Genomic DNA, 72,089 nt, shown 5'->3' with positions numbered 1-72,089 from the left:
GGAAGGACCTTTGAGGCCTCATGAACACTCTAAAAATTTGGAGCTGAAGGCATAGCTTTTGACAGAGAGTCCTTAATGATTATGAGATTTTGAAATTACCGATGCTCTGTGTATGTACAGATAATGATACTTTTGGCAAAGGAAATGAACTTTACATCGATTTATTTTAAACTAGAATTTATCTGATTCTCTAGAATCATAATTTCAACTGGTTCTATAATTTACTGTGCTCTTTTATCCTTAATACAAGGACAAATTCTTCCTGCCTTTAGCACTTTCCTGTAGTTTTTGAGCTGAGCACATTTATCACATTTATCACTCTTTCTCTGTATGTTCAAAGCTAAGTGTTAATAATTATTTGTATGCATTTTTTTTTTTGCTCGTGTCACCTCAGCTGGTTACAGTATTAAGGAGTCTTCGGATTCTCCCATCTACTTAAAGCATGGCCATGCCCATCGCCCCCCACAGGTGTCTGCAGAGCACACCTGGGTGTTTCCTGTGACAGCTCTGAAAACTGAGTTGCCACCCTTGGCCATTCTACTTTTTAGGAATTAACCCCCACAGCATCCAGGACTTTGAATTTTATCTTCAAAGAAAAAGGCAAGTGGGGAAATATAGACAATGTGTGTGAATCTACACTCCAAGACATCCATTTTCTTTTCTTTTCTTAACTTTTATTAGTTACACTTTATTCACTTTGTATCCCCCCATAAACCCCTCCTTCCTCTCCTCCTAATCCCACCTTCCCTCCCCATTCTTCACGCATGCCCCTCCCCAAGTCCACTGATAGGGGAGGTCTTTCTCTCCTTCCTTCTGATCTTAGTCTATCAGATATCATCAGGAGTGGCTGCATTGTCTTTCTCTGTGGCCTGGTAAGGCTGCTCCCCCCTCAGGGGGAGGTGATCAAAGAGCAGGCCAATCAGTTCATGTCAGAGGCAGTCCCTCTTCCCATTACTATGGAACCCACTTGGACACTGAACTGCCATGGGCAACATCTGTGCAGGGGTTCTAGGTTATCTCCATGCATGGTACTTGGTTGGAGTATAAGTCTCTGGAAAGACCCCTGTGTTCAAATTTTCTGGTTCTGTTGCTCTCCTTGTGGGGTTTCTGTCCTCTCCAGATCTTACTATTTCCCACTTCTTACATAAGATTCCATGCACTCTGCCCAACAAGTTGGCCATAAGTCTCAGCATCTGCTTTGATAGTCTGCAGGGTAGAGCCTTTCAGAGGCCCTCTATGGCAGGTTCCTAGGTTGTTTCCTGTTTTCTTCTTCTTCTGATGTCCATCCTCTTTTCCTTTTGGAATGGGATTGAGGATTTTAGTAAGAGTCCTCTTTCTTGATTAGTTTCTTTAGATGTATAGATTCTAGTAGGTTTATCCTATATTATATGTCTATATGAGTGAGTATATACTGTGTGTGTCTTTCTGTTTCTGGGATAGCTCACTCAGGATGATCCTTTCCAGGTCCCACCATTTACCTGCAAATTTCATGATTTCTTTATTTTTCATTGCAGAGTAATACTCCATTGTAGATGTACCACAATTTTTGCATCCATTCTTCAGTTGAGGGGCATCTGGGTTGTTTCCAGCTTCTGGCTATTACAAATAAAGCTTCTACAAACATGGTTGAGCAAATGTCCTTTTTGTGTACTTGAGCCTCTTTTGGATATATGCCTAGGAGTGGTATGGCTGGATCTTGAGGAAGCGCTATTCCTAGTTGTCTGAGAAAGAGCCAGATTGATTTCCAGAGTGGTTGTACAATTTTACATTCCCACCAGCAGTGGAGAAGGGTTCCCCTTTCTCCACAACCTCTCCAGCATGTGTTGTCCCTTGAGTTTATGATCTTGGCCATTCTGATGGGTGTAAGGTGATATCTCAGGGTCGTTTTGATTTGCATTTCCCTAATGGCTAATGAGGTTGAGCATTTCTTTAAGTGTTTCTCTGCCATTCGATATTCCTCTATCAAGAATTCTCTGTGTAGCTCTGTTCCCCATTTTTTAATTGGATTACTTGGTTTGTTGCTTTTCAGCTTCTTTAGTTCTTTACATATTCTGGATATTAGTCCTCTGTCAGATAAAGGGTTAGTGAAGATTCTTTCCCAATCTATAGGCAGTCATTTTGTTTTGATGACAGTGTCCTTTGCTTTACAGAAGCTTTTCAGTTTCATGAGATCCCATTTATTGATTGTTGCTCTTAGAGCCTGTGCTGCTGGTGTTCTGTTCAGGAAGTTGTTTCCAGTACCAGTGAGTTCTAGGGTCTTCCCCACTTTTTCTTCTAACCGATTTAATATGTCTGGTTTTATGTTGAGGTCTTTGATCCACTTGGACTTTAGTTTTGTGCAGGGTGATAAGTATGGATCTATTCGCATTTTTCTACATGTAGACATCCAGTTGGACCAGCACCATTTGTTGAAGATGCTATCTTTTTTCCATTGTATGGTTTTGGCATCTTTGTCAAAGATCAGGTGTCCGTAAGTGTGTGGGTTTATTTCTGGGTCTTCTGTTCGATTCCATTGATCCACCATTCTGTTTCTATGCCAGTACCATTCAGTTTTTATTACTGTTGCTCTATAGTACAGCTTGAGATCAGGGATGGAGATACCTCCAGAAGATCTTTTATTGTAGAGGATTGTTTTAGCAATTCTGGGTTTCTTGTTATTCCATATGAAGTTGAGAATTTTTCTTTCAAGGTCTGTAAAGAATTGTGTTGGTAATTTGATGGGAATTGCATTGAATCTGTAGATTGCTTTTGGTAAGATGGCCATTTTTACTATGTTAATCCTGCCAAGCCATGAGCATGGGAGATCTTTCCATCTTCTGATATCTTCTTCTAATTCTTTCTTCAGAGACTTGAAATTTTTTTCATACAAGTGTTTGACTCGCTTGGTAAGGTTTACACCAAGGTACTTTATGTCACCTGTGGCTATTGTGAAGGGTGTTGTTTCCCTAATTTCTTTCTCAGCCCTTTTGTAAGACATCCATTTTTAAATAGAGAGTAAATCCCTGAAAAGTCTGTGAAGAGGAACTTAGAGAAACTGCAGTGGCCTAGTGACAATGGTCTGGACAAGGCTGGCAGCAGAGATGGGGGCAGCAATTGATGCTCGGTGGTTGAATGTACAAGGAAAACAAATCAATGTATGAAGATGGCATTTGGGCTCCAGAGTCGATGGGGAGAATTTCAACCAGATAACGTAGAATGACAAGGAGACTTAGAGGACCCTGTGGAACTCGTGGGAGCTCTGGGCAACTGTGAAGGTCAAACAAGAAATATGCACTCAGAATATTTGTTTCCAGACTCAAGATTAAAAATGTAATCAAAACCATTATAATTATAAGTCAATAAAATAAATAAATAACCCCATAGACAAACACGAAGACATTTCTCCAAAGATAAAGTGCAAGTCGTCAGAAAAGACTGAGGAAGATGTTCAGTAGCACCAGTCATCAAGAAAACAGAAATCAAAATAGCAGAGAGATGCTGTTTCATACTCACTAGAATAACTACAATCAAAAGGCAGATAAAAAGCATTGGCAAGAATATTAAAAAAGCAAATGTTTCTCTGATGCCAGCAAGAATGGAAAATCTTGCATCCTCTTGGGAAATCAGTTTGGAATAATAAGAATTAGCATGTGACCTTAGATACATACTCTTAGATACATACTCAAGGGAAACATAAAAGTACAGCCCCGAAGAGCAGTGCTTTAATCTCAGCCCTCAGGAGGCAGAAGCAGGCAAATCTCTGTGCGTTCAAGGCCAGCCTGACCTACAGAGAGAGTTCCAGAACAGCCAGGGCTACACAGAGAAACCTTGTCTCAAAAAACAAAAACACTAAAAGTGTTCATCTTAAGAGCCAACTTGAGGTCCATTAACTGATGAATAAATTAACAACTGTAATAAATCATACAGTGAAATACTGTTCCAAAATAAACAAGTATGAAGAGGCTGGGGCAATGGCTCAGTAAGAGCATTTGTTGTACAAGAATGTGAAGCTGAGTTCAATTCTCAGGCCCCATGTGAAAGACAGAAGAGGTTGTTCGAGCATCTTTGATCCCTGGTGCCACTGCAGGGAGACGGGAGGCCGAGGCTGGAGGATCCTCAGAGGCTCCTGGCGTGCGCAGTGAAAAACAACAAAGAGATGCTGCGGCAAAGTGGAAGGCGATGGCCGACACCACGGTGTCCTCTGACCTCACACACTCCATGACAGCCACATGCTTGCATTCATGTGTATGAATAAAATAGTTAATAAAATTTGATTCTAAAAGAGAACGAAATACTGATACATATTTTGTTGGAAATATTTTACAAAATAAATAAAGGCATTTACAAAAACTACAATTATGTGATTTGCTTACATGAAGTGTCCCAAATATACAAATACATAAAGGCAGAAAGTAGGCTGGCAGCTGGGTCTGGGAAAGAAGGGGAAGGAAATGGGAATGCCTACAGATGAGCACAGCAAGTGAGGAAACTGCAGGGCAGGTGTTTGTGTTGTCCTCAGCTTTGGCCAGAGAAGGTTCTTTTTGCAGTAGTTTGTATAAAAACCTGCAGCTGTTCAAAGAGCCAAGTACTAAGTAGCCATGAGTGCCGGGCATTGGGTGGATCAACTATCCAACCTCCCCGTTCAAGGTTTTGATATGCTCACAGAATAGTTCAGTGATCATCTTAATAAAATTAGCAGACAATAAAAATAGGGCTCTGCTTTTCAGGAAGCCAATTTCCCCCGCCTGTGGTACTGGGGTGTCAGATTGCTCACACATGTGTCTCACCCCTGCTCTGTGGGACAGGTTCTACTCTGCCTCCATTTTACTATGGGGAAAGAAGGAAGTCTGATGACTTACTCAAGGTCACATAGCTCTTAATGACAGTGCCAAGACTCGAGGCCAGACTCTGGCTCCAGAGACTTGAGAAACAAGGAAAAGCAGGAATGACAAGGGATAACAGAGCGTCCAGAAAAGGAGTGTTGGAGATGGCAAATCCTGACACTCAAACTCAAGTGTCCCGTGGATTTAGCAAATGATGAGTCATTGAATTGAAGAGCTAAGGCATTTGTGCTGCTTCCTGAATTGTTTTCCTCAGTGAACACATGAATTTTCCCCGGTTAGAGAAATTGTGTAGTTAAGAAACCTACAGAGTACTGGGGAGATGGCTCAGCAGTTAAGAGCACTGGCTGCTCTTCCAGAGATTTGGTTTCCATCACTGACACGGTGGTCCACAACCACCTGTAACTCCAGCTCCAGAGGGGTTGGAGGCCCTCTTCTGGCTTCCACCGTACATGGCGCAGAGGCACACACGCAGGCACAACAACCATGCACATAAGGTAAAACTACCTGAAATTTTGCTTTGTTTTTGGTTTGGATTTGGTTTTTGGTCTTGTTTTTTTGTCTGTTAGTTATTTTGTTTTGCTGTTGTTATTTTCTTTGTTGTTTTTCCCTAAGACAAGGTTTCTTTACACAGCCCTGGATTTTCTGAACCTCACTCTGTAGACCATGCTGGCCTTGACCTTAGAGAAACCTCTGTGTTTGCCTCCCTAGTGCTGGGATTAAACGTGTGTGTCATCATGCGCCACAAATAAATCTTAGGAAAGAAGGAAGAAAGGAAGGAAAGACAGAGGGAGGGAGGGAAGGAAGGAAAGAAAGAAGGAAGCAAGTAAAGAAGAAAGCTAAATTGGAGGCCACTACTGAGGAAAAAAAAAAAAACTAGAGTACTGATTTTATTTTGTTAATCAGTCTACAAACCTTCAATTTTCATAAGCAATGTACTTAAGCAGAAGAACCAGCTTGTATTAATGGCAGAGCTGAGTAATTTAAACACACATCTGAAACAATCATCATATAGCTAAAGAGAGACAGGCTATCATGTTTTTAGAAGCAGATTTTTGTCTAGTGGGATTGCCTTTTTCTGCTGCCTGTGGATCCAGATGTAGAACGCCCAGCTCCTTCTCCAGCACCACATCTGCCTGCATACCAGCATGCTTCCCACCATGATGATAGTAGACAGAACAAGCCTCTGAACTGTGTGCCAGCCCCCAGTTAAGTGTTTTCGTTCGTAAGTGTTGGCGTTGTCATAGAGTCTCTTCCCAGCAATAAAGCCCTAAGACAGATAGATGGTCAGGGGTTGGTTGGTAGGACGGAAAAGAAGATGGTCGAAGTGTTTATGAGGTCAATCTCCGAGTCTCCAAGGGTTGTCTGCTTTCCAGGGAGACTTTAGCCGGGACTTTCAGAAAGGCCCCTGGAAAGCTTCTTTCTCATTTGTCATTCCCTGCCCGTAGTAATTATTAGCTCTTGGCTTCACACCGCCCTTTGTTAATTGGCCAAACCCTGTCCACATCATTAGAATTTAACAAAAGCTAGAATCAATGAAGTTTCTCCACAGATGAATGGCTAAACACAACACTGTACACTCATACAAGGAATCATTATCAGCAATAAAAATCTATGAGGGCTGGAGAGGTGGCTCAGTGGTTAAGGACACTTGTCAAAAGAGGACCTGGGTTCAGTTCCCAGTTCCCACATGTTTACAGCTTCACGTAACTCTAGTTTCAGGGGATCTGATGTCCTCTTCTAGCCTCCGTGGCCGTGCATGTGGTGTACATACATACTAAATTATCTTTCAACCTATAATACGTCAGCTGCACAATCAAAGAGCTTGATGGGGTTCATAACACGGGTGTGGCCTCCCTCTGAAAACTTCAGCCATGAAGCCCTTTGGTTGGAAATCAGAAACAGTCAATGCTTCTACCTGCGTAATGGGACCACACAGGGACTATAGGGCTTTCCAGCTTGGTCGTCACCGTTAACCCTTATTTATCACTCCTGTTTGCTTAGAGTTTTCTGCACACAGGAACCAGCTTATTCGTGCTACTTAGGCTATGGTCTTGTGTTCATTCAACTAATGTAAAATTATCTTAATATTGTAAACTCTCATTCTTTGTGTAATAAACCTAATCCAAGGTGTGTCTGTATGTGTAATTGTAAGTGGAAACAATTCCTCTTCCTGTTTACAAACTTGTCCAAAGAAAGTTTTAGTAATAAATATATCACTATTATAAATCTCAACCCATGTATACAAGAGATATGAAAAATAATAGCTTTGGTTCAGCCTAGAGTATTTCAGTTGGTATTTCGGAATGGATTGTTTATTATGGAGCTATTAAAAAAAAAGGAGAAAGGATATAAATAATCTTTTAATTGTTGCTATTTCCATTTTGCTGAACTAAAAAACTTATTTTAATTTCAAAACCATATGCTAATAAATCCTCTAGATTTAAAGCAAAGAAATCCTCCCTAAAGCTTCAGTTTAAACTTTAGAGCCTCCACTCTTGGAATCACACATACATTTTTTGCACCACGGCTTTCAGACCATGTTACAAATTCCTTATTGTGGAACACAAATAAAAATGCTACTTAGCAGTTTCATCTTCTGCTGTAACCTGACCTGCCCTCATATACTGTGATTTCAGTATCAACCAGTCATTCAGGGCACAGAGGTTGAAGCTATGAGAAGTTAGTGGTACCCACTTGCCCTGCTCCCCAGCAAGGTGCTAGCCATGGCTATGCACAAATGACGAGGAAGTGTTAGGAAAATCCTTTTCTCTCTATCTCAAAATGGATTGGCCTCACCTTCTTCTCTGTCTTCTACTAGATCTTGAAATGAGTTCGTTTCATTTTTGGATCTTAGAGTTCTTTGAAGACGTAGTAGGAGAATCTATTTGTTGTGGTGTGTGTGTGTGTGTGTGTGTGTGTGAGAGAGAGAGAGAGAGAGAGAGAGGTGAATCCATGCAATATGGTACACATGTGGAAGACAGAGAAAATCTTGTAGAACTATTTTTTTTCCTTCCTTCTTTATGTGGGCTCAGATTATCAGGCATTTGCGGCAAGCTCCTTTATCCATAGATTCATCTCACTAGTTCTTCTTTTTTTAATTAAATTTTCATTTTTTTATATTAATTACAGTCTATTCACTTTGTATCCCAGCTGTAGTCCCCTCCCTCATCCACTCCCAATCCCACCCTTCCTCCTTCATCTCCTCCTATGCTCCTCTCCAGGTCCACTGATAGGGGAGGTCCTCCTCTCCTTCCATCTGATCCTAGCCTATCAGATCTCATCAGGACTGGCTCACTGTCCTCTGTGGCTTAGCAAGGCTGCTCCCCCATCAGAGGGAAGCAGTTAAGGAACTACCCACTGAAGTCATGTCTGAGACAGTCCCAGTTCCCATTACTAGGACACCCACTTGGACACTGAGCTGCCGTGGCCTACATCTGAGCAGGGGTTCTAGGTTATATCCATGAATGGTCCTTGGTTGGATTATCAGTCTCAGAAAAGACCCCTGGGCCCAGATATTTTGGTTCTGTTGCTCTTTTTGTGGAGCTCCTTTCCTCTCCAGATCTTACTATCTCCCCCTTCTTTCCTAAAATTCCCTGCACTCTGCCCAAAGTTTGTTCTGCCCAAAGTCTCAGCATCTGCTTTGATATCCTGCTGGGTAGTCTTTTCAGAGGCCCTCTGTGGTAGGCTCCTGTCCTGTTCCCTGTTTTCTCCCTCTTCCAAAGTCCATCTCATTTGCCTTTCTGAGTGAGGATTGATCATCCTCCTTCTAGCTCTGCTTGTTTAGGTGTACAGGTTTTAGTATGTTTATCGTATATTATATGTCTAGTATCCACTTACAAGTGAGTATATACCATGTGTGTCTTTCTCCTTCTGGGATAGCTCACTCAGGATGATCTTTTCTAGTTCCCACCATTTGCCTGAAAATTTCATGATTTCCTTGTTTTTAATTGTTGAGTAGTATTCCATTGTGTAAATGTACCACAATTTCTGTATCCATTCCTCCATTGAGAGTCATCTGGATTGCTTCCAGATTCTGGCTGTTACAAATAAAGCTGCTACAAACATAGTTGAACAAATGTTCTTGTTATGTACTTGAGCATATTTTGGATATACGCCTAGGAGTGATATAGCTGGATCTTGAGGAAACGCTATTCCTAATTGTCTGAGAAAGTGCCAGATTGATTTCCAAAGTGGTTGTACAAGTTTACATTCCCACAAGCAGTGGAGGAGGGTTCCCCTTTCTCCACATCCTCGCCAGTGTGTATTGTCACTTGAGTTTTTGATCTTAGCCATTCTGATGGGTGTAAGGTGAAATCTCAGGGTCATTTTGATTTACATTTCCCTGATGACTAAGGACGTTGAGCATTTCTTTAAGTGTTTCTCTGCCATTCCATATTCCTCTACAGAGAATTCTCTTTTTAGCTCTGTACCCCATTTTTTAATTGGATTACCTGGTTTCTTGCTTTTAAACTTCTTTAGTTCTTTATATATTCTGGATATTAGACCTCTGTCAGATATAAGGTTGGTGAAGACCTTTCCCAGTCTGTAAGCTGTTGTTTTGTTCTGATGACAGTGTCCTTTGCTTTACAGAAGCTTTTCAGTTTCATCAGGTCCCATTTATTGATTGTTGATCTTAGAGCCTGTGCTGATGGTGTTCTGTTCAGGAAGTTGTCTCCTGTGCCAATGAGTTCTAGGCTCTTCCCCTGTTTTTCTTCTAACAGATTTAGTGTGTCTGGTTTTATGTTAAGGTCTTTGATCCACTTGGACTTTAGTTTTGTGCAGGGTGATAAAGACGGATCTATGTGCATTTTTCTGCATGTAGACATCCAGTTAGACCAGCACCATTTGTTGAAGATGCTATCTTTTTTCCATTGTATGGTTTTGACATCTTTGTCAAAAATCAAGTATCCATAGGTGTGTGGGGTTAATTTCTGGGTCTTCAGTTCGATTCCATTGATCCACCATTCTGTTTCTATGCCAGTGCCATGAAGTTTTTATTACTATTGCTCTGTAGTACAACTTGAGATCAGGGATGGAGATACTTCCAGATGATCTGTTGTTGTATAGTATTGTTTTGGCAATTCTGGGTTTTTTTTGTTCTTCCATATGAAGTTGAGAATTTTTCCTTCAAGTTCTGTAAAGAATTGTGTTGGTATTTTGATGGGAATTGCTTTTGGCAGGATGACCATTTTCACTGTTAAACCTACCAATCCATGAGCACAGGAGATCTTTCCATCTTTTGATATCTTCTTTAATTTCTTTCTTCAGAGACTTGAAGTTTTTTTCAAACAGGTCTTTCACTTGCTTGGTTAGAATCAGACCAAGGTACTTTATGCTATTGTGAAGGGTGTTGTTTCTGTAATTACTTTCTCAGCCCTTTTGTCTTTTGTATACAGGAGGGCTTCTGATTTTTTTTAGTTAATTTTGTATCCAGCTGAAGGTGTTTATCAGCTGAAGGAATTCTCTGGTTGAATTTTTGGGTTCACACATGTATACTATCATATCATCTGAAAGTAGTGACACTTTGACTTCTTCCTTTCCGATTTGTATTCCCTTGATCTCCTTTAGTTGTCTTATTGCTCTAGCTAGGACTTCAAGTACTTTGTTGAAGAGATATGAAGAGAGTGAGCAGTCTTGCCTTGTCTCTAATTTCAATGTTATTGGTTTAAGTTTCTCTCTGTTTAGTTTAATGTTGGCTATAGGCTTGCTGTATATTGTCTTTACTATGTTTAGGTATGTGCCTTGTATCCCTGATCTTACCAAGACTTTAAACATAAATGGGTGTTGGACTTTGTCAAATGCTTTTTCAGCATCTAAGGAGATGACCATGTGGTTTTTCTCCTTCATTTTGTTTATGTGGTGGATCACATTGATGGATTTCCGTATGTTGAACCACCCCTCTATGCCTGGGATGAAGCCTCCTTGGTCGTGGTGGATGATGTCTTTGATGTGTCCTTGGATTTGGTTTGCAAGTATTTTATTGAGTATTTTTGCATCAATGTTCATAAGAGAGATAGGTCTGAAATTCTCTTTTTTTGTTGGGTCTTTGTGTGGTTTAGGTATCAAGGTGACTGTGGCTTCATAGAATGAGTTTGGTAATGTTCCTTCTGTTTCTATTTTGTGGAATAGTGTGAGAAGTATTGGCGTTAGCACTTCTTTGAAGGTCTGGTAGAATTATGAGCTGAAGCCATCTGGCTCTGAGCTTTTTTTTGGAAGGGAGACTTTTGATGAGTGCTTCTTTTTCCTTAGGGGATATAGGACTATTCAGTCTTTAGATTTGCAAATTTTGTGGCATATAGGCTTTTGTAGTAAGATCTATTGATTGTTTGGATTTCCTCAGTGTCTGTGGTTATGTTCCCCCTTTTTATTTCTGATTTTGCTGATTTGTACAGTTTCTCTTTGCCTTTTAGTTAATTTGGCTAAGAGTTTGTCTATCTTGTTGATTTTCTCAAAGAACCAGCTCTTGGATTTGTTGATTCTTTGAATAGTTTTATTTTATTCTAATTTATTGACTTCAGCCCTGAGTTTGATTATTTCCAGCTGTCTACTCCTCTTGGGTATGTCTGCTTCCTTTTTTTCTAGGGCTTTCGGGTGAGCCATTAAGTCGCTTGTATGAGATGTTTCAAATTTCTTCTTGAAGGCACTTAGAGCTATGAATTTTCCTCTTAGCACTGCTTTCATTGTGTCCCATAAGTTTGGGTATGTTGTGCCTTCATTTTCATTGAATTCTAGGAAGTCTTTAATTTATTTCTTTACTTCTTCCCTAACCTAGCCGTCATTGAGTAGCAAGTTCTTCAGTTTCCATGTGTATGTAGGCTTTTTGCTATTTCTGTTATTGTTGAGGTCCAGCTTTAGTCCATGGTGGTCAGATAGAATACAAGGGATTATTTCAATCTTCTTGTATCTGTTGAGGCTCGCTTTGTGACCCACTATGTGGTCTATTTTGGAGAAGGTTCCGTGGGGTACTGATGCTGTGGCTTATCAAAGGTGAAGCATACAGAACGTATATCCTCGTAGAGTTATTCCTGGATATTAATAACTCTTATAACTCAACAGAAGCAAATTCTCTTTATCAGCCAGCGAAGGAATGATAGTGTGTGTGGAGGAGTGATGTAAAGTAAAGGTGACCCTGAGCGTTCTGACACACCCCTGTAATCTCAGCACTCAGGAGGCAGAGTCAGGAGCATAATCAAAATCAAAACTAGCCTTATAGACATAGCAGGTTACAAGGCACGCAAAGGCTACGCAGCAAAACTTTGTATTAACCCAGCCTCCTCCGCAAGGTATCAACTGCAGCTTCAGCCTTAGAGGAGGCGCTCACACCAGCCAGCTCACAGCTACTTCCTGTGTTTGTGGAGACCCTTGCTGAGGAGCCCTTTGGGAAAGAAGGTTCCTTTCCCTCTTGCTTGTGTTATTCCCCAAGAGCCTCAACCTCTTTGTTAACAAGTGGCATTGATAATGAGTCTAATTACTTCTAACTGTTGTTGAAAAGGTTGTAGCTGTTCCTACTAAATTGAAACACATAACACGTGATTGTTGTTACTACCTGTGCCAAGGAAAGCCTTTCTGAAGAAGGAAGCCCTTAAACTTAAATAGTCAAGTTAATAAAAAAAAAAAAGTAGTAAAAATATATGGACTAGAAAGTTTAGAAACAGAAAATGAGCTTAATAAAAAGACAAGAATTGAAAAATCCATGGGAAAATGTGCAAAACAGATAACAACAACAAAATGAATAGGCCTAATAAATACATTCAAGAACTGGTTTCTTCTGATATTGTTGGGTAATCTGAGGAAGAAAATTAGATGTGTAAAACATAAAACTAAAAAGACAAAGACATCAAAAAACACATGTAAAAGTAATTTTTGCAAAACCTTTGAAGAATGTCACAAATTCTAAGAAAGTGCATTATAAAACCAATGTGCTTTAGTTAATTTCTGGTAATATGTAAATTACCAAGGCTACGCCAGAAAGATAAAAATCTAAACTAATTTTTAAAAATGAAATAGAGCTGGGGCTGGCGAAATGGCCCCGGGATAAAGACCTTTGCCACCAACCCTGTGCCTGGGCCGACATGGCAGCAGGTAAGCACGGACCTCCAAAAGTTGTCCTCTGACCTCCACATACGTGTGCCATCATAATTACAGGTAATATTTTGTAATGGAGAGAACCTCCAAAGAAGCAGCTACCCCTTCTCAGATAAAGAACACAGTTAAACAATTTCACAGTGCAATTTCACCAGACATTTAAAAGTATCAAAATTCATCAATGATTCCAAATCATGAAAAGGAGGACTTTTAGATAATTCTCATACAATACCAGGACAACAGAAAATCACTCCATAAAAATAAATACCATCCCCACTGGTTGAAATATTTTTTTCTTTTTGAGATTAATGTAATTGTATTTCTCCCTTCTCTTTCCTCCCTTCAAGCCCTCCCATATGCTCCTCCCAACTCTTCCTCAAAGTCAGGGACTCTTTTATCACTAACTATTACTGCATGTGTAGGAAAACAAACGAAAAGATCTGTTCTCAGTTGCTTCTCTGTCTTAGCAGCAAAGAGTGAGACGGGTCACAGCTTGGGGAGGTCAGAATTTATCTCATCTTACACTTTACAGCTTATACAGCAAAAGCATGGTCTGCGCTCAAGGCAGGAACTTGAGCCACGGAAGAACAGCGCTTACAGATTTGCTCCCAGACTCGCATTCTACGTTTCTTACATAGCTCAGAGCCACTCGCCTAGGATGATGCAACTGCAGAAGAAAATCAGGATTTTCAAGGAAAGGCTACTGGACAGGTCCAGTTCAGTCCTGGCCAGTCTACAGCCACATGGAAGGTGGGACTTCTACCTGACAATAAGTATGAAGCCTCAGAAACTTTTCAGATCATTCTATCAGAGCCTGACATGGCTGCACTGGAGTCCCAGAGGTGGCAACAATTGAAATTGTGGATCCTGAAGATGGTATGTCATACCCAGTTTCATAGGAATATGTGTGTGGCGGGAGGTCTCATGACTTTCACTTCATAATAGATACTTCACACCCTTCTTGCGTTTGATACAGTTAATCATATTGAAAATGTAGGGGCCAACGGCTACCCACTTCTGCACAGATGTGTTAAAATAGCAGGGACCAAGTTTAAAACCTGCTGAAATGTCTTTTTCTGTCTCTTCTAGAATCAACGGTGTACATTCCAGAGGCAGAGTACAAACTCGCAGAGGCTGTTGGGGGGTTTCTGATTCCTGGAAGATGGTCTGGAGACACAAGCCAGGAGCTCACAGTCATCTGCTCCACGTGTCCAGGTCTGAGACTCCATTGGGCATTTGCACTTGGCAGCAGGGCTATTAGAATTCAGAGTGGTCTGGGTATGGGGAAGAAGCAGAGGGCAGGACATCAGACACCAGGCTCAGCTATTGCCCATGGGTTGTGGTTTTCCTCCTTGGCTGACGCTGCTCAGATGCCCTGAGTGCCCCCAGCTAGCTGATCTCCACCAAGCAGAGATAAATGAGCTCAACACTGGAACACAAACCCCGTTCTCAACGTTGCACCAAGTTTTGTGAGAATACAGTGAGACATGCGGGTGAAGCACTTTCTATGAACGGACAGAAAATACAAACAAGGCATTCCTACCTTCATGGGTCTTGTGTGGCCTCAAAGCAATAGTGTAAAATGGCCTCAGTCACTCTGTCTCTCTTCTTCCTTTCAGTCTTACAACCGTGGGCCATAAATATTCAATATAGAAAACACTGGTGGAGCGAAGAGCAGTTACTGCAGAGACGCCTACCTTGAGAATAACTGGCTATTGAAAGCTCAGCCCTACCTAAGACAACTATATTACACCTGCAAGGCTCAGGGAATGAAGCAGAAGAAAAGACAGAAATGGCTGGAGAGCTGCGGAAGGGGTAGAGAAGTGTGATGTGCTCTCTTCTAAACATGGCGTGGAGTTCTAGCACACTTCCTGATGCTGCGACAAAACCCTGACCAAAAACACCGTGGGGAGAAAAGGTTTGTTTCAGCTTATAGTTTACAGTCCATCCTTACGAGAAGCCAGGGCAGGAGCTGGTGGCAGGGACCCAGAAGCAGGAGCTGAAATAGGACCTGGAAGGAATGCTGCTTACCTGCTCATGTTACTCACATTCACCACTTCTTAGTAAATAAAGTGTGATAGGAGATTTCACGCTTATGAAAAGTTCCTTGTCAAACATACTGAGACGTTTCACCGTCCTTGACGTGGTCCGCCTAAATCATAAACTATCGCAACTGATTGTCAGTCTTGACTCTAAACCTGTGCTGTTGTTGATGGTTTCTTTCCTCTATTGTTTGTGGGTTTGTGGTCTGCAGGATCAAACCCAATGCCAGTGGAAGGTAATCTCTCTGCGGCCGAGCTACACCCCATCCCTTCATTCTCTTAGAGTTTTATTGTGCCACTTGGGCGGTCTCGACGTTCTTATTTTATTTTGTATTTTATCGTGTGTGTATAGCAGCAGCACGAGCAGACCATGGCACATGTGTAGAGATCAGAACTACTTGCAGGAGTTGTGTCCCTGCTTTTACCGTGTGGGTCCCCGTTGAACTCATGTCACCTAGCTTGGTAATAAGCACATTTACCCACTGAACTATCTCTCCTGCCGTGGCGTTGAATTCTTGATCTCTCTCCTGCACCACTGAGGTGTGTACCACCATGTCTGGGTTTGTGCTGACTCTTACTATTTTTGTCTGGGAATTGAACCGGGGGCCTCCTCTATGGTAGGCAAATACTCAACCGCTGAGATACAGCCTCAGCCCTTTGTGAGGCAGACTAAAGCAGTTCACCCAAAAGTGTCCACAGTCTGGGGGAGCCCTAGTGGTGGGCAAGGCCTAGGGCAGTTCTCTGGCCAGTGGTCAATGTTACCACACGAGAGTCAAGCTGCAGGTGGAGTCTGCTGGGGCCCATCTTCTTGAAGACAGCATCCGTTGCAGCCACCAGAAGCTGGTATTTTGTCTGTCAGGGGAAGTCTTTCTCATTAAACTCCTTAAATGCCATAGTCAGCAAATCTCCCTGAAGGGTTTGAGTGCCATCATCTAATCTCTTAAGCATACCTGATTTTAAACAAACTTTACTTATTTGTAATTACTTGCTTCAGGCTTAACCTTGACAACATATACAGAAGGCTAACTCTTGTCCCTGTAAATGAATTACATTTGTACTTAGCATGACCACAGCATAGTTCTGGGTACATTAAAGAATTTAATAATGTATACGGTGACTGATCACTAATTTGCATGTCTTAATTATCTTTAATAGTTACAAAAAACTGGTAGCTTTTATAAGATTAGGAGTTTACAATTATCCCTTTTAACTTTGAGCCTTAAAAATTTTAATAGAAGGTTTAATTGAAGATCCTTTGGCATCAAAATGGAACTTTAAACTATAAATACAGTCCAAAGACACACTTGAAACCTTATTTTCTGATTCTTTAACAGCTTGCTTTTACAGAATATCACAATATTTTGTATGACTCAGTTTATCTAAAATAACTAAAGCTTAACAAAGTTAGAAAAGACAAAGATGCTAGATATATACCCTCAAGTTAGTTTTTGCTGGCCTGAATGGACCTTAGAAATTTATAAACCTTATTTTTCAAATATGCTTTAGTCATCAAACATGTTATTCCTTAGCTAGAATTTTCTAGAATCCTAGTGTTAAACTCAGTTAGAAAACATACAAATGGTTAGACATACATCTCTGTGTCAGTTTCTGTTAACCAGAGCAGACCTTAATCATCAAACATATGTTGATGTTAAGTCCTATTTTCCATAAAACTTGTTCATAGTTTTGTCCTTATTTATTTATTTATTTATTTTTTTGGTTGGTTGGTTTAGTTTGGGTTGTTTGGTTTTTGTTTTGTTTTGTTTTGTTTCTTCCTCTCAGGACAAAAATTATTATATAAAAACCCATGAACTTACAAATCCTGGGATACAGAACATTTCAACAGTGATCATCAGAGAGGATTGTCCCAAATCACAGAGGAGAGGAATCCCTTTCCATGTGTTGGGTGCTCAGCAGGATGAGAGAAGCTAGAGCCAGCATAACTGTTGTGGGGGTAAGGAGGCTATGGGAGCCTGCAGAGACAAGCAGGCAGCTCCTGGGTGACATTTATCCAAGCACCAGGAGAGAGCGAGAGCAGGTGCAGGGAGGAGTGGCTGCAGAGGCAGACTCTAAAGCCTGGAGCAAACACGACAGGTGGCAGGAGCCAGCGGAAATGAGTAATCCATACCTTAAAGGAGTCAAGTCAGCAGCTTGGTTTGGTTAGCAGAGGCTGAGCCCCTTGGAAAGGGGTTCATTTGTGCACCGCCTGGGTTTCTGCACCAGTTGTGTGGTTAAGGGGAAGGTTGTTTGTTGTTGTTGTTGAGTTTTGTGTTTGTTTGTTTGTTTGTTTGTTTGTTTGTTTGTTTTGTAGATATGGGAGATAAAACAGTGAGAGGCATCTGGAAGAGTCCAGAGCAGAAAAAGAAGTAGAGCGAACAAAGGCCAGCAGAGTGGACCTGGCCAGGGCTATCTGTAGAGGGGAAAATAGTGGCAGACAGAGAAGAAAGAAAACCTAATGAGAGAAGCATGAGCAGAGCATAGAGCGAACATAGTGAGAATAGCAGGGTTATTAGGGGGATGAGTAGCTATGAGAGAAACTCATGAGCTGAAGGGAGTTTACAGTAGGGAAGGAGGTGAGAAGGGCTAGCATGATAGAGAGCATGGATCTTGAAATGTGTGAGAAGTATTTGTGATACTGAGGGAGTCTGGAGACCAGGGTGTGCTTTGACATGCTGGTAAGAGCCATAGGTAGCCCCATGTCTCTTCTGCCAGACAGAAGTGACTTCTTTTGGCAGATGGGAACCAGTTTCACAACTTTCTGAGGAAGGCTGGCTTTTATCCAACCACCAGAAATCCTCCTGTAGTTCTGCTTGATTTAATTTTGGATATTTTGGCTGCCTTTTGGAGTTTGGGGATTGGAATTTCCTTTGGACCTGAGAGGGAGCATTAAACAGTGATAAAAGGAAACAAAGTGATAATGCAAAGATGTCTCAAAGCATTATGGTAAATGAAAGAGTCAAGACACATGAGACTATGCAGTATGTGTTTCCATTTATATGGAATTCTCATGATGTTGAATAAAGTTCTAGTGACACAAAGCAGGTCTGTAGTTCCTGGGGTGAGAGACAGGGGGAAGGGGAATGCAAGAAGTGTAAGTCAGCATTTGTGGGAAAATAAAAATCTTCTATAATACAATTACATTGTTAGTTACATGTTCTATGGATTTATCAAAACTCATCAAGTTGTGAGTTACACTGGTAAGTTTGTTTGTTGTTTACTTTGAGACATGGTTTTTCTGTGCAGCCTTTGCTATCCTGGACTCATTTTATAGGCCAGGCTGGCCTTGAACTCACCGGGATCTGCTTGCCTCTGCATCTCTGAGTGCATGCTGGGATTGTAGGCATGCGCCACCACACTCATAATCATATAATCATACAATCATACTGGTAAATCCTAACACAGGTGAACTATCTTAACAAACCGTAAAGTCAGGTCTAGCGAGAAGCTCAGCAGCTAAGAACCCAAGTTCTGTTCCTCGCACTTGAGTCAGGAAACTCACAATCCTCTGTAGCTCCAACTCCAGTGCATCAGATGTTCTCCCTGGCCTCCATGAGAACTGCACTCATGTGTTCAAATACACACACGTGCACACAAACACACACACAATGTAAAAATTAAAAAACAAAATCTAAAATTACACACATATTAAAGTGCGTTGAATCCAAGCTAAAATCCCCTAGTCAATCCTGCGCTGTTTGTAAACTGACAGGTAATCTCATGTCTGCATGATGGCGGCACACAGGGAACTCCAATCAGAGCATGATTGACAGATTATGTAAATACTATGTCACTATGGCCTAAGAAGGCAGGAAAAATTCTATGCAATTATCATACTACGGATTTCCTGGTCCTCATTTCTCTGCCTCTCCATTTCCCCATCTGTTAATGTAAGATTAAGACTAAAACAGATGTAGTATCCTATTGTCTTTCAGTTTGCTTAATTCCTAATCTAAACAAACCTTATTCAATATATCCTACTGTATTCAAAGGAGCTTAGTAAAGAAACTGCCAACATGACCACTCCATGATATTGTTAAAGAAAGGGGTTTTATTGTGAATGAAAGAGAGAAAAAATATCCAGAGACAATTGGAAGAGTCCAGAGTAGAGAGAAATAGAAACAGAATGAACATGACCAGGACTATCTGAGAGAAAGGGGAGAACTGCAAGAGATACAGAGAGAATAAGAGAGAGAATAGTGACAACAGCAGGATGGTGGGGGAACCTTGCTGTTATAAAGAGAACAAACAGATATGTGGGGGAGGGCAGCGTGGGGAGGCTGTGTGGACTTGGAAATATATAACAAGTACCTGTGAGTAGGGTCCAAGCACACCTGGACCCTGGGCCTGGAAGTGCCGCCACCATGTTTGTCAGTGGAGCCGCATGTCCCTCTGTCAGAGGTTAGGGAAATGACTCCTTTTGGCAGACGGGAACTACTTCCCAAGTTCCTGAGGAAGGCTGGCATTTATCCAACATCCAGAAATCCTTCTATTGTCAGGTTGAGATGAGTCTAGACTCAGTCTTGGACCCAGGCAGTGGGCCTGCCCTTTTACTGGGGGTGCAATGTGGAATATGCTTTGGACCTGACACCTACCTAAAGACCAGTAAATATACATCATGTCATAACGGTCTGTGCTGAAAGCTTCCAGCTGCAATATTAATACTTGCAAATGGATGAGGTGAGTGCAATTCACAAGGCTGCTGTCTACAAATTGTGTGATGAACCAGGAAGACATTCCCATTAAGAATTCTGTTTCTTCTCTCCTTCCCTGATTTTCTTCACATGCCTGTAGGTTCTGCCACCGGCACAATTCCTTCCATGGAGTTACCTTTGTCAGATTACGTCTCAGACCAGAGGATAACACCAGCATGCTCCACTTCGAAAAGGGCAAGGCTGAGAAGACCTGCCAGGTCCTGATCATCAATGACTCCCTTTATGAAGAGGAGGAGTCCTTCAGCGTGGCACTGAGCCAGCCAGCGGGAGGAAAGCTCAGAGCCAGGTTCCCCACTGCCAGGCTAACGATCCTGGCTGACAAAGAGGATGGTAAGTCCTCTTTCAGTGGCTCAGTTCATGCTGTGCTCTCACAGTTGTAAGGTAAATTATGCAATTTTTAGATGGGTCACATGTGACCCTGGCTGACCTCAAACTCACTATATAGCCAGGGATGACTTTGAACTTCTTCTGATCCTCTCATCTCTAGGTCCTGAGTGCTAGGATTATGGATGTAAGCCACCATGCCTGGTTCTGTGCAATGCTGGGGATTGAACCCAGAACTTTGTGTGTGATAGGCAAGCACTCTATCAACAGGGCTACTATGCCAGAGCCTTCATGCTCTGCTTCCTCCTAAAGCTGTACCAGCTTTTCATGTATGTGTTAGTCCTGAGATTCACAACAGAAAAGCCAGTTAGAGTCAAATTTGAGGCAAGCTTTAATTAACTACTGACCAGGGTGAGCTTTGGTCAGGCTCACTCCCTGGCATTCCTAGCTAAGTGGCAACGAGACACGTTATAGGAACTATTTAAGGACAAACCCATATGGCCACTGTATTTCCCCATGTGACTTTGTATCTTCCAGAACTAAAACTCTCAACATCCCAAGAAGTCCCCTGGTCCTTGGGCAGGTGGAGCTTACAGCCCTCAGAATTGCAGGAAGTTCCCTGGCCACAGGCAGGTGATGCCTACAACTACAACTCCCAGAATTCCAGGATGTGACCTGATCTTTGGGTGAGTGGGCCTTACAGGTTAACTTTTGGGTCCTGTATATAGACTCCACTAACTCCGAGGACAAAGTGGAGTGAAGGAAGGTATTGTATATGACTTTGTGTATGACTTTATTTTAAAAAGAAAAAAATCAGTGTAGCCCAAGAAGCCATGGAAGGCTTGGAAGGTCCGAAGTCAAACATTTTAAGTTCCCAATGCCATAACGAGTCTTAAAATGACATGGGGGAACTGTAGATCTACACAAGCAGGTATGTGTACGATTCCTATGGTCCCTGATCTCTGGGAAGTCCAATTGAAACTCAGCCAAGGACAAAGAGGTTTTCCATTCCTCAACTCCAACTCCCTCATCCCAGATGTGAGAAGACATAGCAAGCTCAGTTATTGCCTTAGTCTCCAGCGTCTTGGTTTCTATTTCATAGGTTTGATTTTTTTGTAATTTATCCTTATTTTGTGTTCATTTGCCTGCATGTATATCTGTGTTAAGGTGTCAGAAATCCTGGAACTGAAGTTACAGACAGATGTGAGATGCCATATGGGTTCTGGGAATTGAGGCTGGGTCCTCTGGAAGAGCAGCCAGTGCTCTTCACAGCTGAGCCTCTTGTTTAAAGGAAAATGTTGATAAACAGAATCAGGTTCTGCAGACCAGGCTAGTGTTGCATTACTATTCCCACAGTTTACTGCTCCTATCAGCCAGGCCTCAGCGGGGACCTGAGAAGCAGGGAGGGACGTCGTCCAGATCTGCGCAGGATTAAGCTGGCCAGTATCACAGAACTAACGTGACTGCTTCCTGCATGCGGAGAGAGCCGTGACAAGATGCAGACACAGACTGAGTGGAGACGGGACAGTGGACATGCTCTCCAAGATGGCAAATTGATCACATACAACAATATTTGGTTTAAACTTTTGTCCTTAAAACGACCACGGAAAGGGAGGAAATGAGTGAGATTGCCAGGGTTCAGTGCTTAGTGTCTCTGAATCCTCAGCCCTGTCTGTCGTATCTCAAAGATGTGCAACAGACTCGTTTTATACCATGCCTCCCAGATTCGCAACACACTGGCTTTGTGACTTCAAAAGGAAAAAAATTCAAGGACTACGCTCAGCTTCAAAACACATTTTCTAAAGTATCAAAACCTAAGACTGAGAAATGCATTTCCTACTGAATGTTTCCTGAAACAATATTTTCATTACAGTTAAGATAGGAATTGGTTTTCTTAAAAGAATGTATATGCATATTCTCTTTTATGGAAATCTAAATTTTTGTTATACTTTCTGTTAAGCCAAGGACACATTAAGGAGTATTTGCTAGGAAAATGAATCATGATTTTCTACTGTACTTAAAATTATTTTGCAGATAAAAAATATCACTGATAAAATGTTTTTAATTTGTGAGGGGTGTGTGTGTGTGTGTGTGTGTGTTCTATCTACTTTATGATATAGCAGTGGATGATTCTGGTGTCTCTGTCCACCAACAAATAGCCAGGCCTTCTACACAGAAATATTTTCTTCTTTGCAAGGTCTCTATATGTAGTGGTAGAGGTGCTGGCCTAGTATTTTGGGTAATTAATTACCTCCTTCATTAGTGGAGACAAACCTCAGGAAACTCCCAGTGAAGTGAACCCCATGAAAAGGATTGTATCCTTTCCAACTGTTGGCAAATCTATGCCTATGATTCCATTGCGTGGCAACTCCACAGATGCCATCCTGCAAGCAAACCTCTTGAAGGACATGTTCATACATGCACATAGCATGTTCAAACATGCATATAGAGGAAAAATAGATGCAGACGACAAGATCTGAAAAATTGTGACACCTTTGATGCTGCCTCTGTCCATGCAGGTCAGCAAGGCTGTGTAACAGGCCCTGATGCACATTGCCACATCTCATGTGGTTTCTGCTGACTTACATAGATAACTTGACAAAGACTCTGGCTATTTACCAATGAACTTAAAACATTTTCTAAAGATGCTTGAAATGTGCTGCTTAACAAATGAACAAAGCTCTGACACAGAAGTGGCTGAGATGAAAAGTGCTTCTCGTGATGAGAATCAGGAGCCGATGTAAGTAACCAGCCTGAGGAGGCAAGCGCATGAGTCTTCAGGGAGACCAGGAGCCTTTCACAGCGAGGACACGACAACAAAGGAAAGGTTTTCGCCAGCTTGTGAGGTGGCAAATTATATGTTTCTCGGTATCTAGAGTTAAGTGGTAGGAAACTTGGTTGTATGTGAAGGACAGAGAAAGGAAAAGAACGTTCTATTTCTTTCTCTACTGCTGCTATGCACACCCTGGTGAAGCACTTGGGCTAGATTCTCTCAACTCTTATTTATGTTGGGAATAATAAAGTTTATAAGCCATAGATGCCGCCCAGGCAACAGAAGGAAACTTGCATTCCAAGCTTTCATTTCACTTAGATATGTATCCACTAGTGAGTTAGTATAGTTTTCTTTTTAATTTTTTAAGTTTACTCTCTGATAATTGCATGCATGTATAAGGCGCCTCGGTCACATTCATCTCCCACTGCCCTCTCTTACCCCCTCCGTCTCCCTCTATAGTTCTGTTTCCACTGAGTTTAAAGGGTTGCCCACACGTGCATGGGTCTGGGGCTATTTACTGGATTAAGGGGAACTGTTAAGTGACTACATCCCTGAAGAAAAATAATTCCCAACTACCAATAGCTGCTCAGCCAGGTGTGGTGCCTCATGTGCCCTTCTGCCAGCCATTCTGGAATACTGACTGGCTTTATCATGTGCAGGTAAAACATGATATAACTTACAGCAGCTGTTACAAATTCGTGAATGCAATGTCAAGTTCAAAAGACAGTACTTCACATCCCTCCTCCCCGTTCTCCAGCTCCTACTTTATTTTTAAACATACACCGGTATCTTGCCTACATATTTGTCTGTGCATCACGTGAATAGCGGCTGTCCTCAGAGGTCAGGGGACATCAGAGGCCCTGGAACTGGAGTTACAGAAAGTTATAAGCCAATGGGGTGATTGCTGGGAAAAGAACCTAGATCCTCAGGAAAGCAGTCTGTGCTCCACTAAGCCAATGCTCCAGCCCTTCCTGCATTATTTATCCTCTGTTCTATGATGTTTCTTCAGCCTTGGAGTGGGGTTGGGAAAAGGAGGGGTGTGTTTTATACAGTCCAGAGAATGTTCTATGATAGCTGGGGTTTCAGCTTTTGAGTAAGTAGATTGATTAAGTATATCACAAGCCAGAGTAAAAGAATAAATAACAAATGATAGACAGATGATAGCAAAACATCATCAAACTCGATACTCAAAATATCTAGTAGTCGACAGTGGAATCTTGAAGAAGATGGTTCTAGTCTCAGCTAAGGAATGTAGCAGCAACAGAAGAGATGGACTTGCCAGTGAGTGAAGGCCAAGAAGGCAAGAAGGCCAAAGCGAAGTGTCCTTCTTCCCATGTCCTGTCCTCTGTGCTGCCACCAGAATATGCAGCACACATTTAGAGTGGGGCTCTCTGCTTCCAATAATATGATCAAGAAAATCCCTCACAGGCTGCCCAGGGGCTTGTGTTTTCCGTTGATTCCAGATATAGTCAAGCTGACAACCAAGAATAGCCATCCTAATGTCAATACTAAAACAAAACAAACAACAACAACAGAAAAAGCACAGTGAAACACAGAGAATGGCTTTGAGACAAGAAAAGAAGAGCAAAAGAACTCTGAAGAAGGGGAAACAGTTACCAGAGCAGGGAGTGTGAGGCTATCCCTCAGTGGCAGAGTGCTTGCCTCCTGCTCTTGAGGCCTTAAGTTTGGTCCTCAGAACTACACAGCTGTGTAGGCACATGCATGCACAACCAAGCACACCCCACACATACCCAGGAGGCAATATTCCTCCCTGTTAGCGCTCACAGGTAAACACAACTGGATTAAATTCATAAAATAAAAGTGACTGAGTGGCCAGATATACTACGTGTAAATAACTCATTATAGATAAGTACTCACACAGGCTGACAGTGGAGGATAGAAAAAGACACTCTATGCAAAGAGACACATGATGATAAGATGTCACGGCGTCAGGGAGTTACAGCACCGAAGCACCTGATTATATTAAGAAACAAGAAGCCAGTGGTGCACGCCTTTAATCCCAGCCCTCAGGAGGCAGAAGCAGGCCGATCTCTCTAGAGTTCAAGCCCAGCCTGGCCTGCAGAGTTCCAGGACAGCCAAGACTACACAGAGAAACCCTGTCTCAGAAAACAAACAAACAAACAAACAACAGAGTGAGAATTGGATTCAGTTAATAATATGATAATGGTGAAAATTAATAATAATAATAGACTTCAATTCTAACCTCCCCCTCCGCCTGCCGCTGCTCTCTTGAGGTTAGTCTTGCTCTGCCTAAAATACCTCAGTCCAGAAGAAGATTGGCTGCGTTTATGAACAAAAAAATGAAAGAGGTGTGTGCTGGGATTACACATCTGCACAGTCTGCTGAGGCTACCGTCTCAGAGTCACCACACTGGGTTAACACAGCTGGTCTGGTCCAAATGCGCCATCTAGAGGCCAGGACATCTCAGTAGATGGCATCACCAAATGTCTATGGGCTTTCAGAGAAGACGCAATCAAAATGGTGACATTTCATCTGAATGAAGAAACCACAGGGGGCTGGAGAGATGGCTCATTGGTTAAGAGCGCTGGCTGCTCTTTCAAAAGACCCGAGTTCAATTCCCAGAGCCCACATGGAAGCTCACAACTGTCTGTAACTCCATTTCCAGGGGATCTGATACCCACACACACACACATACAGGCAGGCAGAACCCCAATGTACATAAAATAAAACAATAAATTAAAAATCACTTTAAAAAAAAAGAAGGAGAAACAATAAAAAAGAGCTATGGCAGTGACAGCTTCTGAAGAAGCCACAAAGTTTCTACAATAAACAAATTGGGTTTTTGTCCATCCATGGCCAGAGAGGACCAACACCATGAGATGCCTGTCAAGAAAAACCTGCCCTACAGATCCATAAAGTTACTGTACAGATGTGAAACTAAAGGAGAAACTGTCCATGGGGGCAAAATTGACTAATGGGAGGGGGCAGGGCACAAAAGAATAGAGTAGCAGGAAATGGGGAGATATTATCAAAGCACATTGTATAGTTATATTTCCTTATGTAATTCAGTTTGTTAAACTTTCAAAATTTAAAGAAAAATCACTTTTTTTTTCCAGCTCTTGATTTTTGTCCTGGCCAACCTTGGAAGTATCGGGAACATCTCCAGGATTCAGAACAGGGTGGGGTGGGAACTCTTGATATAGAAAAGGAAGATGCCCTCAGCACCCTTCTGTGGGTACAGCAACCCCTGCTGTCAGCCTGCAGTGGCCATCCCCACGATTGTAAACTGTTGTAAACTGTAAGGCTGTTGAGGAGATTTGATCCCACTGTGAGCCTGGAAATTGTGAACTAGAAAAACCTGTATGGCTCAGCTCCAGCACACAGCTTTAACCCAAGAGATTTCTGAAAACAAGAGCTAAATAACATCAACCATGGGTCAAGAAGCAGAGCAAGCAACCAGTTGACATAAGAAAACTCAAGAAGGAGGGTCATTCAGTTGAAGGGTATTTAAGACAGGGTAAAAAGGAGAAAGGGCTTTTTCCTCCTGGAATTGTCTGAGAAGGATAATAATCAGCCAGAGGTCAGCTGGCTGATCTCTGCCTGCATCTGGCCTCTGAGTCTTTGTTGATAAAATAGAACATTTGAGCTTTTTTTCCTTTTTTCCTTTATAACAACAGGAGGCTCTTACAGAAGCACAGCTTACAGAATTCCCAATTTTTTGAGAAAATTCGGCATGGCTTCCACAGCTGTAACTTTGAGTCCCCAGTTCCCAGCAATGTCTCATCAGAGCTTTGAAGAATATACATACACCAAAAATAGCTCCGCCCAGCTCAGAGAAAAATCACCAGCCACTCACTCACACCATGTGGAGCAGACTTAGCGCAAGCTCTTAGGTGTACCTGGGAAACAGGAAACCACATGGAGCAGGGTTCCAGGCGACTTCTGAAACACAAACAGACTCAAGTCAGACCGTAATGTGAGAGGTCTCGTGTGCAACAGTCATTTACCTGTGTTTCTAAGTTCTACTAAAATGCACTGTAAATGTAACCTTTATTTGCCTGAAGTAATTAACCTTGGCCTAGTCCTGGAAGCTTCTAGCCTCCATACAATCTAATCTAGGCCTAGAATGTTTTCAGACTGAGACTTGTTACTGAATGAGTTCACTCTTCCTAGCTCTTTCTGAACTCCGGCTTACTTGTTCAACTCAGGTGTTCTGGTTCAAACTCTTCTCCAAGCTAACTGATTTAAAGTGGCTTCTCTCTGCTTCTGACTGACTTACTGCTTGGCCTCAAACTAACTCTAGCGATCTGTTCTAATATTCTGGCTCCTTCTCATCCTCTGGCTTATTCTGACTCCACCTGTGTCTAGCTTGTTCTCTCTTCAGTTTATCTCTGTAAAACTGTATCTGGATCCCACAAACTGAACTACCACTCACTCAGCTCCACTACATTGCCTCTCAACTCATTGATTCAAGACTGCACAGAACTGACTAGAACTCAGAGATCTGCATGCCTCTGTCTCCAGAGTACTGGGATTAAAAGTGTGTACCACCACACCTACTCCTAAACTTTTCTTTACCTGAAACTTGGTCTATATCAGGCTGGCCTTGAACTCTGAGCTCTGCTTGCCTCTGTCTCCTGGGAGTAAAGGCGTGTCAGTATTCCAGCCGGGTCACACAGACCTAGGTCTCTGGATGTGATCTCTTGCCAGAGCAACCATGTTGCTGGGTTTAATTTCTCTCTAATGCATCATTAGTCTGTCTGTCTGTCTGTTTGTTGGGGTATTGTTTAGTTGTTGTTTTTAGATGGGATTTTTCTGTGTAGTGTGGGCTGTCCTGAGACTCAACCTGTTGACCAGTCTGGCCTTGAACTCTGAGAGCCACCCGACTCGCCTCCTGGGTACTGGAAATAAAGGCCTAGGTATGAACAGATGCCTCTTAACTCTCATTTATACGCTCTAGACTCCTTTTTATTTGAATTCAGATGCACCTCGCTCGGTATATTTACAAAAGGTGTCACTCCCGTAACTCCGCACCTTTGGTTTTCTATATTTTCACCTCCAGGGTTAGTCCTCAGTGATGGAGCTCCTGACTCTCTTTTTAACCTCAGTATCAGCCCAAAGCCATTTACTCCAAAATGTTTAGGACAAAATGTATCTAGTGTTAAGAGCTGTCTTCTATTTTTCACTCTTCCATGTAAAGGATAATAAACAGCAACTTGATAAAAGTGTGAGTATCAGAAAAAACAAAAAAAAAAAAAAAACCCTTGATTTGCATAACTCCCAGACTACCCAGTAAATTAACTAACTTTAAATTGACAGTATCTACAGCCATTCCATGCCTTAGTAATATCACATAAATCAAAACTACCAAATCATTTTTTATTTTTGAGACAGAGTCCCTCTGTATAGCCCCTGCTGTCCTTGAACTCACTGTGTAGACCAGGCTGGCCTCAAACTCACAGAAACCCACCTGCCTCTGTCATCTCAGTGCTGGGATTAGAGGCGTGCATCACACTAAACTATTTTTAGATCACATCTTCGTGCCCCTTTAGATATTTCCTGTGCAACCACCTTCTTAAATTTGTTTCAGGCATTTTAAAACCCATTTCGAAGCCAATGTGGGACCTTGACACACACCAAGGAAGAAGACTCCTGTCCGCGAGGTGATCTGCATGATGACACCATGTCTTCTGTCAGCTGAAGCTTCATGGCAGTGCTGGAGTTCAGGTTTCCCAGTCCAAGGTTTCCATTACAAAAAAAAAAGTGCCAGCAGTTTCTAAGTAAGGCCTTTTCCAGTTTTAATTCCACCAGAAAATCATAGGCCTCAACTGGCTGCCTGCATTGCCAAAGTAAAAAATCTTTTAATCATATTTTATTTATTTGTCTTAAGTGTATGGGTGTTTTGCCTGCATGTAAGTCTTGTGTGCCACATGCATTCAAATGCCTATGAGGCCAGAAGAGGGCTTTGGATTCCCTAGGACTGAAGTTCCAGGGGGTTGTGAGGCACCATAAGGGTGCTGGGAATCGAACCTGGGTCCTCTGGAAGAGTAGCCTGTGTGATTTGCTGAGCCATCTTTCCAGCCCCAAATCTTTTAAAAATAATAACAAATATTGGTATAACCATCTATAGGATAGAGAGACACACATTCTCCCCATATACTAACAAAGGCACTGAAAAAACCGCCTGTGATCAGGATAACTCTATCGGATGTGCCAGGCTTCACCTAGGCTCTGACTGTCCATTGTGGCTTTCATGCTGAGAACATGTGCCCCAAAATTTGCCAGACATTATAGAGAAAGTCACAGAAAGTTGATTTGAACTCCATCCTCTCCAGTGATTTTTCAGAAAATGTTTCTCTTTATGTCTCTTATTCTATCTTTAGTTGAGGAACCATAAAATGAATGAGGCATTGAAACATTTGTCTTTTTTTTTTTTTTTTCTGGAGATGTTACAAACAACGCTTCCTTTGAAATTAGTGTTTTTTAGTGTTTCCTAATAGTTACTGCACAAGTAAGTGGTTTTGTGAATGGAGTATTTATAAATCTGTGACATTAACTAGGTAACTCTCTCCACTAGATATACATTTGCAACATTAAACACTTTGACAAAAAGCAACTTAGAAGAGGAAGGGATTTATTTTAGCTTAACATTCCAGGTTGCAGTCCATCTGTAGGGAAGTCAAGGTAGACTCTTCAAACTGTGTATATCCACAGTCAAAAACAGAAAAATGAATGCACACAAGCCGCCTGCTTCCTAGCTTTCTTTACTCACAGTTCTGGACCCAATCTACCACTGACAATGAGCTGATCTTCCCATATCAATCAATTAACAATCAAAACAAACCCCAACCTCCTTAGCAACATGTCCACGGGCCAACCTCATCTAGAGAATTCCTAAGACTCTCTTCCCAGGTCAATGTCTGGCAGTCAGTTCCATCCTCAAGATCCATATGCTAAAAGGCAAAACTGATTCCAACAAGCTGCCCTCCTACCTCCACACATGTGTTGTGTCATGTATACTTTCACAGACACACACACACAAACACACGAAGTGTAATTTAAGACTCTCTTCCTGGTTTGGGAAGGTGTCTCCCATTTGTGGTCAATATGCGGCAGAAGTGTTATTTCTGTTCCAGGCCCTACCCTGGCCACGGCATGATGTTTGTCCTCAACAACTGCAAGGTATTCGCTTCTGCAAACCTAAGTGTCATAAACACTTCAAGAAGAAGCAGAACACACGCAAGATCGGGTGGACTAAAGCCTTCTGAAAGGCAGCCGAAAAAGAGCTCACAGTGGACCTCATTCGAACTTGAAAAACACAGACATGAGCCTGTGAAATACCAGTGAGGGTTACAGAATGAAACCATTGATGCAATGAAGAGTGGAAGAGATCAACAGAAATGCCAGGCTAAATTTATAATGAACAGGTTGAAGAAAAACAAAGAGTTACAGAAGGTTCAGGACATCAGAGAGGTCAGGCAGAACAGCCATCTCATTTGGGCTCCTCTTGCAAAGGAAAGCAGCTGGAGGGAAAAAAATGGTTCAGCAGTTACAGGACGTGGACATGGAGACATACTAACAGTGCTGCCTGCAACCTGCCCTGTGCACAATGGAAACCAGTGGAGGCTGTGGGTCCCTAAGTTAATGATTGGTTACATAAGGTCCCTCAGACAAAGGGCATGTGCTTCTCTTAAGCTGCAGCCTGGAAAAGCATCCTGTTGTGCATGATTGGTCTCAGCTCAGCGTTCTGCTTCACTGTGCTATGCTCACACAATCACAACAGTTTGTGTGTAGGTGAGGATGTGAACTGTGGGCATAACATGGTTGAGCCATTGTTATACCGGCACCCTGGAGCCGGTATGTTGGAGGAGCCCTGCCGGTTGAGGTTGTAGTTAGTCTGGATAGTCACTCTGAGCTTGCTCTTTCCCAGCAGGACCTCTTGCTCTCTGCCTGACTTCATCTGCAATCTTTAGACACAGATGCCCCTAACCACATTTGATATATGGCCTGACACAGCTCCCTACTAGCTCTCCCCTCCCTGCGCCTATATGATAATTAGGTGCTATGTTTCCATTCGCATGATAGGAACGTGCTATTTAATGCAAATCAAGCATCCTTGGAGTGCCTAGCTCCAACCAATTATGTACACCTATTTTTAGAGCTCCCCACCAGGGTATTTAGAGTATTTAGGGTATTTAGAGACTCCCCAAAGGGTATTTAGCCTTTGTTCTCTGGAATTAAAGTTGAATTAGCCACCAGCTGGTTCCCAGGGTGTGTGATCCCTGTAAGGTGCTCTACCGTCATTCCAGGCACTTTTAATCTGAGGCCCTCCTGACTTCATGGGCTGCTGGGAGATAGGCCCCAGGCAGAACCAATAGCACCAGGCAACATTTCTGTACTGATTGTCTTGCTAGAGTGAAATTTTTAATGATGTGCTATTTTCCTTGCACTTGGATGGTGTGTTTATTTGGGCTATTGGGGCAGAGATCACAGAAGGAACTATTGACAATCTCAGTCTCTTCTGTTTTGGTCTCGTCTGTTTAGTAGCTTCTTATAGCTGCATACTGGCCACTTGTAATCCAGCTACATTATGTTGGGCTATCTGACCTGCTTCAGCCACTCTGCAGGCAGCTGTGACGCTGGCGATCACACACCTTACTTACTTTTCCTTTTTGGAGAAAGCTCAACACAAGTTTTGATTTCTGTCCTAGCAGACTACTCTTTCCCTCCATCCCAGCAGTAATCTAGTAACAGGAGAATCCTGATGCCTTCATAATGTATTGGTTTGTTTTTGAGACAGGGTCTCTCCATAGCTCTGGCTGTTTTGAAACTATGTAAGTCAGACTGCCTTGAACTCAGATTCACCTGCTTCTGCCTCCTGAGTGCTGGCATTAAATGGGTACGCCATCAGAACACCCCCCACCATTTTTGTTTTCTTAAAAATCCAACCAAACAAAAAGAAACTCTTGCTTTTGGAAAATAGATTATAGATTTTACTAGTAGAATGCTGCCCATTATTTGTAAATAAATATAACCCTTTATAAAGTTAAAAAAAAAAAAAAAACCTCTCTTCCCAGGTTATTCTAAGTTATACCAAATTGACAGTTAAAAACTAGCCAGTATATCAGCCACCACTTAGTTATTAAAAATTGCCCAAATGTTCAGCACTCTTCCTTTACTGTCTGATACATTTGGTAGACTGAAACTTGAGAACAGGAAATCAATTGTTGAAAGCTGTTACATCTATTCCATTCAAATGAAGGAAAACAGTAACTAATGGGTATACCGAGGCCATCTACTAATGGATATGCCGATGGCATCTCAAACTTTCCCTGCCTCAAGCCCGTAAACTCCTGTCATACCTTCAGGGCTGCTAGGAGACTGGCACCAGGGCCTGTGCGTGCCAGCCATAGGAACGACTCTGCATTCGGCATTCTGGAATGCTGCCACTGCTGACAACCCTCGTGCTACACCCTGAGGAAACACAGCTCTAGCGAAGCTGGGCTCCGGTCACTTAGAGGCTGAGTGCACTGGAGCCTGCCTGGAACGCGGTCTTACTGGGGAACAGATGGCTGGGCTTTGGTTTTGCTTCAGGCACCACCACCAATGGACTAATCTGTAGTATGACTTCCAGTTCTATGTTCACCATTAACTCTTTTAAGACATGGACAGTTCAGAGTTAGAACACGCGGACCTTCCTTAATGAGCACATGTGGCATTCCTTCCTTCTAGAGAAACATGCACTGCTATCTAAATGGGCCCAGAACAAGTCTCCAACACTGGCTAAATCATGTGAAATATGGCTAGTATCTTCCACATTTTTTCACCTAAGATTTCTCTTTATATTTTTTATATTTAAATCTCCAGGTCTCTAGGAGCCAGGTGTGGTGGTGCACACCTTTAATTCCAGAACCTAGGAGAGAGAGGCAGATGATCTCTGAGTTTGAGGCCAGTCTGGTCTACAAGGTGAGTCCAGAACAGCCAGGATTATTACACAGCAAACCTCAAGTCTCGAAAAACCAAAAAAAAAAAAAAAAAAAAAAAAAAAAGGGGGGAGGGAGAAAGGGAAGGAAGGAAGGAAAAAAAGAGATCTAGAGATCTCCAGGTCTCAAAAGACCACATCATGCTCAATTCAGCTTCCTTCCATTGCACAGCACCTCCCAATTTCTCTCCATTTCAAAACCTCAATTTTGTGACCTTTATTAAGTTTTCTTCAATCTTAACATGTTTTCAATTATTTCCTCCAAAATAAGGCCACATCTAATGCTCAATATTAACCAACTTCACAAGAACATGAAAATTCAAATTACAATTTCCCAGACTATTTTTCTTGATTGACATCAGCAATCCTACTTGAAAATCAGACATTCACAGTACAAATAAGCAGTCTTTTTAGTGACTTGTAGATAGAGAAAAATTTTCAGAGGAAGAGACTAGAAAAATAAGACTATCGCTTATGGGGAAAAGTTTGAAGTTAAGTAAATGAGGAAAAAGAAGCAAAGAAATGGAAAGAAAACACTTTAAGGATTATAAAAGTTATATTTATTCACGATGCTACATTTATTGCACTCCCTTAGAAAAATGGAGAACTGCGCATGTACCCAATTTGCACATATAAAACTTTATACAAATGGCATGTAGCACATAAAGGCCTCTGGGTATTCCTGCTTCAGGGCATCCAGTTGACCAAGTCTACTCCATAGAAAATAAAAACTGGAATTACACTCCATCTTGCTACTAAGACTTAGAAGATATTTTAAAATATAATAAAATAAAATTTTCATTTACTCTAAAAACTCAAAAATACTATAAACTGAGAGGGTACATTCTATTAGTATTGTAACAGTATGACAAATTCACACCTCATTTTGGCTGGGTCATTCAAATTAAAAAAAGAAAAATCACCTTATTTCTGACATTATCTTTCTAAGTTGTGGCTGCTGCAGGCCATTTGTCAAAAATATTTACCAAATACTTAAAAAAATCCCTTTTACAAAATAATACATCACCTTAAAGAACCAGAAAATACTAAATGTCTTTGGCTATACAACTAAAAAAGGCCATTCTCCCAACAGAATAGGGCACATTCACCTCAGAACCATAGGAACAGAAAGTGTTAACAAAAATATGCATAGAAATCACAACTTGTCTTGCCTTCCCCCATTCTGTAATAAGCAAGAATGCAGTTTACACAATTTTTCCAGATGAGACTCAATAGTACTACAAAAAATTTTTCCAACAAAGGCAAAGAATGCAAAATAAAATAATTACACAACTAAGTTGAAGGGACCAATCAAATGTTATTTGTAATTTTTTTTTTACTTGTTTGCTTGTTTTTAAGCTATACAAGTGTCAAAGTAGTAACTGATAAAAAGCCACAATCCTCACAAATGAAACTATTAGAAAAATAAATCAAATGAAACATTTATTAATAAATGAAGCCTGTTTTATTACTTCAAGTGTTAATGATAAAAAAAATTCCAGCACAGCTGTTGCATTTAAAAAAGTGAAACTACATACTATGTTTCTAGCTCAATAAGCAGATGGACCTGATGTCTTTGAATGACATAAGTTGAGCACTGTACAGCACATCTTATGAAGACCCGTAAATTAAAGAACTACTAGTTAGTGATTATAAGACAAATATTTGTTCATAGTTTCAGCTTCTTTTTTCTTCCTCGGCCATCAGGGGCACCATCCATTTTACGTTTCTGTGTCTATGAACAAACACAACAATTAGTTCTTGTGACAAGATAAAAATAACAAAGAATCAATATACTCTCAAACATGCTACAGCACGTTAGTAGTAACTAACATACAACAGGACAGGACAAGACTTTTCTCCAGAGATACAGAATAAATCTCCCAAAACCACTGTCACATCTCCAAATAATTTACTGTTGTTACATAACAAGATGCCTATTTCCTCCTGAAATACTTATATTTAAACTGCTAACATATTACTAAGACAGTGAATCCAATCTTAGAAGACTATCACAGAACTTGTAAAGTTACTGTTCTCTAATATTCCTGAAAGTCTCCTAAGATTTCAAGAATTCTCAAGAACAAGTATGCACTCCTGGCAATCAGAACATACTTTCAGAAGGACAACATGCTTTCCCATATTTAGTGCATCAAATTTAGTTTATATTTTCAGCTAACTAAAATATATTATTTCAAAGAAAAAAGACAAAATACTTTAAAAAGGTAGTTTGCTAGTGAGTAAACCGCTAGTCATGAAAGCATAAAAACCTGAGTTCTAAACCCCAAAACTCATTAAAAGCCAGACATCCCCATCATTGAAGAGTACAGGGCAGGAGAAGAGGTGCACAGACAGAACAGCCAACCTAACCAAAGTGGCACGCTCCAAATTCAGTGAGACTCCTGTCTCAAAACATAAGGTGGCACCTGACTGTCAACCTATGCCTCACCCACTGGGTATTATCACACATATGTATGAGCAACACCCCCCCACACTCACACACACGAGTGTGCACAAAATATCCAAAAGTCTATCATTCCCATCATCTATACAGTTTACATATTAGTGAATACTCACGGAAGGCTTTGGTCCTCTTTTCTTTTTCTCTGCCTTCTCCTTTTCTTCTAGCTCCATATTTTCTCTTTCAATCAAAGTAATTAAGGTATTACACCTCCGCTGGAGCTCCTGCATTATAAATATAAGTGGTAAAGTTGTTATTTCCACCTACATGTTATGTTGTCAGGACTTCATCTCTAAATATATTTTAACAAAAACAAAAATCACTCAGATATTCCCAGAAGACTTAAAAAAACAACAACAACAAAAACTAAGCAAAAAGAGGTTAATCTTTACTCACAGACCATGCTGTAAAAATACAAAAAAGGAAGTATTTCATGTTTTTACTTCATTCTTTAAAGCAGCACTAACAAATGGTCAGGGATGTAGTTCAGTGGTAGGTAATGTGCCAATAAGCAAACAAATAACTTACGTTTAAACATTAGCATACATAACAAAACCAAAACCAACTAGAACTTAAGAGATAAGAATAATCTTTTCTCTAAAAGCATTGTCATCTTAGTGTATATGCACATGAAGTCTATGATGACTTTTATCTACCTCCTTTCTCTACCAATCTATGTGGCCTCCAGAAGAGATGTGAAGTATAATGGAGAAATAGCAAATAACACTCACTAAGGTAAAAATCCATTTGCATCACTTTTGCCAGGAGCTCATTTCCTAACAGAACTAAAGAGTTTTGTTTGCTTGTTTTAGTCTCTTATATGTTAAGTAAAACTTTTACACAGGCAAAACCACAGTAAAATAATTTTGAACTACTTGGTAGAAGCTTCATGCATGGCTTAGTATTATTTCCAATAAGAGATAAGACAATAAAACAATAAATAGCAAAATTGTGTTTCCTATAAAAAGCATGCAAAGCCAGGCAATGGTGGTGCACACCTTTAATCCCAGCACTCAGAGGAGACAGAAGCAGGTGGATCTCTGTGAGAGGCCAGCTGGTCTATAAAGCAAGTTCCAGGACAGCCAGGGCTACATGGAGAAACCCTGCCTTGAAAAAAACAAAAACAAAAAAAGTGCAGTACAGCATACAAACCAATGTTTTTTATCAAGTGCACTATAGCAAACATACCCCTGGTATACCGAATCCTTTGACCTTCTTGGGCAAGAATTATGCCTCAATTATTTATCACAAAACCTATATATATTAATTATTTTCTGTGCCTTAGCATATAAAAAGTTCCTTATTTATTTATATAATTCCTTATTATGTAAAAATAACATCTTACATAAAAGAAACACAGGAGAGCATAGAGCAACTCAATCTTTCAACTAATTACACTATACTAATAGTATCTTCAGGGTAGCTCATGCTAATTACATTTCTCTTAACAATGGCATAAAATGGCAGACTTAACAACTACTGAAAAAAGTATGTATTTTACCATGATCAAATGTACCCATGGCTATGTACATTAACAAGATATTTCAAGTGCATACATTTTGTTTACTGTGGTATGTTTCAAACTTAAGACTGCTCAACCTTTGTACTTTCATTACTCTAACAAAGGTCAAAGGTGCTGAATTACAGAAGATAATCCAAAGGTAAACTTTCTTGAAATCTAACCTGAGGATGTTAGAAATGGACATCTCTCATTAGAAACAGCCAGACATTAGAACCACAAACAAGAGCCAGTCTTTAATCAGTATAAAGAATACTGTTCTATGCCGATCAGCCATCTTCTTAAAAGAACGCAGATCCAGCATCCTGATGGACAGGTAGATACCTGAAGAACATTCTTCTCTACAGAACTGTCTACTTGCAAAATCATCATGTTCAGGAGGTGAACCTGATGGTAGTATTTCTCCTCACTTAGAACCTCATTAGTGCTACTGTATAAAGCAATGTTAAAACATATAACATTTAAAGAAGAGACAATTTTTCAAATTACCTCTCATGTTTTCAAATTGTGGCTATGAGTAACAGGTGAAATTACTTAATTTCTGAAACTAAAGAAAATCTACTTCAAGGATGTTTTTTTTAAAGTTAACAAATATTGAACAAACATTGAATATACTTATTCTGAACTCTGCTGCATTACACAAAAAACCTTGAATACTCACCATTGCAGTTCTGGACTTGAGAAACCAATCAAATCTGAACTGAGGGGAATTTCGAATACATTGTCGTAATTCATCATAAACATTTTCCTTGTCAAATCCAAGCTTGTGCAGCATACAAATAAGAAAACGGTCCTCTTCCTCAGTGTAGTTTTTTCCTTTGTTAGTACCATATGATATTCTTAGCTGATGAAAGGGTGCTTTATACCGGCCAATCTACGAAAGCCATATTTTATATATATATTATATAAAATACAAGTCCTGTGAATCCATACTATCCACATTAATCTTTCCTATAAGTAACCATAAATGTTTCGTTTCACATCAGAATTTTTCATCTAGAGACTCTTACCTGCCCTTTGTACTGTAGTACTTTTATAGTGTTTCATGTTTATAACTATGAGAAATGAGATCTAAGCTTTCCAACACTTAGGAAGAAGCAGAGTCTAGCACATTTAAACCAGGCTATTAATTCAATATTCAGGTAAACTATGTTAAGAAAGTTGTAATTTTTCTGAAGAAATCTTAAATTTTGAATTATAATTTCTTTTCCTTTAACACAGCTCCCTCATCATATTCACAGACTAGAGTTACACTAGCTACTTACTACACTTAATATACAAGTACCTTTGTATCTAGTGCTTTCTTGATACTTATTCTTCTTTGAATTCTTGCCTCTCCCCTTTCAATCTGAGCCATAATCTTCTCTATGTCCTGGAGCTCATTGCATCTTTCCCAGAACACAGCTGTAAGAGTATAAAAGAATAAATAAGTGGAGAAAATGAAAAAATATAAAAAAGAAAACAGGAAGTTTCCAAAAACCTTCCGGTCAACTCTCAAAGAGTAACAGCATTCTTATATTAACAAAGTAAAACTATTACCTGAGTATTCAATGACTTCTTCTGGAGTTTTTCCTTCTACTTCTCTGGCTATATTTTCAATATCATCACGACCCCACTTCTCATTAGCTTTGATAAACTGGTTAAAATCTCTCTTATTCCAATTAGTAAACCCCTAAACAGCAATAAGGAAAATATTTAATCACAGCACATAGGACTTAGAAAATAATGCTACCATATTTTCAAATACTTTTAATATTATTAGAGGAAAAATAAATCTATCTTAACTAAGAGTTTTGGAGTGTTTACCTTTTCATGTACACACTTTTACCAGTACATTATATAGTTCTAAGAAACCTGAGCAACAAACTCTAAAAGGAAGACAGTAAGGAATGTTACATGAGAAGGCTAAACAATACTTATTTAAAAAAAAAAAAAAAAGCTTTGAAATACTATTAAGCGCTTGTAAGGAAAAGTAATAGATAGTAAAAATAAAAAATGAGCAGGTAGAAAAATGCAAGAAAAACAAAGCTTAAAAACTAGAACATGGGCTGGAGAGATGGCTCGGAGGTTAAGAGCACTGGTTGTTCTTCCAGAGGTCCTGAGTTCAATTCCCAGTAACCACACGGTGGCTCACAACCATCTAAAATGAAATCTGGTGCCCTCTTTTTGGCATGCAGGTGTACATGCAAATATATATTGTATACATAATAGATAAATAAATCTTAAAAAAAACCTTGAACACATGTGAAGTGAAAGTGAGGAAGAGAGACTGGGGTGGTAGAAAAAGAGAGGAGAAAATGGAAGGTAACAGGGTTAACCAAAACTAAGCACGTAAGAAGTCATATGGAAATCTACTACTCTATATGCAAACCCCATGAACCTCTCTTTTCAAAAAGAGCCAGTGAGATGGTAAACATACCTGCAGCCAAGCCTGATGACTTGAGTTCAATCCCTAGAATCTACACGGTAAAAAGTAATGACTCCTGCACCAAGTGTCCACACACATGAACCTAATTATATTTGTTTTTTATCAGTCTCTAAATAAGGTGTCCTACATGGACAGATAATGCTGATCCCAAAGCCATGGGATCAAACAAAACTGCCATTGCCAGGTACAGGACACCGCCCATTAAGTTGCTGGTCAGGAAGGTTCCTAATCGCTGTTGGTCAGAAACTCCAAAACAATACAGGCTATTGCCATTGTCCTGGTTGCCCACCAGGCAACTAGATAGTCAGATAGCATACAATTTGGTTGCAGGATACAGAAGACTCAAGCTAGACTCAACTGAAAGCTTCCTCCATGCTGGCATATATATAAATAAATACACAAATAAACACTAGTGCCAGAAGTGCTAAACACTACTGCAGACAATGTGGAGCTGTGAAGTGTTACCCTTCTAGCCGTAACACAGCCATTATAATCATAGTGGCAGCAGCAGTTGGTATTCAGTCATGGATGGAGGAGGGGCTCATTCGGCTCTACCCATCGCTGGGGAACTACTGGCTATTGATGCTAAGGGAAGAGGATATTTTCAGTTGTGAGCCACTGGTGAGACTATCATGTTCTACCTAGTGGACAGTTTCATACCCATACTCACATAGACAGATCTAATTAAAAACTCAGTGGGTCCAACAATGGGACCGGGGTGGGGTTTTACAGTGGTAGGAAGGATTAGAGAGATGCTGAGGGGCAAGAGCTGACAGAATGCATGGTATGAAATTGTCAAATTTTTATAAAAGGGTAGATTAAAGATCAGATTCTCCAATGTTTGTATCTCAAAGATTTTTTTAAAGATATTAAGCAGATTTCATCAGGACTGGCTTCATTGTCTTCTTCTGTGGACTGGTAAGGCTGCTCCCCCCTCAGGTGGAAGTGATTAAAGAGCTAGCCCATGAAGAGGGAGGAAGAGTGAGATTGAGAGGGGGTGGGGAAGAGGACTACAGCTGAGATACAAAGTGAATAAACTGTAATTAATAAAAATTAAAATTAAGATAAAATAGTAAGCAGAATACATCTGAGAGAGGGTTACTATCTGGAGTATACAAGAACTCCACAAAATTAAACCCAACTCAAAGAACCCTGTAAGTAATGGGCTAAAGAAATGAAAAAGCAGCTTACAGAAAATTAAATACTAATGACTAACGAACATATTTAAAAAAAAAATCAATACAAATGGCTAATGAACATACATAAACTATCCAATTTTACTTTTCAATAAATAGAAATTAAAATGACATTGCAATTTTATCTCAGATCAGAATGGAAGTCATGAAGAAAATATCAAATACTGACAAGAATGTAAACAAAAAGGAACCATTATATGCTGGAATTATATGTAGGAATTTAACCATTAACCATTATATGTAGGAATTTAAACTAGTACAGCCACTAGAAGTCACTATGGCAGGTTTTTCTTTTTAAGACTTAATTAATTTTATGTATGTAAGTGTTTTATATGAATATACGTCTGTATCATGTGAATCCTGGAACTAGAGTTGTGGGTATTTGCAAGCTGCCATGTAGGGACAGAGAATAAAAACCTGATCCTCTGCAAGAACAAACAAGTGTCTTAACATCTGAACCTTTTCTCCACTCCATATAACAGTCCTTTTACCCAGAAGACTCCAAATCAATGTATCTGAGACACCTGTACATCAATGTGTATTCAATAATCATCCTCAAGAGCTAAGTTATGAGACCAACTTAGTTGTCCAAAAACACAGGAAAGGATAAAGAAAATGTAGCACAAGTAGTGTGTGGAAATCTTTTTCAGCTAACAACTATTGTTGAGAGGAAAATGGAAGCAACTGGAGATAATCTTACTAAGTGAATGAAGCCAACCCCAAACAAACACTGTATGTCTTCCCTCGTTTGTTGTATCTAGACTTTATGTAGACACCTAAAATTTTATATATATATATATATATATATATATTATACACACACACACACACGACACACACATTATGATATGAATGCAGAAGGGAGAGTAGAAGAACAAAGGAGACTAACAAGTAAAGAGGAAGGGGAAGGTGGAGTGTATAGGAAGAATGTATACAACATGACGTATAGTTGGTATGATGATTTTTTTATGTAACAGTACCAAGTAAAATGACTATACAAAAATTTTAAACTTTTAAATTAATTATCAAATAGAAATTTGTGATTTAGAATAATTTGGAAGTATGGGAGATTCACAGAAAGCTAGCAATACTGAAATCAAGTTCTACAGAATACCAACTCTAATTACATATTCTTTAAGCTCAACTAGTACTGAAAATTAAATGCAGCAGCATGCATTCAAGCTTCCCCATGCTTAATTCTCCTCCCCTACCTCTTCATCGTGCTGGCGACTAGAGCTGGAATGCCTGTGCTGGAGAAGCACTCCGGTATTCGATTGCATTGTCAGCCCCAATTACTCTCTCTGAAAGCAGAAGTCTGTACTACGTATGCCTCAACATGCCTAAAACAGTACTTTACAAAATGACTTAATTTGCATTACTCAAAAGTTATACCTGTGTCAGAAGCTTTTCTTTTTCTTCTAACTCCTCATCATTAAGTGGCTCCGCTTCATCAATTTTAAGCTGTTCTTCTTTCTGTGCCTGTGCTGCATTAGGTAGATCAGGACTCCGAGGCACCTAACAGATGTTTTCCAATGCCATCAATTGGTAAATTTTAAGAGGCTTAATAAATTCTTAACAAATTAGCATTACATGCTTTTCAATATACCCATGAAATTGTTTAATTTCCAATGTTACATCTTTAAAAATTATTACTCATGAATTTTTTCTTTTCAATGAAAACTCAGAAAGTTCATATACTAAACATATAAAACTAGAATACAGCAGGAAACAGGATTTCCTACCAGGCTCAAGTTACTTAAGCAAATGTCAATTAGCAGTTTTGCCTTTGTGCTTCTAAGTAGAAAATGCATAGGGAAGAATTTTAATCACCTTGTACCCAATAGTTTTCCTGTAATACAAAATTTCTTTTTCCAGTAATTCAAATAAACGTGGGGGAAAGAACTGGAAATCCTGAACATTTGGTTGTTTTGGAGGTCGAGGTGCCTAAAGAAAAATAAAAACAGTATTGTCCATTAAAAAACAAAAACACACATATACAGACACATCCATACTGTCATTTCCTAAACTATAACAGCCAATTATCGAAGAGAATTCACCTTTAAATAAAAATGAACTGACATTAATCAAAATGTAAACAAATTTAACAATAACACAAACCATAATTCTCAATTTTATTTTGTTGTAAAAATTTGAGAAACACTTCCATGCTGTCACCTTACCTTGGGTGCTTTAGGCTCACTGACACGGAGAGCTTCCCTGAAATATGCATCAACAGCATAGTTGGCTTTTCTTTCTCTTTTAGGTGGTTCAATCCACTCTGTGAATGCAATCTAGGATGTGGGGAATAATTAAAAGCACTAATATCATTATACACAGCAATAAAATACCAACAGTGATTTATAAATAAAAATATATTGACAAAATACTAGACTAAAAATACTGTAAAGGTGAAGATTATGGTATTTTTTTTACTACGCAATTAAAACAGAGGACAAAATCTATAAAATACTACAGAATATATACTAAAGTCCAAATAAGAAAAAAATAGACATAATTTTCTGAGAAAAACTTCTGAAACTATGTTCAGTACTTGTCTAAATGTTAAGCAATAGGAAAGGCATTTCTTCTATTATAACATTTGACAATTTCTCTCTGTAATAGCAAATATTGCTAATGAAACTAAATCATTTTGCTAACAACCAATTCAAGTTCTAAGAAAAATAGCCTGTGGCATTTTTATTGACACTCAGTTTACTTTCAAACATTCCCAACTATACTCTCACTACACAAAACTGCTTTCAGTAACAGTGTACAATGAACTTTATCATATAAATTAAAAATACTCCAAACTCGCCAAGCAGCACACATTTATGACAGCACTAGAGAATAGAGGCGTCAAAGGCCAGCCTCAGATAGAAAGTGGGGGCCACCCAGCACTGTGTTAAGACCACTCCTTATTAGGAAGTAAGTAAGCAAGTGATCAAATCAGAGTTTACAAGCTCCAACACTACTTAAACAATGAAAAACCTAGGCTGTAAAATAATATCTAACAAAAGATTCCAAGTTTTCATTAAAACTTCATTGTGAAATAAATACCTTTTGTTTTTCTCTGTAGTCTTCTCCTTCGAAGTTATAAACACTGGATTCTGTATCCATTGTAAAGTTTCTAAGAGAGCTTTCACCCATCTTGGAGAGCTTTTCATTCATTTCTGCAGTCTACACAGAAAAAAAAAAAAAAAAAAATCTTATTGAAAGCAAAATAATCTTAAAACCTGTAGTCAAAACAGATTGGACTTTCAGAAACTAGAAAGACGGATCAGCAGTTAAGAATATTTGTTGCTCTTCCAGATAACCTGGTTCAGTTCACAAGGCAGCTCACAACTACATTTAACTCTGGTTCCAGAGGAATCCAGGGAAACCCTCTTCTAGCCTTCTTGAGCAGTAGGCACTCATGATGCAAAGACAAATACCAATATACATAAGTAAATTTTAGAAAATTAGACTTTAACAATATACAAAAGCTTGATTTTTATAGAAAAAAAAGATGGTAATCCACAAAGGAAATATTTTCTCAACTAGTTTTGATCTACACTGTCAGGTCCAGAGGAAACTCCAATTTTTCAAACTCCAATTATCCAGACATAAGATCAACCTGGACTATAGGAGGGTTTCTGGCAGGTAGATGAAAACCATTCCTCAGGAATTTGTCAAGCCAGTTGTTACCAAAAGGAGCCCCTTTCCCTTACCTGACAACCTTCCTATCATTGGTACTATCAGCATATCAAAGCCCATGCTGGCCTCCAGGCTCCCTCAGTATCACAAGCACCAGTTACATATTTCAACGTCCATGCTCTCATGATAGCATCCTAGCCCCTCTCACCTCTTCTCCTTCCTAAACTCCATCTAAGCTCTTGAAGGGCATTCCTCCTTCCAGCTACTCATCCTTCTCACAGCCAAACTATTTTCACTATTCTTCCCTTTGTTCATGAGATTTTTACTATGCTTTCCTACTCTCTGCTGCTTTCCCAGCCTTGGCCATATATGCTCCTTTGAACATGTTCTTTCTCTGCTCTGGACTAATCCAGAAAAACAAAACAAAACAACAACAACAAAGAAACAAAAAAAAAAAAAAAAAACACAGCAACAACAACAACAAAAAGACTTCTCCTTAATCATGCAGTCATGTATGATTATGGAGAACAGACATGCTGTCAGTTTATTCATAAACTGTTACAAACATTATCATTTACTATGCATCTCACCTTCTTTGCACCTCTTTCCAAAATACCATCAATATCCTCATCAGTGATTTCACTTTCTTTTGAAGCAAATACATGTGTGGCGCCGTGTCGAATCATTTGAAGCATCTCATCTTTCCCAATTTTGTTCAGGTTCTGATCTACAAGTCTCCCTGAAAAAAAGATTGTGTTGTATTAAATTAATTAGACTTTATTTCACTGTAAACTTAAAAATTTAAATGTTACCCATTTCTCTTTACTATTAATTTACAAATTATCAAACTCACTATTACAATAAATTTAATGTCACATTTTCCAACCAGGTAAGTTTTTAAAATATTTCTAAAGCTTACATATAACATAATGTTATCTACTATATAGTGGTTTAATACATTGCTCTTTGAGGAATACAGTATTTGAGATATTTGAAAAATCAAGCTGCTGAACGCAGTGGCACACGCCTTTGATCCCTGCACTCTCAGGAGGCAGAGGCTGGTATATCTCTGGGTTACGTTAAAGGCCAGCCTGTAGATAATGAATTCCAGGACAGGCAAAGAGCCACATAATGAGATCCTGTCTCAAAAACAAACAAAGCAAAAAAGAAAATCAAAGTTGAGAGGAAATCTCACACATTTTAACATGTGTAAACAAGTCTTCCGAAAAAGCAGACGTAGGCAAACCTGAGTCCAAGGCCAGCCTAATCTACTTAGCAAATTCTAGACTAGCCAAGGCTACACAGTGAGACCATTTCAATAAACAAATAAATAAATTTTTTTGAATCAGAAAAGAAAATATATAGATACGATAAACTCAAAAGCTGAAAATATAGTTTCATTATAGACAGAAAAGAATTCAACATTAATAAAATAAGACATTTAACTGGTAGGAATTTAGCCAATCTTGATTTGTGTTTTCACAAATGGCCAAGTATGTCTTTCTTAAAGCTGATCTGATACAAGAACTTGAAATTTCTTTCAATTGAGCCAAATAAAGTCCCACCCCTCTCTAGACCTGTGGGTCTAGTCAAATCTCCCACCTACTAAACTGTAAAGTTCCTTGAAAATATTAACTCTTGGTCTACTTGTTGCTTTAATCTCAATAGCAAGAATACTGCCAGGTATCTGGCAGTCACTTAGTAAATAGTTCCAAATAAGAAAAAAGTAAGTAATTTTTGTCTTTCAATTCCTCAGTATTCCCCAGTGTTTATAAATCTTCACCACATCTCAATTTAATATATGCTATGTTGAATGTCATATATTTTATATATTATCCCCATTAATTCTTAAAAATCTTAATTACGAGGCTAGGCATGGTGACTCATGCCTTTAATCCCAGCACTCAGGAAGCAGAGGCAAGTGGATATCTGTAAGTTCGAGGCCAACCTTATCTACAAAGAGAGTTTCAGGACAGCTGGGGCTACATAGAGAAACCCTGTCTTGAAACAAAACAAAAATAATTTTAAGTATTGCTTTTATTTCCACTTGAGTGACATATGAGGCTTAGGTCGAAGAAAACTGCTAGCTAGTATATACTAAAATCAACTTACCTAAGCTCAGAATTCATTGCCTTAATAACAAAATTAAAAGTGAAATAAATATCTAAAAGATAAGCCTTCTTTCTTGGCGGTTAGCTGGACTCCAGGTCCTTAAACCTTCCCTCAGAAAGCATCAGACAGAAACGTGTTGCTGCCAATCCTTAAGGAATTAGCTAAAGCTCCAGGCCTCACCTTGTTGAATGACTATCGAATCCAGTCTTAGCTTCATCTCAGCACGTTCCACTATTCTTTCTTCTACAGTGTTATCAGTTATAAAGCGAAACACTCGGACAGTCTTTGTTTGTCCAATTCTATGTGCTCGGTCCTAGCAGAATTAAATTTTATGTCATTTTGAACATAGATAAAAAAGTGAAATAATACAGAAATACATGTACACTAGAAGCAAAATTTAAATACGAAATATAAAATATAACACCTATAATATGGAGTCCTACTATATAAGTATTTCTTAAATTCTCAGTTAATCAAATTAAATACAAGGAAAGCTTCCAAAGACTAAAGGAAATCACAGGAGGTTAACAGACAAGGCCAACCACATAAGTTAACACAATGACACTAGCTAACAGGCAAGACTGTAATTTCAGTTTGTCAATCATTTCTTTTACTTGCACTTAATTTCAAAATATTTTCCTTCATAAAATTAATAAAATCTTAATTATCACTTATTAGGAAAAAAACCTGAAAAAAGTCCTTCACAAATGATATCAGACAAAAGTGAGCAGTGCAGATACTTCAAAGTTTCGCTTACAAACACCCAACATCTAAGTCAACAGTCAGAATCTGTACATTCCACAGTAGTCTATGGATCACGAATTTTCTTGGCCTTAGAATCAACTTCTTCATTTGATCAGATACTCACAAAATGGGAATTTTAGGTGCCCCAAGTGGCAAATGAACTAACTCACAAATTAATTTCCCTTTTCTCTTAAAGCACAATTATACTCATCTACTGACCCTCTCATTCACCTTCACTGACCTCTTAGGTCAAAACAAATAAAATTCTGAAAGTGGCAGTGGGTGCTTAACTTTAAATAAGATAACTTCATCAGCCTCTACCCCATTCAAGGCTTCTTCCCAAGAACATCAAAAAGAAGTGAAAGAAAAAGGTGGGTGAAGAAATCTATGAAGAGGAACGCTATCACCTACACATAACATGTCCACTACAGGCACTGACCTATAGCACCTGTGGCTACCTGGCTAGCATCAAGCCCGTCAAAATTCCAGTTTTGAGATCCCTATCCCTAGCCAAGAAACTACTGGCAGATAATTGCTAGTGGGGGAAGGAAGAATCTTTTTCTCTGGGTGTAGCCACTGGGAGGTTGGCCTTATCCAGTAGATGGCTCCATAACAAGTGCAATAACTGGGATCACTGGGTTATTTAAAAAAAAAAAAAGACATAAAGTTGAGAAGGGAGAAATGTATTAAGATGAGGCAAAGAAGAGCAGGCAGGGGGAATGGGAGATGTATATGACCAAAATAAAATATATACATGTAAGGTATTATCAAAGAATAGTTTAAAATATATTTATAAAAATAAAGAAAATTGTGGGCTGAGAAAATAATTACTTCGGTAAAGAAACTTGCTGCTCAAGCCCGATGACCCGAGTTCAATCCCTGAAAACCAGATAGGGGAAATAGAACAGACTCCCGAGTTGTGCTTTGGCCTCTACTTATGCACCAGGCAGAGATGTGTTGACACACTTTCTACATAACTAAATTTTTTAAAAGAAGGTTTTACAGCTTGGCATGGTGCTGCATGCCTTTAATACCAGCACTTTGGGAGGCAGAGACAGGTCAGTCTCTGAGAGGCCAACATGGTCTACAAAGGAAGTCCAGGACAGCCAAGGCTAAAAAGAGAAACCCTGTCTCGAAAAACAAAACAAACGAGGAAAAAAAAAAGAAAAAGAAAATTCTACCAGGTTAAATTAGGATGTTTACAGAATGTTTACCCTTCCTAAGACATCTACCAAGCACACGAAGTATTTACTTGAAATCTCTTACCATAGCCTGAAGATCAACTTGAGGATTCCAATCTGAATCATATAAAATTACTACATCAGCAGTTGCAAGATTGATGCCCAGACCACCAGCACGTGTGCTTAGCATAAAAACAAACTTTGTGCTGTTTGGTTCATTGTACGCATTGATGGAGTCCTATGGAAGTAGAGTAACCAGTGTTAGGCACTTCTGTCATGCTTGTGGGATGGATTTTTAAAGACATGATCTCACTGTGCAGCCCAGCTGGCCGAAAGCGCACTGTGCTGATCTTCGCCTGCCTCCTGAGGGCTGGATTTAAAGGCACACTCCACCACAAGCAGCACTGGGGGAGTGTTTTTATATTGCCCACACTGACCAAGCACCTGCTCGTTCTGCGGTTGCCAGCAGGTCAGACTACAGGTCTACAACCATCGTGACTGGCTTAGAAAATGATTTTCTCTAGAGCATGATCGTGCTTATCTATAATGAATCCCAACACTCGGGAAGAGGCAGAAAGATCAGCAGTTCAAGACCACACTCGACTACACAGTGACTTTCAGACCAGCCTAGCTATGTAAGTCCTTGCCTGAAGTGATGGCTTTGTAGTTAAGAGCACTAGGTGCTCTTCCAGCCACCCTGTCTCCATACCCAGCACCCAAGGGGCAGCTCACAACCATCTGTAACTCCAGGCCACAGGGCTCCAATACCCACTTCTGGCCTCCTTAGGCACCAGGCACATACAAAGCACAGACATGCAGGCAAGATAAAATAAAACAGACTTAAAAGAAAAATATATATATTTATTTTTAAAATAATCAAACATTCTAATACAATGCAATCATATTAAATTGGTACATGCTAACAGAATATGAAAAATAAAACTCTTTTACCTGACTTTTTAACTCCCCATCCTTCTTTACTTACTTGTCTCTCATCATGGGGTGTCTGCCCATCCAACCTGCAGTACTCATAATTTCTCCACATGCAATAATCTTCCAAAATGTCTAACACCCGTGTCATCTGACTAAAGATTAGTACTCTTGAACCTGAAGAAGATAAATAGCCCATTATCAGAGATTTTAATTACAGAAATTTTTAGTTAAAAATTTAAGGCTAAACAAAAGTAAGACTAACAAATTCCCCTCAGTTTCAAATTATTTATTTGGTTAAAAGGATAAAAATGACATTAGCAAATAGCCAGGGTCAGTCATTTTCTGCCTATCTTCCATCATGGAGTGAAAAAGAATGACATGTGTACAGTACACTAAGGTAAACTGTCTGGTTTAGGACAATGAATCATTAGTCTAATACCTTTTATTTTTAAAAGTAGTATTCCACTGCTCAATTTTTTCTTTAAACATGATCCCCTAAACTCTAACGCTAAACCCCTAATGTTAATTCTAATTATAACGACCCATTTTAACGCTATACTAGACCATAGACTGTCCTCATTTATATCAGAAGTCCTTCACTTGTCTGCAATTTGGATTATTCTGTTTTCTTCACAGACAGCTATAGGAATACCTGCAGTATGACCATGGAGCTGTTTTGAAAATAACTGATATGGTTAAGAGCCTGACTCAAGAGCAAGGCTGACGACCTGATGCACACATTCTTGCACCCAAATGTGTAGGGATGATCTGGTCTCCATCTCCTTACAAAGTACAATGTAACTTTAATTAACATTTAATAGACCACAAGTTCCTGTCACCTCTACCTACCAAATGAATTCTTTAATTACTCAGCTATTTCTACAAAAAAAAAAAAAAAAATTTACAAAAAAGTAAAATAAAAGTAGTCAATTCACTAAGAACTGCAATGGTGTTTTTGGCTGTCATTATCAAGGTCCATCTACTGGTACAGCCATGTCTCCTTCAACAATCACACTTAAGTCAGGTGGTGGCACATGCCTTTAATCCCAGCACTTTGGAGACAGAGGCAGACCCTGCCTTGAAAAACAAAACAAACAAAAAAAAACAAACAGAAAAACCACAATAAAGAAAAAAAGAAAGAAAGAAAGAAAGAAAGAAAGAAAGAAAGAAAGAAAGGAAGGAAGGAAGAAAGAAAGAAAACAAATTTCCAAGTTTTTGCTACTTTTCAATTTAATGCCAGTAAGACAGATACCTTGTTCTTTTAATTTCGGGAGCAGCTTGTCCAAAACCACCATTTTGCCACTGTTGGTAACTAGATGCATGTCTGTTGTGTAAGGTGGACCGGGTTCAGCTCCATCAAAGAGGTATGGATGATTGCAGCATTTCCTCAACTGCATCAAAATGTTCAATAACCTCATTTTGTCCATCTTCCCTGCTGAGTTTAATATGTCTATATCCTTCATTAATATCCGGGTATACCTATTAAAAAAGAAATTGTTTAATGCCTGACACATTGCATACTTAATACCCTTACCCACCCCAATCACAAAATATTTAAGAATAATTTAAATAAACCATTGTCTGAAATCTGCTTCATAAATTGGTACAATAGAACAGATTACATCCCATCATTAAATGATGGGTCATTATGCTACATGTCGTGTACCTGGAGCACATCAATTCCCACGGTATAATTACTCATCATCTGTAACCTTGCATTTTTTTGGTTGCCTATAGTATTTTAATATTCACATTTATATCCTTGGACCTTAAGGACATTAATTTAAATGTTCAAAACAGTGCACCCGAACAGAAATAAAGTAATGTGATACGCTTTTGTATAACTGAAATTAGAAAGAACATACATCAAGTATTGAACATAATTTTAGTATGCATTATTTTTTCTACACAAAAATTACTCATCTTACTCGATTAGTCATAAACCATAAAATACTTCAGACAATAGACTGCATGTACAACTATGCTCTATGAAAGCATTCTTAGGGCCAGGTGGTGGCGGCGGCACACATCTTTAATCCCAGCACTGGGAAGGCAGAGACAAGCAGATCTCTGTGAGTTGGAGGCCAACCTGGTCTACAGAGCAAATTCCAGGACAGCCAAGGCTACAAAGAGAAGCCCTATCTTGAAAAGCCAGAAAAAAAAAAAAAAAAAAAAAAAAAAAAAAAAAAAAAAGCCTACTAATGCAGAGGTCGCCCCATCACTAAAGGACACTGGCCTGTGCCACATACTGGGTAGCTAGTGCAGCACTGGAGTAAGAGAATTAACAACTAGAAAAGGAGGAAGAATCCTGAGAGCTAAGGCAAGATGACGAGACTAAATGAACATGGTATGACTTCAACATATTTATTTATAAATACAGAGGCAGAAATATGTTTGTCAACTATAACTATAGGCTAAAGTCAAACCATAAGAAGTCACATACTAAAAGTGTAAAAACTAGCCAGGTGGTGGTGGCTCACGACTTTAATTCCAGCCAGCACCTGGGAGGCAAAGGCAGCCTGGTTTACAGAGTGAATTCCAGGACAGCCAGGACTATACAGAGAAACACTGTCTCAAAAAACTAAAAGTTTAAAACTGTCTGGTAGCAGGGAGTAATCTACATCTAAAGATTAAAGTCTTAGTCAAACCTAATTTTCTGAACAAAGTAACTTGAATGAACCTAAAGCAATGTTTAAAGTACAATTCAGAGCAGACTTCCATTACAATTCTGACTAACAGTTTCACACGTTTAATAATACCAGTTCACCTCTGATATCCACTCATACCCTAATTGTATATTTTATAGCAATACAGGGTAAACCTAGTATCTGCTGCCTTTGAATAGCCTTTCTAAGGTCCTGAGAACATGGAAAAAATACATATAGCTTTATGAATTAAAATTTACATATATAAAGATAGTTTAAAGGTTAAGCACACTGGCTGCTCTTGAAAAGGATCCAGGTTCAATTCCCAGCCCCCTCTCAGTGGCTCACAGCCGCCTATTATTCCTGTTTCAGAGGATCTAATGCCCTCTTCTGATCTCCACAGGATGTGGCAGTCACATGGCAAATTAGATATATATGCAAGGAAAATATTCATGCAACAAAGGTAAATAAAAATACAAAAAGTTTTTTAAAATTTTTGCATACACATAAGTCTACATGTATATATGCGTGCATATATGCATATATTTGTGCATCTATGTACATATGCCCATGTAAAATGGTATCTCAGGTCAGTCTCAAAAGTGATATCCAGCCACAGATAACTTTGTACCTCTGCTATCCTACCTCTGCCTTTCCAGTGCTGTGATTAAAGGTGTCTATCATCATGCCTAGTTTATGTGGCGATGATGACTGAACCCAGGACTTCGTGTTTAGATAAACACTCTAACAAATGAGCTACATCCTGAGCCAACATTTTTGCTTTGTTTCATCCTCCTTAATTCTGTCCATTAGCTGTCATGTCTGGCCAGCAAAATACTGTACTTTTTAAATACAGAAATTACTACTCAGTTTTAAGTGAACTTTGGGTGAAATTAAACAGAAGCATAATGCTCAATATTAAGATAACTAAATTAAACTTCTAGTTTTTATCAGTTGTCCAAAATAAACAGACAGAAGGTATACCCACCAGCAGAATAGCCCTGGGCAGCAAAAACCATACTACAAGCCAGTTTGGTGTGCTGGCTTGCCTGCTGCCAACTCCCTTTTCACAGTCACTGCAGTGACCGGTTAAGCTTGCTCCAAAGACACAAGTTAGGAAAATGAGGCTGTAAGATGAGAGTCTAGAAGAGCCGTCTAAGCACATACCACTCCCTTTGCATCTTGCTGAGGCCCACGTAGATCTTTACTTCTTTCTTGGGAGGCAAACTTTTTTCAACATCAGCTTTAATTCGACGAAGGAGAAATGGACGCAAAACCTTAGAAAGGGCAGAGAAGATAATCTTATATGCAAAATTCTTAAAATTATGTACCAAATAGATGAAAAAATTTGAATACCAAGTAATTTTTAGGATTTCCCTGTTCAAAATACATCATTTATCACTATTGCATTCCTGAAGGGTAACGATTTCATCACTTACTTTGTATGTGAGTATTTATAATACTTGCTATAGTCTCATCAAATACTAGAATACAATGGTGGCTTTTTAGTTTTTTCAAGACAGGGTTTTTCTAAGTAGCCCTGGCTGTCCTCAACTCACTTTGCAGACCTGGCTAGCCTCAAACTCAAACTCTGCCTCCCAGAGTGCTGAGAACAATGGTGTATTTTAAAACTACTTACAAAATTGCTAATTCATGCTAGCTTAAAAATTAGTTACTTGCACACATACAGTTCAACACTGCTTAAGAAATGGCTAGCCCACATTAAGCGCTGTATGTCTAGCTTTTAAATAGTTACCAATTACAAAAGGATTCAATGGGTCAACTATAAAAAAAAAAAACTTGAGTTGTGTTGGCAAGTTTAACATATCCACGTACTCAGACACACTACAAATGCTCAGTCCCTCCCAGTTCTTTCTTAACAGTACGCAATATTCTTACTTTTTAAACAACACAGATCACTTTCACCTATTATTTTTAATTTCATATAACATATTATTTCTATATATTACCATTCTGTTTCAATGTTTGTGACTGGTATCTAGGTTTCAAAAAGCAGTTATTTTTATAAAATGTAAGTTTTAATATAACACTAAAACTAAAAATTATTTTTATACATTCTTTGTACTAGTTCTACTGACTTATACAAACACTGACTACATTACATTACAAATTTAAAATGGGTGAGAAAAACTGTCAGCAACTCTTGTCTGCTTTTACAGCAAACACCAGCTACTGCCAAGACAAGTAAGAAGACCTTCAGTCCTACTTGGCTCTCTTCTAAAATTATCCAGCCAAATGCAGCTTGATAAACCCAGGAAAGTCAGCCAAGAAACCACCAGACCACCCCAAAACTCTGATATTATTTAAATGCAAACTATTAAGATAGAATTCTGTAGACTGTTTAAGGAGTGATTTAGTGGCACTACGTAGCTGATAAATCATTCCTAAGAATACCAAGCTGAGCTTTAAAAAAAAAAAAAAAAAAAAAAAAAATCACTATTGTATATATATATATTCATGATATACCTACTATGGCACAGATGTGGAAACCAGAAAACCATGTCAAATCAGTTCTCTCCTTTCACTTGGGATTTAACTTGGGTCACTATGCTTCTAAAACAAGCACCTTTCTATAATGCTGATCCATGTCATCAGCCTCTAAGACTGATTCCTCTATGTCCTTTTCATCACAGAGCCACAGACACTTAGTGGGAATTCCAAAATGGAAGGGCAGGAGGACAAAATAGAGAATGCCATTTCTCTTCAGCCTTGACTTGATAAGCATTTCAAAGTATTCTGAGAAAAATTAATGATACCGAAACACCTGACCCTGCTGTTTCGTCTCCTCTACCTACATGGCTTTCAAAGGAAAGCCATTGAGTAAAGGGCATGAGGGAAAGACAGAAAAGAGTCAAATTCTTCTTCATTTTTCATCATTAAGATTTTATCAACACCTTAACCTTTCAAGACTTTCAATCCTTTGAATAAGAAAAATCTAAACAGTACTTAAATGCTTGACTGCTACCTGAATTAAAAGTTCTTAGGAGACTATCACTACTTTCAGATATGCTTAAAAAAATCCAAAAAACAAACAACCCACCCCACAAAAACTCAATATACAAGTTATTTAAAAGTATAATTTATATAGGAAAAAAATGATCACCCTAGCATAAGACATCATACCTATAAACCTCAGCACTTGGGAGGCTCTGGCAAGAGGATTACCTAGTTCAAGGCCAGGCAGGGGTGCAAAATCATGTCTTAACAAAACAGAAGAGGGAAAGGGCAGAAAAGGGGAAGAGGAGAAAGAGAAGATAAAAGAAAAGTATCTACTGAAGCCAGGTACCGTGCCAAGTAAGTAAACGCGTTTTCAGCCTTTTCTGCTTGCAATCAATCAAGGAAAAATTTCAGCCCCCTGTAGAAAGTCCTACAATGTCAGAATGCTCAAAGGACTAAAAATGGAATAAATAAATATTCAAAGTACCCAGGCCAGCCTCAGCCTAGATGGTCAACAAAGAAGGTGGTAGATATATCTGAGTCTTCGGCTACATAAAAGAAAACTGGGAAGAAGAGATTCCTTGTTTCAAAACTATTTGAGATATAGTAAAAACAACAAACAAAAATAAGTGATATTAGTCAAATGTTTTCAATTAAAGCTGGAGTACTATGAAAAGACTGGATGTTGGGATTGGAAAACATCGCATGATTTTATCTCCCAGGGAAATTTTACCATGTTTATTATATAGACATTTTTATTGTCACAAATGGCATCAAGGAAAAAGTATTAGGGATGTTGTTAAAAAGACTATCGATGGACGGATGGATGGATACAGTGAGAGAGAAACACACACAGAGAGAACACAGTACAACCTTCTCTTCTCCCACTTCTATCCCCTTCATATTACCCAAGCCAAAGTGTTAAAAGATGTTGAAAAGCCCTAGTATTAGGTCATGAAAGAACTTCTAGAGCATGGTTACGATGTTTTGCTTGATCCTGATAAACAACAGTATCCTTATCGATCTACCAACTTTATGTACACTCACTATATTTAAAGAGAGATGTATCGACTGCTCCTATTATGGAATTTAAAATAAAACTAAGCTTTAAGAAGTTATCTATTCTGTCACCAAGTACTGTTTTATCCTTTTCACTGTACCGTTTGTAACTAGGGATTACTTTCTTCTTCATTACATTAAAAGTACATGCTAGGTTCTATACTAAAACCATCACATATCATCTCCCTAATGTCATTTCAACAGTGGATTTTAAATTCAAACAAATATAATTCTATACCATACTTCTGTTAACAGTAAAATAATTAAAATACTTTCCCATTAAAAGTTATGTTCTAAGCTGGGCATGGTGATGTACGCCTGTAATCCCGGCACTCAGGGAGGCAGAGGCAGGAAGATCTCTGTGAGTGTGAGGTCAGCATGATCTACTAAGTGAGTCCAGGACAGCCCAGACTACACAAAGAAACCCTGTCTCAAAAAAAAAAAAAAAAAAAAAAAAAAAAAAGTATGTTTTAACCATACTTACCATATGTAGCCTTTCAACTAGCTTTTGATCCCCTAGGCAATTATTTGTATCAAACCAGGAATCAAAGTCCTAGATCAACAAACAAAAAATATCCTAAGGTCAAAGATAAAATTAAACACATGCCCTATAACATCAGTGTAAAAATTATTTCTAAAATTAAAATAGTACTTAAGTTGTAAGCCACAGAAGAACATTTAGTCTACGTCCAAGTGTCATATTGACCACTAGCTCCAGGACAAGCAGCTGAGTCATATTACTCCCTAAGCATTGTTCCACAAATACACAGACTCACAATAAAGAGTCTGAAAGCTACTTTACAGAAGTAATTAGAATACACAACTCAAGGTTTCTAGAGAAACGTCCATCTCATTAATTAATTTAAGTGAAACTGAGATTAAAAGCATTTTGTTACTATTTAAGTATGATCAGAGTAAGAATAATCTCCCTAACAATTACCTTTAAAGTATCTATTATAAATTTGCTGTTAAGTAAACATAATCAGTGTTATAACTGAGAGCTTTAACAGAAAGCATTAAATAAGTTTTAGCTAACAAAAACATCTTGAAACTATCTCTAAAACATCAAAATATTTAGAAGAATTAAAACTTTCAAATTTGAATGTGCTTTTTCCACACAAATTTACATTCTTTCTAAAATCACCCTTAGCTGGGCGGTGGTGGTGCATGCCTTTAATCCCAGCACTTTAGGAGGCACAGGCAGATCTCTGAATTCAAGGTCAGCCTGATGTACAAAGTGAGTTTTAGGACAACCAGAGCTACTGAGAAACCCAAAACACAAAACAACAATAAAAAAAAACCTCACAAAATGTGAGATACATAAAAATACTTGAAAATGCTTAAAAACAGCATTTTAGCATAGAAACCTTGAGGCAAAATTAAACATCCCGGATTGCCAAACAGGAATAAGAAAAAGAATAAACCATTCCAAATGTAGAAACTGACGGGAAATGAGATTAAAAGCCAAGGCTCAAAGTGAATTCTCAGGATACATACTCAATTTAGTAGGTTAGTAACAGGCTAGTTACATAAGTATAAAAAAAATAATAACCATATCAAACGGCACTATTATTAAAATATAAATAAATGAATGAATAATTTATATTAAGAAAATATAAAACACAATAAACCACAAAAAGAGAAGCTTACATCAGCTGAATTAAACACATCAGGTAACAAAAAATTCAGAAGTGACCAGAGCTCGTGCAAGTTGTTCTGAAGAGGCGTCCCAGTCAGCAACAGTCGATTTGTAGTCTTGAATTCCCTCACTATTTCTGACAACTAAAAGAACCAAAGACCATTATCAGAACATTCTGAGTAAGTGTCAAACCCTCAGATTAAAAAAAAAAAAAAAAGTTCATAGTGTTGTTACCTTAGATTTTTCATTTTTTATCCTGTGAGCTTCATCTATAACTAAGTATCTCCAGTTAAATTTCTTAAACACAGACTTCTCTTTAATAAGCATTTCATAAGATGTGACGCACACATCCCACTCTCCTGGCAATAAAACATCCCTCACAAATGCCGCCTGTAAAGTAACAACAACAAATCACATCATTCAATTCAATTAAATATTAAATTCACTAACAAGGAATCGAATACAAAAAAGAAATGAGACTATTAAACAGAATTAACTATTATTAAATATGCATTTAAAACTAGCTATACTACCACTAAAATTACTTCATTAATCACTTTAATATCAGTTTTAACTTAATTTCAAAAAGCTGAAGTACATCAGAAGACTCGGTAGCCTGTTTAAAATATCTTTCTACAATTCCACTAGGTCTTGAAATTCTTAGAAAATAGAGCCTAAGGAAAACAAAACAAAACAAAACTGACAGTTTCATTCCTTTGAAATGTGTAGCTGTATTAACACATTGCTGTTACTCTTATTTTAGAGATAAAGATATGAAGTAAAAAGCAGAGAAGTACTTGAGTCCCCCAAACAAAAAGCAACCTGGTAATAACCCACATATCTATCTATTCAGGGTGGAAAAAAAAATCTCAACCACTGCTGGAGAGATGGCTCAGTGGTTAAGAGCATTTGCTATTCTTATAGAAAAACCAGGTTCAATTCTCATCATCCACATGGCAGCTTACAACCATCCGTGTAACTCAAGTTCCAGGATGTGACTCCCTTCTCTGGACTCAGTCAAAAACCAGGCATGTAAGCAAAACATGAATAACTATAATCTAAAAAAAAAAAAACCTATACTAAATAAGGGTAAAGTCATTTAACATAATCATTTAATCAATGAATGCAATCCATTTATCTCCAACTTCCAAATCTAAGTTCACTATTCTTAACAGTGTTATTATTTCCATGATTTCATCCCATAAAGACGTGGCTAAGAAATCAATAATTTAACTCATATTTGTACAATACTCACCAGATTATTAAACTGACTCAATTCAGATTTAACAATTACTATTCTATAACTATTATCACTGTATGCTAATCTGGAAATTTGGCCCCTCAAATTTCTAATGATCTAACATATCCAAAAAAACAAACAAACAAACAAACAAAAAACTAAAATAAAACACAAGCTATTACTTCCAAATAAACAATCTTTGACTTTATACAATGACTTCCAAGGACAGAAACAAACTGAAAATAAAGTTAAGAAATTCATATACATTCCTATAGTCTTTAAAGCCTTCTCAGTAAGATTTTTGAAGTATTATAATTACAAATTACTAATAATTTGTGAAAACCCTGACCTTTTAATTTCTTCTCCAGCTATTTCTCCTAAGCCTAAATTTAAATTCTTTGACTATCAAAAGTGTAATGGTATAAAAACTTACTCTTTGCTCTTTATCTCCTATCAAGCAAACAGATCTAAGTGTTGGTACCCATCTCTTAAATTCACTCATCCAGTTGTGCAATGTAGACTTGGGAACCAAAACCATATGAGGACCAGGAATATTTCTATAGTGTTTCATGTATCCAAGGAGAGAAATTGTTTGAAGTGTCTTTCCCAAACCCTGAAAAAATTCATAATTGAATATTAAGCAATTAAAAACATTATTCCATACTTACAGCCCTCATCATACACAGGAACATATTTAAAAATGCTGTTTGAGACAGCATGACACAACCTTAATGTGTATGTGAGTTTACCGAGTTAGGTCACATACATCTATAAAGAAGGCATCAACATTAGCACCGCAAGGCTCAGAAAATGTGATATTCCCAAAGTAACCTACCAGAGGCAGAAGTGAAAGACTTCTCTTTTGATGCCATACTTTCCTCAACAACTGTTCAAATGCTACACTGATAAGGATTAAAACCTTCACTACACAACTAGTAAACAGTGAACAGAAGATAAGATAGAGTATTTTGTGAAACTGAACTGTGTTAGCTTTTTGGCCAAATTACTTCACTACAAAAACAAACAGAAAAGTTCTCAAATGTATTATTTTAAGATGCACTCTACCTGCAGTGACAGTAATTCTTCACATGTGAAGATGTCACTTATACAATTAAAGCAAGTTGCCTACAGCACTGTGAGAAAAAAATCAGTAATAACCAGAAAGCTACTGTTCTCTCTTAATTGCTACAAATTTAATGTTAAACTATCTTAAGTTACAACAACAAAAATATTCAAGCTTAGAGCTGGAGAGATGGCCCAGAGGTTAACAGCACTGGCTGCTCTTCCAGAAGTCCTGAGTTCAATTCCCAGCAAACACATGGTGGCTCACAACCATCTATGAGATTTGGTGCCCTCTTATGGCCTACATGCAGGTGTACATGCAGATAGAACATTGTTATACATAACAATAATTTTTAAAAATCTTCCAAGCTTCAAAATAGCCAAGTACATACCATTTCATCTGCAAGGATACCATTGATGCCATTCTCGTAAAGAGAGATGAGCCAATTCAATCCTCGGACCTGATAATCTCTCAGTTTACCCCATTTTACATCTACAAACAACAATAAAACACAATGCTCATTTTTAAAACAAACAAACAAAAAAAAAATAAGACGGGACAGGCATCCTTTGTCTGATACTCAGAAGTTTAACTGGAACCTATAGGTGTCTTTTCTAAAGATACATGCATTATGGAGTTTCTGCGAGGTTAAAGTCATTAAAAGTAGCTAATGAAATCTGAACTGGGACTGGGGCAGTTGGATACAAATAACTGATAATGAAGTACAGGAACTTTGACTGTTGGCAACAGAGTCCTCATCCACATCACTCAATCCAATGGTCTTCAGAGTATCTCTGGCCTCTTCACCTCTCTTTAATGTTAGCACTTTCCACCCCCTCAGGGTTTCTCTGTGTAGCCCTGGCGGTCCTCAAACTCACAGAGATCCGCCTGTCTCTGTTTCCCTGAGGGCAAGATTACAGGCAGGCGTCACTGTACCTGGCTGTTAGCACATTTTTTTAACCAAGTGTTTTCATCCCTCTTAAAGATCAGATAGTGATTCTCTGAAGATTTTCCTTTTTCCCTATTGACAGAAGAAAAAAAAAAAAAAAACATAGGAGGGGCTGGAGAAGTGGCTCAGAGGTTAAGAGCACTGGCTGCTCTTCCAGAGGTCCTGAGTTCAATTCCCAGCAACCACATGGTGGCTTACAACCATCTATAATGACATCTGGTGCCCTCTTCTGGCATGGAGGTGTACAAGCAGACAGAACACTGTATGTGTAATAAATAAATAAATCTAAAAAAAAAAAAAAAACCACACACACATAGGAAATTCCTTCTCCAAGGCCACCCTTTCTATTTCTTAAGTTCTTTTTCTGATAGACCTTATATAAGGACCCAAGTCCTTCAGTATTTATACATTATTTGTTTTACTTCCCTGGATGAATCACTGCTTAAGGATGAAAAGATAATCAGGACTGGGTACACTAGCTACAATGAAGAAATGTGAGAAAAATGTAATCTGAATTTCTATTCCAGCTTGTCAAACATACAGCTCTAACCTCTAGCTTGATTTGAAAAGAAACAGAAACTGGGTGCTTTGTAAGACAAGGGAAAAAATCAAAGTGTACGTTAAAAAGTTAAAGTGTGAGTGAGCAAACTACTTAACATTCTAACTAAGGAAGAGTGCAATTAACATTGTATTAGTTATTCACACTAACCACTCATCTCATACAGGAGTTGAAGGAGAGCTAGGCTTCAGTGAGGATCACAGAAGACTCTAAGCCTATCAGTGATCAAGATTATGTATAAGTAAAACTAAGCTGTTTTCTTATGGGAAAGCACTAATTTCACAAAAATAGTTAAGTTCATATAAAAAGTCAGCAAAAAAAGTAAAAATTTTCATAATTTCACCCCTCTTTTACAAAGTAGTTTTCTTATTTGGGAAAAATATGTAGCAAAAATCACTCCATTTTACATGTATCTTATAACCATAATAAGCGGAATGGCATTTTCATATACATCTGAAATATAGTATATACTCTTGTCTCTCAGTTCTAGGAATCAAAGCGAGAGCTTTACATATGCTATAAGAACTCTATAGCCATAACCCTAGCCAACATATTAACATCTCAGATCAAAAACAACCCTAAAACTTATTCACAGCCAGTAACTATCCAATATTACTAAAAATTTCCTTTATAAATTATAGAAAAAGCAAATTCAAACATCAAGCAAGGGATGTCTCAAAGTAGGCTCCTTTGAAAAAAATCAAACGATTTAATAAATTTAACATACATGATGGAGAATCTTCAAATCGAGTACAAACATTGGTTGCTTTGGAGCTTTCTGTTAATAACTCTTCATCCTCCTCTTGTTCTGTTCTACGGTGTCGGTAACTGTCAAAATGAAAACAAAAACAAACTTAGAATGAGTTTTATTTCAACACAGTAGCCAAATGATGATATCACAATAATCTTAATAGTGTTTAAGTTAACCCAAGGCTACAGATGTAGCTCAGTGGTAGAACACTTGTCAGCATGAGTACAAGTCCTGGGTTAGAACCCATTTACCACAATAGATACATAAATAGATTAGATAGATAGATAGATAGATAGATAGATAGATAGATAGATAGGAAGAAACAAACAAACAAACAAACAAACAAAGAGGAGTAAGCCTAAGCAGTGAGCAGTAGAACTTACAGTATATTTAAACCTAAAAGGTTTACATGGTTAATTAAAATTATAAATAAAATTAAAATATATTAAGAGGCAGGCAGATCTCTGAGTTTGGGGTCAGCCTGTCTACACAGAGAAACCCTGTCTTGAAAACCAGAAACTATGAGCCAGGCACAGTGACTATATCTGTAATCCCAGCACTCGGAAGGCAGAGGCAGAGGCAGAGGCAGAGGCAGGCAGATCTCAGTGAGTTCGAGGCTAGCCTGGTCTGCAGAGTGCGTTCCAGGACAGCCTGGGCTACAGAGAAGCTTGTCTTGAAAAACGAAAAAAAAAAAAAAAAAAGGAAAACCAGAAACTGTGACTAAAAGCTAAGAAATAAGGACTTAAGAGGTTTAGTAATAGTAACTAAAAAATTCATCATATCAATTCTCAGAATTTATTTTGGGGACTGGAGAAAGTTCGGTCAGCAAATTGCTTGCTTTATAAGCATGAAGACAGGAGTTCGAACCTATCCACCCACTAAAATAAAAGCCAGATGCAGCCCGAGCTTGCAATCCCAGCACTGAGGAGGCAGAGATAAACAAATCCCTGGTCTTAGCTAGCCATGTCTATGATTTCAACATCCCAGGAATAGAGAGAAAGACTTAATTTAAGGCCAGTCTGGGCTATGCATTGAGACATTGGCTCTAGTAATACACAAACCCACCCCATCTCCAAAATGAGAAACTAGAAATATATGTGTCTGTGGCAGAGTGCTTGCCTAGTGTACCCCAAGGCCTGGGGTTTGATCCTCACAAGACTACCTCAAAAGAGAGAGAAATCTCAATCTTATTTTCCAAAACACTTTTTAATAAAGAAACAAAACTTAGTAGCTTATTATGTATTTCCTGTGGACCAGCTTTCTTATAGAATTACAAACTAAAAGAGTTTTTTTTTTTTTCATATCACATTATCCCACAATACTGCTTATTATAGCAATTTCCTTTGACAGATATATTTAAGTAGCTAATAAGATCTCCTATCTGAAATAATTTAAATACATCTGAAATACAAAGTTGTCTCTAAGTACCAAGGCTCACATAATCTCCCTATGATTAGGGAAATAGTAACAGCCATTGCAGGTGGATTGGGGGTAGGGAAGATGAACAGGATGGAAGATGAACAGGAGGGATGAGGTAAAGGAAAGATGAAGGGAGAGTATTGGAGAGACAACTGGATGCAGGGGTAGGGGCCATCTCTGGGATGAGCTACAAACCTAGAGCAATGGAAACTCCCAGGAATCTATGAGGGTGCCTCCTAGCAATAGGGGATATAGAGCCTGAACTGGCCATCTCCTATTACAGGCAAGACTTTCAGTGGGAGGACTGTAACACCAACCCAGCCACAAAACCTTTGACCTACAATTTGTCTACAAGATGGAGTAGAGGTAGCGCAGAAATTGTGAAAGTGGCCAACCAATGACTGGTCCAGCTTGAGACCCATGCCATGAGAAGGAGGCCCCTGACACTGCCTAGAGGGCCAGGACCCAAAGGCTAGACAGCCCAGAGACCTAGCCCAATTGTCATCAGAGAGGCTTCACCCAGCTACTGATGGAAACAGATGGTGAGACCAACAGCCAGACATTAATTAGGCAGAGCTTGGGAATCCTGCAGAAGAGGGGAACGAAGTACTGCAGGAGCCAAAGGAGTCAAGACACCACAAAAAAACACCATAGAATCAACAACCAGGGTTCACAGGGGCTCAAAGAGACTGGACTGACAAGGAGGGAGCCTGAATGGGACTGACCTAGGCCCCTACACATGTTACAGTTGTGTAGCTTGGCCTTCCTGTGAGATTCCTAACAGTGGGAGCAGGGCTGTCTCTGACTCTTTTGTCAGCATTACGGACCCTTTCCTCCTATTGGGCTGCCTCATCCAGCTCTCGTGAAGGGTGGTGCAGTCTTACAAATTTTGATATGCTATGGTTGATTGATATCCATTGGAGACCTGCCCTTTTCTGAGGAGAAAAGGAGGAGTGGATTGGGGAGGAATGGCGGGGAGAGACTGGGAGGAGAGGAGGGAGGATAAACTAGTCAGGATGTTAAAAAAGAAAAAAGTATATTAAAATAAAGGTTAAGCACTTTGGATATGCATAATTGATAATAATATACACTGGAACAACAGAATATTCCAAATAACACTAAGAAATTATGTTTACTCCCTCCAAATGAATACCATACTTTCCTATTTCAACTAATCACTTAGCAATTTTCACATTGATAAATACATAATCTCACATATTATTATTTTCATACTTCATTTACCATGACAGGGACTACAGCAGAGACTGTGCTAATAGAAAAATCTTGACATATTTGTATATTTAGCATGTACAAGGAGTTATCAAAAACAACAAAGGCGTGGCATATGTGACGCTTCAACAGCTATGAAACAGGTCAAAATAGTCTACAAACCCGTTCAGATTTCAAATACTCTTAGAAACAAGGCTGCTGATAAGGACTTGCAATTCTAAATGAGAGAAAAACCTAAGAAGTCCTTAAGGCCTGTTTGAACTATAGAAGAAGTTCAAAGCCAACTCTGGCAACTCAGTGAACCCTCCCTCAAAATCTTAAAAAGTGAAAACATGGGTAGATTTTACAAGTCAGTGGTAGGATACTTATCCACCAAGCATGAGGCTCTAGGTTCAATCTCCAGTAACAAAACAAAAAAATATATCTCCTCAAGGCACCTATGTTTTTTGGAAGGCAAGAACATAAATCAAATCCAAATTCAAGCCTGGACCATCTACTTCTATGTAATGGTGAGTCACACGCTTAACTTTTCCACTTTTAAGTTCTCTAAGGTATGGCCTAACATCTTAATTCCATGTACAACATAGCTGTTACAATTCGTAAAGCATATGTTATAAAAATAAGTCAAAGTTATCTATTTTAGATACTTAGACACTGATGGCCATACCTGTGAAGCCACAGAAAATAAATTTAAAACCTTAAAAAATAGAATTTAAAAGCAAGTTTGGTTTAAAGTATCAAATATAAACTACTACTCACTCGCCAACTGAAAGCAAATTCTGTTTTTCATCCTTTTTCACCCGTGGGCGCCCTGGTTTCATCTTCAAGGGTGATGTTGGAGTCTTCTGGGCAGCAGGCTGAATGAAATGTGCAAACAGCTCTGTCTGCTTTAATAAATATTCAAATCTATTTGCTCGGTCAGTTTGCTGCAAAATTTAAGAGATATTTTAGCAAAGTAAAAATCAATTTCAACATGTCTGCGTGATGAACTCAAGAATCAAAGTGAACATGCTACTGAAACAGGCAACACGGGTAACTCTCCCAAGTGACAAATAGAGGTTTTATATAATATGTATGAATATATGAAGTGCTAACTAACGATTTAAAGATGTGACGTGGTAATGCGCTAAGGCAGGAATGACTGATTGCAAAAGAGCATGACAAAATATACTCTACATCGTGCTTACAGTAATGCTTAAATGAAGTGCTATTTCCAAAACTAAATTTCAAGTGCACTATCATTTAATAAGTTTACAGTCTAAACGAAAACCCCATACAGCCAACAAGAGGAAGATGAGGAGAATGAAGAGGATGAGGAAAGACAAAGATAAAGATGAGTAAGTTGGTTCTAGTGTAGTTTATTTTCCTTGTCTATAAAGCATTTAACCCCATGTACATAACTTACCCCTTTTACAAAAAAAAAAAAATTGAAATGTGAGGCTGTGTCATATTTAAACAGTACAGTGTCTTTTTTGGTAGCGTTAACACAGTATATAACCATGTCCTGGTGGTATTTCCAATAGCCACTAACCTTGCCTGGTACAGTCTGGGGTTGTACATCTGCATGGAAATTTAGGCAGGTTCTTGCTGGTACATAGCACAAATTAGTTATATATGGGTTTGGGGGTTTTGTTTCTGTTTTATCTTCAGTTGTCCCTGATGCATCTTATGCAAAGATAACTGTTCTGTTAACTGAACACCACTGTATTACTTGCAAAAACAACTGCAGCTGTTTTGTTGACCTACTTTGAATGCTTTTAAGTAAATACAGTATTTATTAAAAAACTAAACACAGCTGTTTAGTAGATTTAATCATCTTAAGAAAAAAGTTCATGATATACTATTCCATGTCTAGAACATACCATTTTTTCTTCATATGTAGGATCTGGTTCTTGGATTTCTTTTTGCTTCCCAGGTGATGCATCATCAAATACTTCCTGGTAGAGAAGAAAAAAAAAATCATCAAACTGTTTAAGGATTGTCAATTCACTGTCATACACTGATATCTTTATGCATAATAATAACAATAATAATAACAAAGCATTCTAAATAGTATACTCTTGCTCCAAACTCCCCAGGAATTTAATGGCTACCACATAACCTGACCTGACACCTGATGGAGATAAAATAAAATATTATGGGGTAATCACTTTTCCCAATTATAAACTGTGTAACTGCTTCCATGATAAAAATATTATCAGTAACATCCTAAAGCAAAATTACTTGCTATATAAGCCAAATGGCAAGTCTTTATCTTTTAAAATAAAATTATAAAGACAAATTAGGTAACATGAATGTGAACAAAGTTCCTTTTTTATTATAAAATTCCCCATCTATCTACTATGCTATTTTATATATGGAAGGCAGCATTGGTCACTAATTTCCACTAGTTATTTCCACATTGCCCATAAAGATCCTTAAATTGAATAGCCTTAGTCTGGCTCTAGTTAGTAATAAGTATGTTGTTCTTAGAAATGCATTCATTCTGACATTCAAATGCCATAAGCAAAGTGACAAAACCTCCAAGTCTAACTTACAAAATTCCTGCCAGTATACATTCAAGAAAAAGTGCACCCTACAAAAATAATGTGTTTCCCAACTGCAGATACTACTTCTTCTATAATTCAATGTCCTTTTTTCCAAAACATATCTAAGGTCATCAGATAAATTAGGCAACCACACTCAACTCAAACCTAATTCTGATTCTAAATTCAGTTAAGACAATGAAAAGCAGACTGAAGATAACTGTCTTGAAAGACAATAAAATAGCTGGGCATGGTGACACAAGCCCTTAATTCCAGCACTGGGAGGCAGAGGCGGGTGGATCTTTGAGTTGGAGGACAGCCAGGTCTATAGAGCCAAGTTCCAGGACATCTAAGGCTACACAGAGAAACCCGGTCTCAAACAACCAAACGAACAAAAACTAGGACATAATCAGAAAGAAAATTCGTGAAGAGTAAGAGAGAAAAATAAAAATTGATATTCCTATACTAAGAAGACTCGGTTTTCTCATCTAATTACTGAAAATACCACTTCTTTTAGATCCCAGGTGTTTTAATTCATGCTTATAGTTAAATTGCATTTTAACTGGGGGAAAAAAAAAAAAGCAACTCAAAAGTATTTAATTTCGGTTTAAAAATTCTCAACTTCAGGACACGTAACAGAAATACAACCTACAGGGAAAATGTGTGACTCCAAGTCAGGTAGCTGAGTGCATCTCTCTGCAGCGAACTGTACATTTATACCTGATTTCCTTCAGAGTCACTGCTGTCCAGACTCCTTTATATCATGGAGCAGAAATCTCAGAATGCAAGTTACGAATCCCCGAAATTCAAGGCCACTTAAAGCCTTAAAAGGGGGCATGCATCCAATACATTTTAAATGGAAACTGCATTCACTTCAAATGGTATACTAACGCCTGCACTCCCCACTAAAAGTTATTTCAAAGACTAATTTGTCAGTTCACCCAAGCTGCCCGATAAAAGTGATGCAGACCGCACCATCGTTTCCATGTAGTGTAAATTCTGCACCAAGGTTCATTTCTTCCCATCTGAGAATTAAAGCTCACAGAAATCTCCGGACTACAACTACAGAGTACCTCAAAACAAGTCCAAAGCCAAGAATAAAAAATTGGAAGCAATAACTTTGTTCCCAGGCAACTCAGAGCCTGGGAGCATATGCAAGACGACCTGCCTGGCAGCCCCCTCTTCTCCAGCCTCCCCCCTCCTCCGGTATTGTCATCATCTGGCCCACTCGAGACCCTGAAGGTGGCTCAACCGCGAATGAATGGCTGGGGGCCCGGCCCCCGCCCCGGCGCTCCCATTCATTAGATGGGGATGCAGGACAGGTGCCGCGGCTGTCACGCTCGCTCCCCTCCCGGCGGAGCAGGGCCCGGGAGGGGCCGCCCTCCCCGCGCTCGGGCAGCTGCGCCCCGCTTATCCCCGCTGCGCACCCGGCCCTCCGGCTCTTCGCCATTGTTTCTGCCCAGAGCAGGCAGATGCCGCCCCCGCCAGCCCCGGGCCGGGGCACCGGAGGCTCAAGCCCCGGCTGCGACGCGGGGGACCGTCGCGCACGCCCGGGAGCCCCAGTCCGGAGGGGGCCTCGCCTCGCCCTTCCCCAAAGTTTGGTGCAAACTAAGCCCTCGGCCCGGGGGGCGCCGGGCGCGCTCCGGGGGCGCGTGGCGACGGGGGCAGGCGGGGGCCCGGCCGCGGTAATCGGGAACATGTGTTCCGGGAGCGCGGCCCGCGGCCCGCAGGCCGGGCGGGGGGGAAGGAAGGCGACGCCGGGGGCCGCGCATCCCGCGCCCGCCGCGCTCACCTCCATCTCGCCCTCCGCGGGGCCCGCGCCCGCCGCGCTCGGGGCCGCCGACGCCGCGCCGCCCTCGGGGCCGCCTTTGTTGCCGCTGCCGCTCCCGCCGGCGCCCGCGGCCGCGGGCTTGGAAGGCGCGCTCTCAGGAGGCGGGAGCGGCGGAGGCTCGGCCGCGGACGACATGTTCCGGCTGCGTCACCCGCCGCGGCCACGGGCGGGCGCGGGGCGCGGGGCAGCGGCCTGGGCCTGCGCGGCTGCGGCGTCCGGGGTGGCCGAGGAGCGAGACCCGCCGGAAGCTCCCACGCGCCGCGGCTCCGCCACCGACCCGAGCCGGCCCCGCCGCGTCGCTCGCCCCTCGCCGTCCTCTTCCGCGGGGCTCCGCTCTCCACCGGCGTTTACCTCACGGCGGGAATCACGTCGACGGGGGGGGCGGGGCCGGCGGGGTCACGGAGGTCAGGGAGGGCGGGCCGGCTCCGGAGGAGGCGGAGGGCTGAGGGAAAGGGAAAGGAAAGCGAAAGGCGCTCCGAGGCCTCCCGGCGCCGTCTCCGCTCCCCGACTGCTTATCCTCCCCAGCCAACCAGGACGCCCACCTACGCCACCCGCTCTCAACCCTCGCGAGAGCGCTGGTTCCCCCCCCCCCCCCCCCCCAAAGGCCGGGCCGCGAGGGCGCAGGCGCCGCCCCGCCCCGGCCCCGCCCCTCGGGCCTCCGCGGGCGGGAGTGGGCGGGGCCTCGGGGCGGCGGGGCGGCGCGGGTTTGCTCGCCGGCTCGGGCCTGACGCGAGCCGCCTTCCCGGCGCTCCGTAGCGGCCGGCGGGCTCCCGCCGCGCTACCGAGGCCTGGGCGGGAACGGCGCCGCTCCGGATGTTGAGCCTCGGCTGGCCTCTCGGTCCCGCCGCCGTCGCTCACGCCCGCCAAGTGACGCCGGGGGCTGAGGGAAGCAGTCCCCGCGGATGGAGGCCCGGCGGCTGCACTCAGCGCCGCGGGTCCGACGGCGGCAGACGGCCCCCGGGAGGGCGGTGAGGGCCTGCCCTCCCCGCACGCCTCGAAGGAAAGTGCGCGCTCGGCCCTTGAGAAGACTTCGCCTGGTGTGGTGGCGCACGCCTTTCGTGCCCGCACGCGGGAGGCGGATCGCTGAGCTCAGCCTGCCTTACCGAGCCAGTTCGGGACAGTCCGGGCTACGGAGAGACGAAGCAAGTTATTCGAGTTGCTTCTCTGCCGCGCCTTGGGCGGACCTGGAGGCTGCGACGGCCCGGTGTCCCCTCCTACCGAATGCAAGCGCGGCTCTGACCACCCCCCACCTACCCCTCCCGTAACAAGGCCTTTGTGATCCTAATCCCGTTCGTGACTGAGTCCCCACCTGTATTGAATAAAGGAAGTCTTTTCAAGAGTCAGTTGTGTTGAATTTTAAATCTCTTGGAAAAAGTAATATGTAAATTCAAAGAGTCTGAAGTAGTCGAATATTCTAATCAAAACTGAGATCTGGAAAACGCGCTCACTTAAAATACTGTTTGGCTCAGTTGGTAGAGCGCTGAGGAGTGTGATGCCTAAAGCCCTGGGTTTGAGTCCTAGCACCACTTAACCTGAGTGTGCTGATGCACGCCCAGAATTCCAGCACTTAAGGAAGTGGAGACAGGAGGATCAGAGTTCAAGGTCATCTTTGGCTACTAGGCCAGCCTGGACTAAATGAAATCTTGCCTCCACAAATAAATAAGGAGATGATGAAAGAGATGACTCAGAGATTAAGAGCACTGGCTGCCCTTTCAGACTACCCTGGTTCAGTTTCCAACTCTTCAGTTCAGTTCAGGGGATCGGACACCCTCATACAGACATACACGTATGTATAATTTAAAATAAATCTTTTTAAAAAGTTAATAAAAATATTTCCAAGCTATAGCAATGCTTACCTACCGATTCGGTTAAATACAATAATTTTCATAGACTTCACAGTGGCAAAAAGCTGATAAAGGGCTAACATTCAACATATCAGTATTAGAAGTATTCAGAGATGGCTCAGAGGTTGGGAGCACTGGCTGCTCTTCCAGAGGTCCTGAGTTCAATTCCTAGCAACTACAAGGTGGCTCATAACCATCTATAATGAGATCTGGTGCCCTCTTCTGGTGCATAAGCATACATGCAGGCAGAAGACGTAATACATCTTTAAAAAAAGAAATATTGTACTCCTATAAATGAACTATTAACATTTAGCAGTCATTAACATGAAGTACTGTCAGAAAAGTTTTAGCACTTCAAAAATGTGTCCAAACAAGTGTATTTGTGGAATTATTAAAATTGACTGTGGCTGTATATCCTAATTCTTGTCAGCATTTTAAAAATTCTTTATTTTGTGTGTATATGTGATAGGGAGGTGTGTACTCATGCCACTGCTCGTGTGGAGGGCAGAGGGCAAATTCCGGGAGTTGGGTCTCCTGTCATGTGGGTCCTAGAATTGAACTGACTGTGGTCATCGGCTCAGCAGCCACTTTCTCCACTAGGCCATCCCACAAACCTGCATTTCTTTCTTTAACAAATATGTTGTAGTGGTGAAAAACTTTTTTTCCTACTTTTATAGAGGTATATAGTTGGCAGATAAGGCTTGTATGAACTAGGGGTTTGGCTCAGTTGTAGAGCACTCTTGCTTACCATATCCAGTCCCTAGCACAAGAAGGAACATATGTTTACTCAAAGTAGTTAATGTGATGTTTAGAAATACAGATGTATTGTGAAATGATTGATTAGTTGATTAACCCATTCACCATTGAAGGCACTAGTTTTTTAAACTATTTTATTTGGGGTTCCTTAATGCTGCTACTCAACCCTAGGTAGGAGAGAAAGAAGGTTAGTGGGGAGAGGGGGCGTAGGACTCTTTAGACTGCTGTTTGGGATCATAAGGTTCTTTTGTGCCAATCTCAGTCATCAGGATGTCCAGCCAACCAGCAAATGCAGCAAGTAGTCTTCTTTCTTCAAAGCGAAGTGTTATCAAAGCATTCTCTCTGTCTGTCTCTTTCAAGGCACTGTGCCTTCTCTCTCTGGGCTCTCTGTCAAGAGTCATCAAAATTAAACTAGGCTCTCAGAGACCGTGACCCTCTGCTTGTGCACGAGGCTGTTACCAGTTGCCAAAGACCACACCCCTGCACAGGGCATTTATCAGCTGTGGACAAACTAACAGACAAACTAAAACCCCACACTTGGGATTAAAACAAAAACATGTTTACATAACATAACTGAGTTTTTAAAAAAATTCCATTATACACCATCATCTCATAATTACTGTGTGTGTGGTGTGTGGCATATGTCTGTCCGTCTGTGATATTTAAGATCTGGTGAAGATGTGGCTCACGG

At 39.9% G+C, this 72,089-nt stretch overlaps 1 protein-coding gene and 1 pseudogene across 1 annotated transcript; one reads left to right on the top strand and one right to left on the bottom strand.

The window, feature by feature from the left end:
• The first annotated feature begins 29,848 nt into the window (after positions 1 to 29,848).
• On the top strand, positions 29,849 to 30,320 carry LOC129678302 (probable ribosome biogenesis protein RLP24; annotated as a pseudogene).
• Positions 30,321 to 33,260: 2,940 nt separating this feature from the next.
• Smarca5 (SWI/SNF related, matrix associated, actin dependent regulator of chromatin, subfamily a, member 5) lies at positions 33,261 to 69,314 on the bottom strand. The gene is made up of 24 exons (XM_055609060.1): positions 68,760 to 69,314; positions 66,305 to 66,379; positions 65,202 to 65,368; positions 61,770 to 61,870; positions 59,926 to 60,026; positions 58,905 to 59,084; positions 57,466 to 57,621; positions 57,243 to 57,374; positions 56,077 to 56,145; positions 52,743 to 52,852; positions 50,183 to 50,409; positions 48,983 to 49,104; positions 48,083 to 48,235; positions 46,253 to 46,385; positions 44,551 to 44,699; positions 43,385 to 43,504; positions 42,508 to 42,618; positions 42,158 to 42,271; positions 41,720 to 41,842; positions 38,243 to 38,375; positions 37,989 to 38,107; positions 37,365 to 37,577; positions 35,301 to 35,408; positions 33,261 to 34,458 (listed from the first exon to the last, which is right to left on the bottom strand). Exons 1-24 carry the CDS (start codon positions 68,931 to 68,933, stop codon positions 34,393 to 34,395), a joined length of 3,156 nt encoding a protein of 1,051 aa, XP_055465035.1. The 5' UTR covers positions 68,934 to 69,314; the 3' UTR covers positions 33,261 to 34,392.
• Between the last annotated feature and the right edge of the window lie 2,775 nt (positions 69,315 to 72,089).

Source organism: Psammomys obesus, unplaced genomic scaffold (genome assembly GCF_907164565.1).
Source record: "Psammomys obesus unplaced genomic scaffold, mPsaObe1.curated_primary_1811, whole genome shotgun sequence".
Taxonomy (NCBI): domain Eukaryota; kingdom Metazoa; phylum Chordata; class Mammalia; order Rodentia; family Muridae; genus Psammomys; species Psammomys obesus.
The sequence above is the reverse complement of the archived record's forward strand: the minus strand, read 5'-3'. Positions and strand labels throughout refer to the sequence as shown.

Coding starts and splice junctions, on each gene's coding strand:
- Smarca5 (XM_055609060.1), bottom strand. CDS start 68,933: ATGTCGTCCGCGGCCGAGCCTCCGCCGCTCCCGCCTCCTGAGAGCGCG. Junction 65,369..66,304: donor CTACATATGAAGAAAAAATG/GTATGTTCTAGA, acceptor TAAATTTTGCAG/CAAACTGACCGAGCAAATAG. Junction 50,410..52,742: donor AGCAAGATGCAAAGGGAGTG/GTATGTGCTTAG, acceptor CTTTTTTAATAG/GTATACCCGGATATTAATGA.